Below are 68,571 nucleotides of genomic sequence, written 5' to 3'. Positions count from 1 at the left end.
GGCCCAGAGAACGCAGCTGCCGGCCCAGGTGAATGAGGCTGGGGTCCTGGAAGCATTGCTACTGCCTAGCCAGGGATATTTGAAAGTTGGCAGATAACAGTGTGGGGGTGATCCATGGTTCCATTTTCCAAAGAAAATAATGGACTAGACTAATGAGCTTGACTTCCATCCCTGGCACCATCTCAGAACAGACTAAAAAGAGAGCTATTGAATGTCTAGAAAAGGATCCTGTGGTCCCAGAGTGCCAATTTTTTACATTTATTTAGCGCTGAAAAGGAAGCTTGGATTATTCTGAAGTTGACATGTATCAGTGAGCATGAACATGTCCATATACAAAGAATGGAAGAAGAGACTTGGGTCTGAGGCATGGGAAGGGTGTGTGTGTGTGTGTGTGTGTGTGTGTGTGTGTGTGTGTGTGTGTGTGTGTAGGGGGCTCCTCTCCCATTTGCCTAGGGGTACTGAATGGACTTCTCTCTGAATCCCAGGAGTAACCCAGGGGTTTGGGCAGAAGCCCAGTGTGGGCCACACCATCACACTATCAGCAATATGACCAGACACATACCAGGATGGCCTCATCCCTGGGAGTCTGCTACACTGGCCCCGCCCCAAAGCTTCCAGAGCCATAAAGCCCACAAACATTAGTCCTATCTGACAACATATGACTCATTCGATGCTCTAGACTGAGAGATTAAAAATGAATCAATGCTCAAAGTATTTATTATATAGGAGTTAATAATAATAATAAAGTGAGTAAGAACAGGGTTAATCCAGCCAAGAGAGCAGAGCACAGAGCCAGAGAGATCCACCCCTGCTGCGCTTTACCAAAAGCCCAGCCCAAAAAGAGCACAGCAGTGTGAGTCTCAGCCAAACTTATCTTCCTCCCTATGTAAATTCAGGGCGTAACTTAAAAGGATGCTGCATAAATGTCATGCAGGTGCAACAAATTTCTATTTGCACAAGACCCATTCGCCTCCTACCTGGAGCAGGCAAGCATGAGATTTACCCCAGGGTGATGGGAAGGGGCAGATCATTTCCTTGAATTTTCAGTCATCCATCCAAGTTGCTCTCAGTTCTGAGGGGGCTGAAACATTGAAGAATTGTGGGAATCTCCTTCTCTGGGCCCAGAAGTGTCCGGTCAGGTGCTGACACCCCAAAGAGCACGACACATTTTAAGACTAACCAGCATTACGAATGCCTTCTCCTTCACATTCTTAAGCCTAAACCATCCACAAAGCAATAGAGCACACTGGGGCTTGGAGCATGTGCCCATTTTTGAGGTGAAAGCACTCCCCAGGAAATGTGGTCATTAGCTCTTGAGAGGCCCCATCAGGTGGGAGACTATAGGGTGACAATATTGCATGCATGTCACGTGGTCACCAGAGTGCTTCCTTTTGTTTCTTTGTTACAAGGGAAGGAGGCAAAATTTAAAAAAAAAAGGAGCGAAAGAAGCAATAGCACTAATTTTGAAAGTTGAGAAGGGAGGAGGAACAGCTCTTGGACACTGGTTTTATTTCCTTTTAAAAAGGAAATGGGGGCAGCTGGGTGGTTAGTGGATTGAGCTTTAAGACAAGAGGTCCTGGGTTCAAATGTGGCCTCAGACACTTTCCAGCTGTGTGACCTTGGGCAAGTCACTTAATCCCCACTGCCTAGCCCTTACCGCTCTTCTACCTTGGAACCAATGCCCAGATTTTATTCTAAGATGGAAGGGAAGAGTTTCTTTTTTGAAAGGGTTTCCCATAGGCCAGGCAGTGTGCTAAGGGCAGGAGATAGAAAGAAAAGCAATGGACGGTTCCTGCCTTCAAGGAGGGCAAGCATGGGATTGTCTGGTAGGGCAGACAAGCGGCAAACAAATCCATACAAATGACTGACAGGACAAATAGGAGCTAATTCCCACAAGGACTCGCCGGTATGAAGAGGGGCTGGGGAAGGAGAGGCTTTAGCTGGGACTAAAGGAAGCCGGCAGAAGAGTGCAGGAGAGACAGCGGCCCAGGCCTGAGGGGGCAGCCAGAGGAAATGGCCAGGACCAAGAGGCAGAGGGAGGAAGGCCGAGGCAATTGCATCCAAGAGGACAGGGTGGGAGTGAGGTCCAAGAAGACCGGACATGAGGACGGATGGAGCACTTCGTATCTCCTCCTGGGGGGACTGCTGGGGACTGGGGAGACATGGGCAGCCCTTCACTTCGAGGAAATTCCTGGAGTGGCGGAGTGGTGGCTCAATTGGAGTGGGGAGAGCCCGGGGGCAGGCAGGCTACCCTCCCTCCTCCCAGCAGCTACCATAAGAGCCCAGGCATGAGGGGAAGAGGCCAGTCAGAGGCAAGACAGCATCCCTGTGGTCGGGTGAGAGAGAGCCGAGGAAGCCTGCCCCCGAGGTTGGGACTGGGTGTCTGGGAAGGTGGTGGCGCCCTTGGCTTTAATGAGTTGAAATTGGGCCCTTGGGGTTTCAAATGTCCCTGAGGCATCCATTTGTGATGACGAAGAGACTCTGCAAGATGCAAGCCTACTAGGCCCAGAGAGAGGTGGGGTGCTGCTGAAGGAGATCTGAGGCTTGCTGGCTCAGAGACAAGGGAGTCCTGGGGTCTAATGGGCCCCCTGAGTGAGGTGGCATAGAAGAAGGCCCAGAACAGAATCAGGGGGTCTCTATGGTTCACAGGCCCAATCTGGGCAAAGAGCCAGTAAGGGAAACTGAGGAAGACCCATCAGAGAGGGAGGAGGAGAACCAGAGGGAGCAATGAGATTGGTTTAGGAGAAAGAAGATGGAGCTGTAGACTGGAGAGTATTGCAGGAACTTCACTAGATTTTAGCAAAGTGGATGAGAGTCTCAAACGTTATTTTTGTATACAAGATGGCGGGATGTCGGATGGTCCTGGTTGGAAATCAGGCCCCAAAGACTGTTTGTTATCGTTTGATGCCCCTCATGAGGAAGGATTCAGGGGAGGGTCCCCCACTGGCCCCAGGGGAGGCCCTTTTAATGGCCAGGGTGGGCTTTTGCATGCAGCCATTCACAAGGGCAGCTCACCCCCCAGTGACCACCCTACTTAAATGGATCTTGGCAGGCTCAAATGTTGGGCCAAAATGAAGGTGAAATGAATGGGAATCAGTGAGAAATGTGCTCACTCAGGCTTAAAACCTCAACTTTCCCAAGCACAGGCTAGGCGAGATCCTTGGCCTTTGGGGGGCCCATGACTCCTGTGTGTGACAGGCTCTGGGCTCCTGGCACCGGCCTGACAGAGACACAAGCCAGCCCACTTCTGTCTGCTTGGGGGTCCCTTGCCAGGCTGGCCCAAGGGCAGGTCCACGCAGCACGTGCCGGGCATCTGAGGCTGGCCTGCTCTCCTCTCCTGGAGCAGCAGCAAGCCGTGAGCAGGGCCCTTCATTAGTGAGTGAACGTAGTGGCGATGTCAGCAGCAAAGATAAGGGCCGCACGATAACCCGCGCAGGCAGTGAATCAGGCTCAGGGCCGTCTGCCTGGCTGGCACAAGGCGTGCACATGCAGAAAGCCCAGCTGGTCAGCCTCAGAAACATCTGTCCTGCACCTCTGGCCCTCCCTGGCAGTCCTGGGGAGGCGGATGATTTGTTGGAGGAAGGAGAGGTCAAGGCTTGGGAGCCCCAGAGTCATGGACCCCGGAGACCCCCAAATCTCCCGAGTGTCAGATACTTTGTAATGTACTGAGTTCCCTATCATGGAAAGTATTCAAGTGGGCCTGGAATGACCGGCATGACCAGCATGACCGGCTGATCAACCCCGAGATTCTCAAATCCTGATTCTCCAAATGGAAATAAGGAATAACTTTAACAAAGTGGCAGGATACAAACCCACAAGAACCATCAGCATGTCTATTTATTTCCAACACAGCCCAGGAGCAAGACTTAGAAAGAGAAACTCCATTTAAAACCACTTCGGACAATGTAAAATATTTGAGGGTCTCTCCACCAAGCTAAACTTGGGTGTCATGTGAACACAACTATGCAACTCTCCACACAATTCAAACGAGATCCAAACAACTGGGAAATCAGTAACTGCTCATGGATAGGATGAGCTAACATAATAAAAAATGACCTTCCTGCCTAAATGAATCTGATTATTCGGTGCCATACCTGTCAAAGTGCCAAAAAACTATTTTACAGAATTAGAAAAATCATAACAAAGTTCATCTGGAAGAGCAAAAGATCCAGAACATTGAGGGAATTAATGGAAAAAATTGGGAAAGAAGGTGGCCTGGCAGTACCAGATCTTAAAATGTACTACAAAACCATCTGGTCTCGGCTAGGGAATAGAAGAGAGGATCAATGGAATAGATGGGGGCAAATGACCTCAGCAAGCTAGTGTTTGATAAACCCAAAGATCCCAGCTTTGTGGACCAAAACTGCTGGGAAAACTGGAAAACAGTGCAGGCAAATGAGGTCTAGATGCGTAGCTCGCTCCCTATACCAAGGTCAATTCAAAGTGGGTGCATGACTTAAACAGGAAGATTTTATAAGTAACAGGAAGAAAACAGGAAGAAATTATAAGTAAATTAGGGGAAGGTGGAGAAGGGAAGAATCTGAGAACAGACAAGAGACAGAGAACATTACAAGATGTTAAAGGGATCATTTTGATTATATTAAATTTAAAAGTTTTTGTGCAAACAAAACCAATGCAACCAAAACGAGAAGGGCAGCCACAAACTGGGAAAAAGTGTATAACAGGTTTCTCTGAGAAAGGTCTCATTTTTCAAATATATAAAGAAACCAAACCTTTCCCCAACAGGTCAGGGGACATGAATAGACAATTCTCAGAAGAAGAAATCAAAGCTATCAATAATCATGAAAAATGATTAGAGAATTGCAGATCAAAACGACTGTGATGACAGTACAAGAAAGGAATACATGTGGGAGGGGAGGTCGCAGAATTGGGACACTCATGCATGGCTGGTGGAGTGTAAATTCATTGTGCAATTCTGGAAGGCAATCAGAGCGATGCCCAGAGGGCTTTGGAAGATGCCTGCCTTCTGGTCCAGCCATGCCTCTACGAGATCCGCATCCAGAGAGACACAAGAAATGGGTGCACAAAAATACAGGTAGCTGCACGTTTTGTGGCGGAAAACAATTGGAAGCAGTAACTAAACCAATTTGGTCAAGTCGTCACTTTGATTCGATGAGCTCGTCCTATCCATGAACAGTTCACAATTCCTCCAGCCGCTCGGTTCCAGCTTTATTTGACTGAAGTGCTTTGTAGCTGCTCTCCCAGGATTCCTGGGGTGGCCTGGCCCACACTGGGGCAATTCTCCCTGTCTCACTGTGGGACTCGGTGGGTGCTGGATGACGGCTTCTCAGCCAAAGCAGTGCGTCACCTCCATCCACGTGTGAGTGGCTCCTCAAAAGCTGTCACCCCGGCGCATGATGGTTTCGGGTCCTCGGCGCCTGCTTTGTGGCTCCAGGAGCTTCTTCTTCGCCAGGGGCCGTGGCCGGCGATTCCAACACACTAGAATGACCAGGACGGCGACGGGCCTCCTGGCTTCCCTCCCGACCGTGCTCGGCTGTAAGTGGCGCAACCAAAGTGGGAAGAGGGAAGGGCGGCGCGTGGCAGCTCCATCCGCCCGTCCTAGCTGAGGGCGCCACCAGACGCCTGGGCACCCGGGCCCTGAGGCTGGTGACGGGCTCTTGCTCACGTTCTCAGTCATTTCTCGTGACGTGCCCTTTAGATGGTGACAAAGCCGATGACGCCGGCGTCTGCCGCAGCCTTTTATGCGCAGGTTCTGGTCGCCCAGCTTTGGCTTTGGGTCTGACAATGGGCTTTCCTTGGGACAAGAGCAGCAATGATGACCCGACCCTCCGCAGAGGGGGCTGCTATGTCAAAGCCATTACCAGCGCGATCCTGACAGCCCCCCCGGGAGCTAGTCGCCATTATTGCCCCATTTTACATCTGGGGAAACTGAGTCTGGGTGTGCTGTTTTTCCTCTGTGGAGCTTGGGACCCTTCCAGGCAGGAGCCTAGATATGATGCTTCGGACTGCTTGTCTGGGGCTCTTTCTTCCACTTCCTAAGCTTTCTCCAGTCAATGAAGAAGCGGACGGGGCAGAGCTGAGGGACTCATCCAAGGTCTCTTCTGCTCCGGCAGGAGGAGGGAAGGCAGCCAGGGAGGCTCTGCTTCCTGGAGGAGCTGGGGCTGCGCTGTGCCAGCGGCCCAAAGGCAGGTCCCCTCCCTGGCTTTAGACTCCGCAGCGGCCCTGAATGTCCACCCGAGCGGCAGCTGCTAATGCGAGGTCTGGGGAGGCCCAACCTGAGAGCCGGGGCAGTGCGGACAGGTGGCCCAGGACGGTGTCGCGGGGTGAAGATGGAGTGGGGCGGCTCAGAAGCGAGAAGCCACAGGCAGGGGGGCCGCCCCAACATAAAGGACTCTGCCAGACCCCTCTGACCCCCCATCCCGTGTCCCCCCTGACCCCCCATCCCGTGTCCCCCCGATCCCCCATCCCGTGTCCCCCCTGACCCCCCATCCCGTGTCCCCCCTGATCCCCCATCCCGTGTCCCCCCTGACCCCCCATCCCGTGTCCCCCCTGACCCCCCATCCCGTGTCCCCCCTCTGCCCCAGCCCAGGGCAAGCCTCGCTGTCCCCAGGAAACACTGTCTTTCCGGAGGTGGCGGGCAGAGCCCCTGGCAGGCCTCGGGGGAAGGAGGTGCCACAGCGGCCCAGGCGGCGCTCGTCAGTGTTCGGGCTCAGGCCGCCCGGGGGGTCCCGCGGGCCCTCCCTGCCCAGCTGTCGCTCTCCTGGACTTGCACCCAACGGCTGGCTGCGCTGAAGCCTCAAAAACAGACTCTGAGCTGGGGGGGCCCGGCGAGGGGCCCCAAGGCTGGAGGCTCACCCCGCACCAGAGGCTTCGGCCAATCCATGCCATGGCCGCCAGGCTCCCTCCGGCTCCTCTTCCGGGCTGGCCTCCGAGCCTCCACCTCGCCTTCCCTGTAGCAGAGGGATGATCCTGGGCACCCCACTCTGGGCGAGGGGCTCCGAGCAGCCCTGCCTGCAGCCCCGAGCCCGGAGCCCCCGACGGCCCTTTCCGCCCAGGAAGCCGCCGGGCTCCTCTGGCGGGGCCCCCTCTAAGGAGGCCTGTGTGTGTCTGTCCACCATGTATGCGCGTAGGAACATGCATGGAGAGCCACACGTGTGTTTGAGCGTGTAGGCGTGTACATGGGTGTAGAGAGAGCACGGTGGGATTCCTCCTAAGAATCCGTGTCCAAATACACGGCTGCCACATGTATGTGTGTGTCTACAGATATGTGCATGTGTGCATTCTCCACGCTCCATCCTCTCAGGAGCACTGGGAACACCACCGGCCCCCTCCGCAGCCTGGCAGCCCCCGACGAGGTTTCCGTGGTTCTTCGTGGCGGGCCGGCCGGGCCGAGCAGACGCTTCCTCCGGGTCCTCCCTCCGAAAGCCCGAATGCCCATCCTTTGGCTTGTGGCCCTCCCGGCAGGGACCAGGTAGAGCTGGCCGGGGGTCGCGTGACCCTGGCCCGGTCACGGCCCCCGTCCGGACCTCGGCGTCCAGCTCTCTAGGCCCTTCGGCCCAGACGGCCCGGTGGCCAGGCCGGGGAGGCGGGGGGGGGGGGGGGGCTGCGGGGGCGGGTCCGGGCCGTGACTCGAGGCCCCGTGGAGGCCCCTCTCTGGGCCCTGGGGGGGGGCTCTGACCGGCAATCAGGGCTGCCATCTGGGAGCAAACAGGGGGCGGCTCGGCCCCTCCCCACGGCCCTGTTTTCCAGGAATCGGCACGTTTTCTGGGGAAGCCATTGTTTGTCGGGTTACTGAGTAACGGCGGCCCGGCGGGCGGCCCCTGGAAGAATGGCCTGATAGCGGGGCTGCCGCGAGCAGATGACCCGCCTGATTCCGCACTTTGGGCCTCCCTGGGGTTGCAGGGGAAGAAAAGGGCCAGATCAGCGGGCAGGCAGGGGCCCAGGGGCCAGAGGGGGGCCCAGGGGACAGAGGGGGGCCCAGGGGACAGAGAGGGGGGCCCAGGGGCCGGAGGGGGGCCCAGGGGACAGAGAGGGGGGCCCAGGGGCCGGAGGGGGGCCCAGGGGCTAGCGAGGGTGTCTAGAGCCCAGAGGGGAGCCCAGAGGCTGGAGGGGGGCCCAGGGGACAGAGGGGGGGCTCAGGGGACAGAGGGGGGCCCAGGGGCCGAGGGGGCCCAGGGGACAGAGGGGGGGCCCAGGGGCTGGAGGGGGGCCCAGGTACCGGAGGGGGGGCCCAGGGGCCAAGGGGGGGCCCAGGGGACAGAGGGGGGGCCCTAGGCTGGCCAGACACTGCCTGACTGATGCCCAGAGAGGGAGGGCAGCAGGGCACAGAGTTGACCATCCCGACAGCCATTGTCTTTCGAGCAGGGCCTGGCACAGAGCGGGGGGCCAGACTTCCCTGGAGTTTTTAGGTCTGGAAAGGCGCTGACCAATGCTTAACTGCCCCCCTCTTATTTTAGAGGAAACAGAGGTCTGGAGAGAAATGACTTGAACAAGGTCATGTCATGAATCCCAGCTGGAACAAGCTCTTTCCCCCCATGATACACTGGTGTCCCCCAGATGTCTTCTACCAGGGGGCAGCTGGGTGGCGTAGTGGCTAGAACACCAGGGCGGAGTCAGGAAGACCTGGGTTCCAATCTGGCCAGGGTGACCCTGGACCAGTCACTGCACTCCCACTGCCTGGCCCTGAGGGCTCTTCTGCCTTAGGAGCAGCTCTAGGACAGAAGGGGGGGGGTGTCAGCCCAGCATTTATCCCACCCGCCAGGCCCCCCAGGCATGGCTCTGAGGCTGGCAAAGCTTTCACTGTGGCTGGGAGACCCCAAACCCCGAGTCCTCAGGGCGGGAGGGGTGCAGGCAGGTGCCCCAAGAGGGGGTTCTGGCACCTTCTGCCACTCCAGACAGCCTTCCCAGAGGCGGCTCAGCCCCGACGTGCCCCCCAGGACCCCCCGGTGGCCCAGGACCGAGCGGAGAAAGGCGGCGCCCGGGGTGGGGGCCGAGAGGCGGCCAGGGGGGCTGCGCCGAGCCCTCCCCGCTGCTGGGGTCCCCGGCAGGCCCTTCCCCTGATCCTGGCGTCCTGGCGGGCCCTGCGAGCTGGGGCAGAGCAAACAGCCTGATGCTCTGGGAAGGGTCAGGGCGGTCAGTGATGGCTCAGCACAGGGCGAAAGGCCGGCTCACGTGGCTGCAGGAATTTATGGGCTTCCAAAGGGCTCCGGGTAATCCGGCGAGGTCAGCGGCCAAAGCGGGCCTGCGGCTGTTTTCCAGAGGACAAGCCGAGGGGAGAGTCCGGCCGGGGCCGCGGGGGGGGGGGGGCAGCGCCCGAGGGGGCCTCGATCCAGTCTGGGGACCGCGGTGGCGCGAGCCGGTGCCGGACTAACTCGCTGCGGAGGGCTGCTGGGCCGGGGGGACTCCAGCCCCGAAGGGCCGCGCAGGAGAGGGAGGCATCGAAGCGCTGCCAGTGCCAACCAGCGAGCGGGGCGACCCTGGGCACGTCACAGGCCCTCCCCCAGCCTCAGCCTCCTCCCAGGGCCAAAGGCCTGCATGGATGGGGGAGGGCTGGGCAAGCCGCAGGTGGACGATTCCCCCGGCTGTCCCTGAACTCGGACCCCTCTCGGGGGCACCAACCCTCCTGCTGACGCCCGGCGAGGCAGCCCGGAGCTTTGTCCTTGCGGCCACGTGGGCTGGTCTCTTCTCCTGGGGCCTCCCACGCTGCTGGGCCGCCTACTGTCCTGGGGAGGAATGAGGCGGGTGGGGTGAGGGGCCTCAGCCACGACCCACCAGGGGCTTCCAAGCCTCTTCCCCTCGGAGCCTCAGCCTCCACGTCTCTGTAATGGGCCCAGCCAATCAGCCCACATCGGCCTCTCGTCCCCGTTCGGGCCCTGCTCCTGGCTCTGCCTTCTGGGGCAAGCCAAAGCCAAGCCCGCCAGGCCGTCCTTCCGCCGGGGGCCCAGAACTCGCCTGCCCTGTTTCCTTTCTCAGGGAAATCCCTACAGCTCCCTCAAGCCTCCCCCCTTAGCACTCCCGGGAGGTGGGGAGCTCATAGACGCTGTGCCCAGGGGTGCCCTTGCCAGGGAGGGGCCCAGAGCGGCACTGCAGTGTCCAGGAAGTGTTCTGGGCACTGCCCAGCCCTGCCGCCCCCTGGGAAGCGCCCTCAGCTCCTCAGGTCTTTTCAGACAAAGGGCCCCCAGCCTCTGCCTCGTGAGGGTGAAGGCTGAACCCGCGTCAGACTCCCCGCCGACCCCAGGAAGCGTCCCCTCCGGCCGGCATCCACGGGGACTTGGCATGGGCTTGGTTGGCCTCCCTCCCCGAAGCAGGAGGCCCTCGTGCCCTTCTCCTCCCTCCCCCAGCCTCATGTGGAGGATCGCCTTTGGTTCTGGGAGATACCGTTGAGGAAGGACATGGATGGGGCATGCCTGGCCCTTCCCACCGCCCTGCCCTGCCTCAGCTGCGCTTCTAAAATGGAAGGCCGGGGTTTGTCCAGAGGAGAGCGGCCGGATGTGGAAGGGCCCCGAGTCCATGACGTCTGAGGCTCAGCTGAAGAAACTGGGCCAGGCTAGCTTGGAAAAGAAGAGGGAGGGGCAGGGCATGGGTGCGAGAGCTCCCTTCCAGGAGGAGAAGGGCTGCTGTGACCCCAGTGGATCAGCCTCCTCCTGTGTGACCCCAGAGGGCAGAACTAGGGGCAAAGAGGTCAATTTGTGTCTCCTATCATGAAACACTTTCTAACAACAAGGGCTGGGCAAGAGGCGCCTGGGCTGCCCGAGGGCAGGGCCAGATCCCCCTCCCTGAACATTTTCCTGTGGAAGTGGGATGACTACTTATTGAGTTGGGATCCTTTGGTGGAGGGAAGCCTTCTGCTGCGAGTCAGATGGAAGGGTCTAATGGTCCTTGGGGGCCAAAGCACCCGTTCTGGCCCTTCGTTCATGTCAATCGCGTTGATAAAATCGATTTCTGATGCCGAGGTCTTTGGCGTCAAGAACTTTCCTTCCTGGGGCCTCAGTAGCTAGGACTGGAGCCCCTGTAGAAGCAGCCCTTCTTAGGCTGCATCTCCCCGCGGCTGCTTTATGGCTGCAGGCCCTGGGCTGGAAGCCTTGCTATTCCCAAGGCTCTTGAGCTCAGGGACCTAGGCTGCATCCCTCAGGGCCAAAGGGAAACAGTGTCTGAGGCAGTGGGGGTGACTGGACTTGTCTGACATGTGCCACCTCCCAGCCCTCCATCACAGGAAAATTTTGCAAGCTACATAAAATAAAATATTTAGATGGAAAAAATGTTCAAAAGTCTTCAAAACTTTTCAAAACTGTTCAACTCGCCAATCAGGTTCAAACTGCTCAGATACTTTAGATAGAGGTAATCAAAAGTATCCTCAGTGATGAAGTGAAGCTCACATGTGAACTTCCCTTCAGGTTCAGGCGCAGGGATGCTAAAGAGACTCTTATTATAAACATAAAATGTTTATTGAAATATATAAGGATAAAAGAATTTCTAACTCTAAGGGATTCCAACTCCCAAATAAACTCTCTGGTTACTCAAGGAACTGCTTCTCCTGTTTTCATAGGCTATACTAATCCTCCCTGATCTGACTAACCCCAATTTATACTACCTAAATAAAAACTACCACTATTATCCTTATAAATCTTAACTTCGCCTTCAAATTATACAATAGCAAAGGCTAGCTCAACAAGAATCGTTAGGACTCTCTTAAGAGACTCAGAGTCCAAACCAAAGACCAGGATTTTCTTTGATCTTCTCAAAGTTAAACAATTTATCAAAACCACAGTAGATATTCAATAGTGTTTCCCAAGTTGGGAAAGGAAAACCCTGAGTTCCTTCAGCTCTTTCCCTCAGACAAAGAGAGGCAAAGATGTTTCCTCCTCCAGCGCTGAGAGAGAGTCTCTGAGAGTGTGTCTCTGCCAATTGCAGAGAGTAATTGACAGAAAAAATGGTTATAACTCTGAAATCAACACGCTCTCTCAGCTCTGCTTCCAACTCCAGTTCTTTTCTCAAGCAGCCACTTTACTTCTCATCTCTAAACTAACAAAATGATACTTATTTTCTAATATCATCCTTACAGTTCCCTGCTTGTAGCTCCCAGGTAGGCTGCCTTGTTTGCCCTGCAGGGTGGCAATTGGAGGGGATGACCAGTCCCTTTTCTGCCAAAGCTACATCTTTGATGATGAGTATAAGGGTGGACTTGGAAATGAATTGGGCAGTCTGGGAAGCACCTAAAATCAAAATTGAATGAGGAAGAATTACAGCTTGTAGAAAGCGATCCCTTCGCCAGATTTTTGCTGAAGGGAGTAAGCACACCTGAGGAACAGTGCTTAGGACATAGCTTTCTTCACATGGTGGTTAGTTTGCCAGAATTTTTCTTCTTTTCTTGATCTTTTGAAAATCCTGAATGATAGGAAAGGGCTCTCTAGGACAGAAGGGACAGTGGAAAATGCAAGTGACCTAAAAAAAGAGCCTGCAAGAAAAATGATCATAAAAGGCCCCACATTCCTGGATGTTGTCAGACTCCGCGCTCTTGCCTTATCTGAAAACTGGAAAAGTCTTTGCCATCCCTCCCGCCTGTGGTTCCACCCTCTTCTCCACAGGCTTTCCGAGATCTTTGACCAAGGCTCAACAGTCATACCTGCTAGGGCTGGAGGTATTCTGGAATATCGTCCAAGTGAGCCTTTCTTGGGAACTTGGCCTCGGGAAGAGCAGAGGGACTTTTTATTTATTGCCCTTTTACTTATCTTGGGGTTCAAGTCTCTATTAATCACTTTTGTCCTGTCTTCTCTGGACCAAAGGTCCTTCTCTTTGGCAGAGGACATACAAACAAAGAAATCACCAGAGGGCTTTCTGTGCTTTCTCTTCTTCGTCATCAGCAGCAGCATCCCATTCGCCTGGGTGGGTGGTGTCCATCTTGTCCCCTCCTAGCATGCCTCACACAGCTCCCTGGGTCCTTCTTTAGGGCCTTCTGACGTTCTCGCTGTTCTGGCAGAGCTTTAGGCCCCAGATTCTGGTCTCCCCCACAGTGCGGTGCCTTTCACGTCAGCCCCTGTCACATGCTCTTGTTCCATTTTCGGTTTGTTTGAAGAGTCCATCGGTCAACAAATCCCCTGCGCAGTCACGTGTCTCCCCATTTTCAGTCCCTGGAACGGCTTCTGGGAGATTTCAGCAGGGGCTTAAAGTTGGAGACGTTGAAACGGAACATTCCCATTTTCCTCCCTGGCCGCTCTTCTCTGTGGGATTCCCAAAGGATTCTGGGAAGTGAAATTGGCTGCCCTGAAAGAGCTCGGCCCAAGGCTGGGGCTCTGCAACCGCTCCGGTCCTGAAGTCCTTTGGTGGTCATTGTGCTGAAGGCTATGGACCTTCTTCACATCTCATTTCAGTTCAATCCCATTGGCTCAACACGCCAGGCAGTGGGCCAAGCGAGAGCTGGTGCCCTCAGGGAACTTGTGGCATGGGGAAGAAATTGGGAGGTGTAGACGATGACACAAGCGTTTTGGAAATGGCAACAGAAATAGTGTTCACAGAGCCCACGTGAATGAAGAGGGAGCCTTTATCCTAAAGCAAGATGGCGGGACTGCCTAGGAAAGGGCATTGGGCCAAGAAAGATGGTCCGACTCCCAAGGGAGAGCCTCCTGACAACCAACCAATGTGTAAACACTCATTAAGCACCTACTAGGTGCTAAGTGCTGGGGATACCAAAAGAGGCCCAAGATAATCCCTTCCCAAGGAGCTTACAGTCTGATAGGGGAGACAACGTTTCATATATATACCAAGGCAGACAGAGGGCCAGGGTCACCTGGCTGCTGTCTGAGGCAGGATCTGAACTCAGGCCTTCCTGGCTCCAAGGCCACTAGGCCATGGGGAATGAATGGAGTTTGTTGAGTGAATGAGTATGTGAGGGTCACACCTGTGCTTTAGGACAGCCACTTTGGTGATTGACTAGAGGACGGGCTGGAGTGGGGGGATCTGGGAATCAGGGAGCCCATCCTGAGGGGGTGTGGGCATGCAGCAGGGCTGGGGCAGGGCCAGAGGAGAGGAGGGGGCCGTTCCCAAGAGGCGTCCCATAGGCAGAAACGATGACAGGACTTTGGCACTCCATGAGTGACAGCGAGGAATCAAGGACAGATGGAGGCTGCCAATCTGGAGCCCAGAAAGATGGTGGCTCCCTCAGCAGAAAGGGGGGCACCTGGAGGCCAGGGGGACTCAGGGATGAGTCTATAGCTCTCTTTGGGAAGTTGGAGGCACCTCCAGAATGGGCCCAGAGGTCAGCACGTTGTGGGCTGGATCCGTGGATCCAGGAATCATTCATGGAGAGCCGGGGGGAACAGAGGAGATCACCTAACAAGAGCATGGGGGCTCCTACAGAGAGACCTAAGGGGAGCCAACAAGGAAGAGGAGAAAGTCTGGCAGATTCCACCAGCAGAGAAAGATGACTGCTGGGCTAGCCTCTGGGTGGGAGCTAGCCGGACTGAGTAGAGCCTGCTTACATGCCTGTGGAGGGACTGTTGCAGAGCATCCTCTTGTTTCTGGTTTTGACTTTTCTGGGGCATATGCAGAGTAGTGGGGCTGCCCAGTCACTTTTCTTGCCTAATTTCAAATCCATACCCAGAATAGCTGCACCAATTTTCAGCTCCACCAACAATGTACAAGTGTGTCCATGTGCCTATTTACCCCAGGATGCTGTTCTCATTCCCCTCCTCCTGCGGATGAAGTTTCTTGAATGATGGCCCTAATGAGGGCCGAGGTGTTGGAGGATGGACTGTCCCACTCCTCCCGGTCCTTCCCAGCAACAGGAATATATGTTTGGGGAGAAGGTTTTGTTCCTCCCAACCTGAGTTTCATCACTGAGAGAAGATACCTGCTCGAAGGATGGACATCCGCTGGGGGGGAAGGGCTTATGGTCCAGGCACTATCTCCCGCCATCTTGCTGCTCAGTTCTGGGAGTAGTCCAGCTTCGAAGATTGGTGCCTAGCACAGGGCTGGGGGCGTATGTGTGTGTGTGTGTGCATGTACACATGTGTGTTTGTGCCCACATATATGTTTCCCATCTCTCTGTCCGCTCCAGCTGAACACAGGCTCTGGAGTCCAGAAGTGTCTGAGTCCAAGCCTGAACATGGGTCCTCCTGATGCTGGCGGATCAGTTGTCCATGGTACGACAACTGTGGCATCAGAGCACCAAGGGCACTTCCCTCACAGCACCCCCTGTGAGGTGCCCGTGGCTGCAGGCCCAAAGCCCAGAGGGGAAGCCTGAGGTGGCTACAGTGGCACGGCCCAGGAGGGGCCAAACCTGAGGAGGCTCCTGCTGCCTAGTCTCCAAGGCAATAACAGGCAGCAGGGGAGACCCCCCCAGCTGGCAAACACGCAGCAGTGTGGGCACATATGGCCACTGGGGGGACCCCGGTGGGCCAAGGCAGGTCTTGGCTTCTCTCCTCTCCTTCAGCCACTTTTGGGGCCACAGTGCTGCCTGTTGCCTGGCTCTGCCTCCAGGAGCTCCTCGGGCAGTGGCTGCCCTCTCAAGGGAGGCCCTCCCTACTCCTCATTCTCTCCTTCTGCACACTCCAAAGCTCCTTGGGCCATGGATGGCCAAGGCTGATCCCTCTGAGCCCCCAGAAACCCCCCTCCAACTCCCATGATCTCCCAGAGCAACTGGGATGTCTCAGAGAAATAGGCCCCGACTCCCCAGGGATGCTTCTTCCTTCTTGCTCTCACCCAAAGCCTGCGCTCAAGGCTGCCCACCTTGCCACTGCACGAAGGCCTCTTCTCTGGCCTCCAGGATCCCCACGGGCCCCCGTTCTCCTCACCCTGCCTGATCTCTGCCCCCCCCCACTGGGAAGGGAGGGCAGGGTGCCCTCTTCTCTCTCACTGATCAGTGCTCCAGTGCCAGCACCCGGTCCAGTGCTCAACACGTGCTCGATACTTCTCTGCTAGTTTAGAATTATATTGCAAATTCAACCCATTCTCTTATTGGTTTGGTTGTAGGCAGGAGCAGTGGAAGCATGGCATTCATGCCCTGAAACAGCCCATATGAACTGGAGAAAAGCTTGGCACAAAAGACTTCCCCATCTCTGGTCTCTGAGTCAGGGAAGACATGGCAACCAACAGCAAAGGGCTGTATGGGGATGCTGGCTTGTGGTCCAAAGGAGGCTGCAGGAAGGTACGTGCCCAAAGCACTGGGTCCCAGGGCTGGGTATTACCCCTCATCCAAGGGCCCGGGGTGGGCTGGGGGCAGACATGGCCCCCAGGAAGAGCCACATGCTTCCTGAGCAGAGCCTGCCATCCTCAGGGGTGGGTGCTTTGGGGGACGTTGGGGGCCACGGAGGGCCAGGAGCCAGAAGCCCCCTCTCCATGGACACTATCAAGGAGCAGCAAGGTCATGGGGGGCAGTCATGGAAGTCAGTCTGGGAAGGGATGCCCTGGAGTGTCTCCCAGCCCTCTGGTTTTGCAGCTGACTAGGCCCTGGTTAGGAGACGGAAAAAGACTTGGCCAGGGTCACAGAGCTGGGGGTGCTGTGCCCCCACCCTCTGCTGCTGCCACCTGGGGGCTGGGGCCACTTTTGACACATGCCCAAGTTGAGGATGCCAGCGACACATTCCAGATGGACCTGGGCAAGCCCTAGAGGCTCCTGATAGCTGTAGTTCCTGCCCATCTAGTGTGTGACCACCTGACAAACCTGGGCAAACACCATGAGGTGGTAAACAGCCAATGAGGCATCTGCTCTCAGTGCCACTTCCTCCAGCCACAAAAGCTACCTTCTGAAGACTTGGGTTAAGTCCTGGATCTTGGACTCAGTTTTGTACCCTATAGAAAGGACACACACTGGATGAATTGGAAGGAAAGTGAGATTTGAATCGGAGGCGATAAGAACAGGCAATTTTCAGATAAAGAAATAAAGCAGAACTATCAATAAGCACATGAAAAGGTGCTCTAAATCCCTCCTGATTAGAGAAATTCAAATTAAAACAACTCTGAGGTACCTCCTTATACCTAGCAGGTTGGCTAATATGACAGCAAAGGAAAGTAATGAATGTTGGAGGGAATGTGGCAAAATTGAAACACTAATGCATTGCTGGTAGAGTTGTGAATGGATCCAACCATTCTGGAAGGCAATTTGGAACTCTGCCCAAAGGGTGCTAAAGGACTGTCTGCCCTTTGATCCAACCATAGCACTGCTGAGTTTGTACCCCAAAGAGATAATAAGGAAAAAGACTTGTACAAGAATATTCATAACTGCACTCTTTGTGGCGGCAAAAAAACTGGAAAATGAGGGGATGCCCTTAGATTGGGGAATGGCTGAACACATTGTGGTATATGTTGGTGACATCAAAGGAATGATGAACTGGAGGGATTCCATGTGAACTGGGACGACCTCCATGAACTGATGTAGAGTGAGAGGAGCAGAACCAGGAGAACATCGTACACAGAGACTGATACATTGTAGCATGATCGAATGTAACTGACTTCTCTACTAATAGCAATGCAATGACCCAGGATATTTCTGAGGGACTTCTGAGAAAGAATGTATCCACATCAAGAGAAAGAACTGTGGGAGCAAAAGCAGAAGAAAAACAACTGCTTGATCACATGGGTTGGTGGGGACATGATTGGGGGCGTGGACTCCAAGCGATCACCCAGGTGCAAATATCAACAATATGTAAATAGGTCTTGATCAATGGCACATGTAAAACCCAGTGGGATTGCACACTGGCTATAGGAGGGGGCAGGGAGGAGGGGAGGGAAAGAACATGAATCATGTAACCATGGAAACATAGTCTTTTTTTTTTAATTAAAAAAAATTTGAAACAGAGATGTGACTTTAGATGCCAGCTGCAACCCTCCTGCCCTCCCTGGTTGGGGCCATAGTCCAAAACCTCACCATGCTCTTCCTCTCCCACAGTCTAAGCTGTGGGTAGAGGCTGTGAAGAGGTGCAGAGGTCAGGGCCTGAGACCAGGCCTCAGGACTCCCTGATGCCATTTTGGAGATTTCTTGGCCAAGATATTGGAGTAGTTGACCATTTCTTCTCCAGCACATTTTACAGATGAGGAAACCAGGAACAGGTGACTTGCTCAGCATAGATGAGTTCAAATTCTACTAAGACACATTAGCTGCAGGACCCTGGACAAGTCAACCTGTTTCTGTTTCCTCATCTGTAAAAAGGGGATCAGGCGAGCATGGTCCTCCCAGGGCTGAGGTGAGGGTCCAGTAGATACTAGTTAGGAGGCATCGTGCCCCCTTTTTAGAGGGCTGGATGAGGGTGGCCGGCACACCCAAGGCCCCCAGTCGTGGTTTGACTTCCTAGAGGCAGCGGAGGCTCCTGGATATGGTTTGGAGAAAGCCCAGTGGCTGAGGGTGAAGGCCTTCCTCCTGCTGTCCTGCCCTGCAGCCCCAGAAGCCACCCAAACCAGCCGGCCTTTCCTGCTGCCCAGCGTGTGCCTGCATCCCTTCCAACTCGGGGGCCTCAGGGAAGGGAGGGACATGCTGGTGGCTCCAGCCTGATCCTCTGCTTCTCCGCCTCCTGCTGGCCCGGCATTCTTCCTGGTTCTGCTTCCTTCACACAAGCTCTTCTGAATCCTTTTGGCCAGCCCTGCCCTGGGCAGCGGGCACCCACCTCTCGCCCACCTGGGTTCCAGGCTTGCTACCACAAAGGGGGTGGCTGCCACCCTTCTGGGACTGATGGGCCCTTCTTGGCGCCCTGGGCACGTCCTCCAGATAGAGGACAGATAGGGAAGCTGCAGGGCCACCTCAAGCATGCTTGTCTGTTTCCTGTTCCCGCCTTGACTGCGGGCATTGGTGCCCACCGCGGCAGAGCTTCCCTGGGCAGGGCCTGGAGCTACCCGGCCTGCCAGCTCCCAGAGACACCCCGGAGGCTCTGGCCACTGACCACCCACCCACTGTCCCTTCTAGAAGTCACTTTGCTCATGTTCGCTGGGTTGCCCAGTGGCCAGCGAAACCCCTGAGCTACTTGGGTGGGAAGGTCTTCGTGTGAGGAGTCGCCCGTTTCTCAGGGGGCCCTGAGAGTGGGCAGCTTCCCCCATCACCAGGGCACCCTTGAGTCAGTGGGCCGCAGGCCTGGCTCTCAGGGACACTGTGGGGCCATTTTCTAGAGGGAGAGCTGGAGCCTCGGTACTGAAATGACCTGTCTAGGCTCTTCCCTCCCCCAGGCCAGGAGCCACCCCTGGTGCCCAGCCAGGCCTGCTGGCCCTCAGAGGTCAAGGAGGGCTTCTTGTCCCTTGGATTGGCCTCTCATGGAGCTGTTTGGGTGACGCAGGCTGGGTCAGGACACCCCTACGGACAAGGCCTGCTCCTCTGGCCAAGCCTCGGAGACTGAGGCTTCTGGGAGCCCCAGCCCAGGGCCCTGGAGGGGCCTTCAGAGCCACAGCCCCGAAGCGGTCAGTGTGAGGCCGCTGGGCCAGCTGGCAAAGGAGTGTGGGAAGGGCCGGGGGGGGGCTCCTGGGAGGGATGGGGGCTCGAGCCAGGGTTTGAGTTGTTATCTATGTTCGGACAAGCTGGGCCCCTTTTTCCTGCCCGGGGTCCTCCTCTGCCTCCATGCCTCAGTCTCCCAGGGCTCCTGAAGCCCTGCCTCTGCCCTCCCCACGGGCCCCAGGAAACGAGGGGAGGACCCGGCCTCTGCCCTTTGGACCTTTTGCAATCTTCTGTGAACTGCTTCTCCCAGGGAGCTCTGCGGCCAGCCGGTGGGCCGGACTATATAAGGGCTGCTCCAAGAGAGGGGCTCATTCTTCCCCGGGACCAGGCAGCCAGCAGGAAGAGCCGCTGCCCATCGAGGACCCCGAGTGAGCCGGCGAGCGCCCAAGGGCCCCAGAGAAGAGCTCGGGAGCGGCAGGAGGCCGCCATGGGCCCCCGGGGCCGACTCCTGCTCCTGCTGCTGCTCCTGGCTGGCAGCTCCTCTCGTGAGTGCTGGGCGCAGGCTGGGCGCGGGTCCGATCCGGAGCCCCCAGATGTGCTCCAAGGCCAAAGGGGCCTGCAGGGGCCCCGTCTCTGGGAGGTGGCACAGAGATGATGCCCGGGGGGGGGGGGGCAGAGCCTCAGAGAAGGGCTGGGCCTGGGCCGGGCATCTTCCCAAGAGCTGCCGGGTAGTGATGCCCAAGACCGACGCTGGGGGGGGGGGGGCCGGCCCTGGGCCACCACTGACTGCTCTCTTCCCTTGCAGAAGAGGAGGGGGCAGAGAACCACAGCGCAAGCTGTCCCAGTAAGTCTCCCAGCAGCCCAGGGTGGGGAGTGGGGATCAGGTGGGTGGGGAGTGGGGTTCGGGGGCGCCCTCCCCCTCTGCAGGACCCCGTGGGTGGGTGATTAATCATTGATCAGCTGCCTGTTTGCTCGTCCCCTCCCCCCTATCGACCTTTGGCACCTGGGGGCGGCCAGAGGCCGGTCCTGGTCAAACATGGGGCCTTGGCGCCCCCTGCTGGCCGGACCCACTCTCTGGGCCTCAGGCTGGGCTGGGGTCCCCTCAGCCCCCAGGGGCCCTGCTCGGGTCTTGGGTCCGAGGGTTCCGGGCCCTGCCCCTGGGAGCCCCCCAACCGCCATCCTGTCTTTGTAGAAGATTCGACCCGCTTCAAACACCTCCGAAAATACGTGTACAGCTATGAGGCCGAGAGCGCCAACGCCGCGGCGGGCACCTCCGACTCTCGCAGCGCCACCAAAATCAACTGCAAGGTCCGTGGCGCCAGGGGTGCCAGGGGTGCCGGGGGAGGCGGGGACCCGGGCTGCCTGGGCTCTCCGTCCAGCTCTTGGCATGGAGGTGGCACCAATAAGCCCTCGTGGCCCACCTGCCCGTCTCCCTGCAGCAGGGGGCACACGAGAGGTGGGAGGGAGGAGGCCGGGGGCCAGCGAGGGCCTGGCGTCTCTGCCCGCCAGCGGGCACTCTGGAGAGTCTGTGGGGGCATCTCACTAGCTGTTGTTCGCCTGCATTTTGAGGGGGGCCTGGGGCAGGGCCATAGGAGGACCCGGATCTCTTGCCTGGGGAGAGCATCTCCCCCCAAGCAGGGCTGTGGGCGCCCCAGACCCCCAAATCCCCTTGTTGGGGCTGCCCTGCCCGGCCTGTCTGCCTGCCTCCCGGGGAGCTCGGGCTGTCCCTGCCCACTCTAAGCTCTGCCAGCCCCACTGAAGCCATGGGCCGAGCTCGGGCGCTTCTGATGCGTAGAGGGCCGAGGACCGAGTGCTCCATCCCCACAGTCTGATTATCGTGGGACGGTGGCAGGCAGGACCCCGGGGATTCTGGGGTGCCGTGGCCATCCCTGGGGGCAAACCCTGGCACGCAGGGACAAATGAGGGTCCCCCCAGAAGCGTCCAGGCCAGGCAGGAAGAAAAGCCGCGGGCAGACGTGAGCAGGTGGCAAAGGCTAGCGGCATGCTGGGAGTCTGGCTGAGGAGGGGTCACCTCTGCAGGGGCAATCTGGGAAGGCCCCCTGGGGGAGGGGCAAGGCGGAGAAGGCCTGAAAGCACAGGAAATGTAGAGCCGGTGGGTCTGGGGGCGGCCCTGCAGGCAGCACCCTCAGTCAGAGCCGGGCCAGACGGGCACAGCATGACCGAGCTTGGGAGTTGCCCCAGCGTGCCCCAAGGCATGGGCTGAGGACTAGGGGCAGGCCCAGGGCATCGGCTCAGGGATGGGAGGGAGGAGCCGGTGGCCTTCGATGCCTCTCCTGGCCCCCCGCCTGGCCCTTGGCTCCCAAGCCAGGACAGACGGACGGACGGACTGTAGGCTGAGCAGGGAGCAGCCTTAGAGGGGCCGACGGGCAGGGCCCTTCCCTAACCCACAGGGGAGACTCCCCTGCCCTGTCCCCCGCAGATGCCTCCCAGCACCCACCACCAGAAACTCAAGCCGGCCCAGACCTCCTGCCCATTGTTGGTCGGGTCGGTTGGTCAATCAGTCAGTCAGTCGGTTGGTTGGTCAGTCGGTTTGTTGGTCGATCAGTCAGTTGGTCAGTGAGTCAGTCGGTCGGTCAGTCAGTCAGTTGGTTGGTCAGTCAATCAGTCAGTCAGTCGGTCGGTCAGTCTGTCAATCAGTCAGTCAGTCGGTCGGTGAGTCAGTCGGTTGGTCAGTCAGTCGGTCAGTCAGTCAGTCGGTTGGTCAGTCTGTCGATCAGTCAGTCGGTCGGTCAGTCAGTCCACAAGCACAGGGGGGGGGAGGGGGGGCTCCTCCTGCGATCCGTGTCTGGCCGCTGAGCCCGGCTGCGATCAGAGGAGGCCCCCGACCGGCCCCCGGGGAGGCGAGCCAACAGGCTCCAGAGGCCGGATGGCCGGCCCGAGGCCCAACACCGCCCGCTGGGCTCCCGCGTCTCCCCAGGTGGAGCTGGAGGTCCCGCAGCCCTGCAGCTTCGTCCTGAGGATGAGCCAGTGCAGCCTGAGGGAGGTGTCCGGCTTCAGCCCCGAAGGCCGGGCCCTGCTGAGGAAGACCAAGAACTCGGACGCGTTCTCCGAGGCCCTGTCCAGGTGAGGGCCGGGCCTGGCCCGGGGGGGGGGGGGGGCAGGGCCAGGATTTGCACTCGGATCACCGGGGTTCTGTCGCCTTCGCTCCCCCAAGGAGAGGAGGGGGCGGTCTGTGGCCCCCGGAGACCCCAGGCCCAGGGGGGGCGGCAGAGCCCCGGCCTCCAATGGCATCTCTCCGGGGCCAGGCACGAGCTCCGGCTCAGCATTCCCGACGGGAAGAAGGTGCTTCTGTACCCCGAGAAGGAGGAGCCCGTCCACATCCTCAACATCAAGAGAGGCGTCCTGTCCGCCCTGCTGGCGCCCCTGGAGACGGACGAAGACGCCCAAGAGCTGTCTCTGGTGAGGCTCCCGCCGGATAGGGCGACTCCCAGGGGGCCTCACGGCCACCCCCTTCACAGCTGAGGAAACCGAGGCAGCCGGGGGCAGAAGGGACTTGCCCCAGGTCGCACGGCCAGCTCCGGCTCTCCACGACTGCCGGGCCGGTCACCGGGCGGGCAGGGGCTTGAGATCCGCCCGACGGTGCCCTCAGTCAGAGGGACGGGCCGCTCCTCATTCCCCAAAGCGAGCTCTCAGGCCCGAGGACTGTGCAGCCCCCCGGCCCCCCCCCGCCCTGCCCCCAACGCCGCCCCCTTTGCTGCCCAGGACACGGCCCACGGGAGCTGCCCCAGTTTGGTCACCGTCCAAGCAAGAAAAGGGACCGTCGCCACCGAGATGACCGTCCAGAGGAACCTGCAGAGATGCGACAGATTCCGGCCCATCAGCCGGGCCGCCAGTCCCATCGCCCTCGTCCGGGGCCTGGTGAGTGCCTCCCGCGGCGCCCTCCGGCCTCGGGGGGCCTCCTTGAGGGCCGAGGCTGCCCCGGGCTCCGGCCCAGCCCAGTGCCGGGCACACAGGACGAGGGAGCCAGCGAAGGAGCGAGAACGAAGGGCCGGGGGGCTCAGGCTGGGGGGGGCTCAGGCTGGGGGGGGCTCAGGCTAGGCTGGGGGGGGCTCAGGCTAGGCTGGGGGGGCTCAGGCTAGGCTGGGGGGGCTCAGGCTAGGCCGGGGGGCTCAGGCTAGGCTGGGGGGCTCAGGCTGGGGGGGGCTCAGGCTAGGCTGGGGGGGCTCAGGCTAGGCCGGGGGGCTCAGGCTAGGCCGGGGGGCTCAGGCTAGGCCGGGGGGCTCAGGCTAGGCCGGGGGGCTCAGGCTAGGCCGGGGGGCTCAGGCTAGGCTGGGGGGGGCTCAGGCTAGGCTGGGGGGGCTCAGGCTAGGCTGGGGGGGCTCAGGCTAGGCCGGGGGGCTCAGGCTGGGGGGGCTCAGGCTAGGCCGGGGGGCTCAGGCTGGGGGGGGGCTCAGGCCAGGGGGGGGGCTCAGGCCAGCCGGGGGGCTCAGGCTAGGCTGGGGGGGGCTCAGGCTAGGCTGGGGGGGCTCAGGCTGGGGGGGGCTCAGGCTGGGGGGGGCTCAGGCTAGACTGGGGGGGGACTCAGGCTGGGGGGGGCTCAGGCTAGGCTGGGGGGGCTCAGGCTAGGCCGGGGGGCTCAGGCTGGGGGGGCTCAGGCTAGGCCGGGGGGCTCAGGCTGGGGGGGCTCAGGCTGGGGGGGGGCTCAGGCCAGCCGGGGGGCTCAGGCTAGGCTGGGGGGGGCTCAGGCTAGGCTGGGGGGGCTCAGGCTGGGGGGGGGCTCAGGCTGGGGGGGTTTCAGGCTAGGCTGGGGGGCTCGGGCTGGGGGGGGCTCAGGCTAGGCCGGGGGGCTCAGGCTGGGGGGGGCTCAGGCCAGCCGGGGGGCTCGGGCTCACAGGCTGAGTGGCTCCTCAAAGGGGTCTGTGGGCTCCGCCGGCCTTGGGTCCCCCCGCTCTGTGCAGAGCTCTCTGCCTGGGAGGCGGCGGCGGGGGTGCTCCTGAGCCAGGGAAGGGGGTCCCCGTGGCGGCCCCCGGACGCGGCCTCGGAGCCGGCTCCCAATTCTCGGTCCCCCCCAGGGCGGCCCCTTGTCCAGCCTGCTGAGCAGCGAGCAGACGTGCCGCTACACGCTGGACCCCCGCCGGAAGCACGTGGCCGAGGCCGTCTGCAGGGAGCAGCATCTCTTCCTCCCGTCGTCCTCCAGGTGCGCGTCGGGCGCCGTCCTGCCTTGCCCCGGGGGCTCGCGCTGGGGGGTGGGGGGGGTGAGGGGGGCCCCCTGGCTGGGGCGGCCCTTGGGGAAAGGGGGGACGGTCGGGCTCGAGGCCGGACTCTGCTTTCCAGGACCCCGTCCGGCATGGCGGCCCACGTCACGCAGACCCTGAAACTCGAGGACGCCCCCAAGATAAACAGCCGCTTCTTTGACGCAGGTGGGCCGGGGGCCTGGGCGGGGGGCTGGGGGGGGCCGGGCCCGGGGATGCCCTTGTGGGGGCTGGACTCTGGGAGCAGCCGGGGGGGGGGGGCCGGAGAGTGGACCAGGGCGCTCGGTGAGGCTGAGGGAGAGGAGGCTGGGCTGGCGGGTAGTGAGCTCCCCGTGAGCCAAAAGGGCCCAGCAGAGGCTGGAGGAGGCCTCGGGAGGCTCCTCCGCCTGAGACGTGCCGGCTCGGCCCTCTTGCAGCCGCTTCCCAGGAGACGGGGCTGGCCGTGGCGCGCTCCGAGGAGGCCCCGGCGGCCCCCGCGCAGGACGGGGAGGCGCTGCTGAAGACCCTGCGCGAGCTGCAGGCGCTGCCCGCCGCGGGCCCCAGCGAGGCCAGGGCCGAGCTCTTCGGCAGGCTGGTCCGGGGCCTGCGGGGGCTCCCCGAGGACGGCCTGGAGCCGCTCCTGCCCAGGCTTCTGGACGTCTCCAGGTAAAGGGCTGGGGGGGGGCCGGACGGAGGCCGCGAGGAGGGGGGGGCGGGGGCTCCCATGTCTGGGGGGGGCCAGACGGAGGCCGCGAGGAGGGGGGGGCGGGGGCTCCCATGGGGGGGGGGCCGGACGGAGGGGGGCGTGGCCAGAATGGCCGGAGGACTCCTGGGCCGGCCGCTGACCCTGGGCTCTCGTCCCCAGCCCCGTCGCCCTGCAGGCCTTGGCGCAGTGTGGCCGGCCGCAGTGCTACGCCCACATCCTGCGCTGGCTGCGCACCGAGAAGGTCAGCCCGGCGCTCCTGGACGCGGCCGCCTACGTCCTGGCCCTCGTGGCCGGCCCCTCCGGCCACGCGCTCCACGAGCTGCTCCGGGCGGCCCAAGAGAGGCCCAACCGGGTCACGCTTTACGCCCTGAGCCACGCCGTGAGCAGGTGAGAGCCGGGCTGGGGGCAGGGGCGGGGGGGACCCAGAGCCTGGCGGGGACCCAGAGGGGGGGACCCAGAGGAGGGGGGCAAAGGGGGGCTCTCCCGGCGCCTCGGGGCCCCCAACTCTGCTCTTGGCCCCCAGGTACCACCCGCAGACCCCGGGGGCGGGCCAGGAGCTGAGGGCCGTCGCCGACTACCTGATGTCCCGGCTGGGGAGCGAGTGTGCGGGGGGCAGCGAGCAGGACGTCCACTTGACCCTGCGGGTAAGGCCGGGCCCCCTCCCCCTCCCCCCGCCCCGCCTGGCCCGGCCCCCCCTCACGCCGCGCCCCCCTCCCCCCGCAGGTCCTCGGCAACATGGGCGGCGTCCTGGAGGCGGCGAGCCCCCAGCTCAAGGCTTCCATCCTGAGGTGCGTCCAGGGCGCTCCGGCCCCGGCCCTGCAGAAGGCCGCCGTGCAGGCCCTCCGGAAGATGGAGCTGACCAACGAGGTGAGGCCGGGCCGCACGTCCTGCCCACCCGCCTGGGGAGGCTTTTCCGGGGTCCTCCCTGGCTTTGGAACCCCTCAGCGGCCTCTGCTCCGGCCCATCTGGCCGTGTGACCTTGGGCAAGTCCTGTACCCTCCCAGAGGCCGCCCCCCCCAGGGGCTCAGCCCGGCCCGGGGGGCCTTCCAAGGGGTCTCCAGGCTCCCCCGGCAGGCCGGACTGACCCTCCCCCATCTGGGCTGCAGGTGCAGAGCGTCCTCCTGCAGGCCTTCCTGGAGGCGGCGGCTCCCGAGGAGACGCGCCTGGCGGCCTACCTGCTGCTCATGAGGCAGCCCGGCCCGGAGGCTCTGCGCCGCGTGGTGGCGGCCCTGCGCACGGAGGGCAGCGAGCAAGTCCGGGCCTTCGTGGCCTCCCACCTGGCCAACATCGTGGGCTCCGAGGACCCCGGCGTGCAGGGGTGAGGGGACGGGGGGGGCAGGGCAAGGGGGGCGGGGGGGCCGGGGGGCCGTGCGGGGGGGGGCGGGGGCTGGGGGGGCCAGAGCACAAGGACCAGCCCTGGAGGGGGCAGCGACCCCCCCGGGCAGCCTCCCAGCCAGCCTCCATTCCCCGGTTCAGCCTCAGGAAGCGCGTGGAAGAGGCTCTCCAGGGCTCGCCGCTCCCGCCGGCCGCAGACTCCAGGAGGTTTTCCCGCAACTACCAGCTCCAGCAGACGGTGTCGCTGCCCGGCGCCAGCCCGTTCTCGGTCCAGGCCGAAGGGAACCTGCTGCTGGAGCCGCGCAGCCTCCTCCCCCGGGAGGCCGTGCTGAAAACCACCCTGTCCCTGTTCGGCTTCCACCCCAGCGACCTCGTCGAGGTGGGTGCCGCGGCCCCCCCCCGCCCCCCCAACCCCCCCCCGCCCCCCGGCCCCCCCAGCGTGTCTCTGGACAGGGAGGGCCCAGCCCGAGGCAGGAGGCGCCCGTGTGTCCCGGGGGGGCAGAGGGAGGGCCGGGGGGCCTGGGGGGGCTGGGGGAGCCCAGAGGGGGCCAAGAGGGCCCGGGGGGGCCCGGGGGGCTGGGGGGCTGGGGGAGCCCAGAGGGGGCCAAGGGGGCCCGGGGGGGCCCGGGGGGCTGGGGGGCTGGGGGGGCCCAGAGGGGGCCAAGGGGGCCCGGGGGGCTGGGGGGCTGGGGGGGGCCAGGGGGCCCGGGGGGCTGGGGGGCTGGGGGAGCCCCTGACCCTCTCTCTCGGCAGGTGGGCCTGGAGGCGCAGGGCTACGAGGCGGCCCTGGAGGCGCTCTTCGGCAAGCAGGGCTTCTTCCCCGACAGCGCCAGCAAGGCCCTGTACTGGGTGGACGAGCGGGTGCCCGACCCCGTGTCCAGGGTGCTCGGCGACCACTTCGGCTACAGCAAGGCCGAGAAAAGGGACCAGGTACTCCCCGGGACCCAGGAGGCCAGAGCCTTGCCGCGGGGGGCGCCTTTCTGGGGGGTGCTGGGGAGCCAGTGGGGGGTGCCTTTCTGAGGGGTGCTGGGGAGCCGGTGGGGGGCACCTCCCCGACCCCCCAACCTCCTCCCTGGGCCTGGTGGGCTCTCGGGGCTCCTGTCCCCCCCTGACCCCCCGGTGCCGGCAGGACATGGTGAGCGGGCTCCTGCGCAACGTCCAGAGGCTCCTCGAGGACTTGGGGTCCAGGGAGGCGCCCGAGGCTCAGGCCTACCTGCGCGTGCTGGGCCAGGAGCTGGGCTACGTCAGGCTGGAGGACGTCCGGGCCTGGGGGGCGGCGCTGCTCAGGACCGTCCAGTCGCTGAAAGGCCTCCCTCAGCTGGTGAGTGCCGCCCCCTCTGGCCCCGCTGCTGCTTCTCACCGCGGCACCCCCAAGAGAACTGGGCCAGGGCGGGAGGGAGGAGGCAGGGCGCAGGCCAAAGGGATTCTGGGAGTGTGGGGGAGGGGACCTGGCGGCGGTCCCAGAAGGCTTCGGGAAGGAGGTCCCCCCAGAATCCCTCCGAACCCAGATGCCGAAGCAGCCCCGGCTCACGCAGGGGGGGCCACGAAGCACTGACTGAGAGCCGGGCCCGCCCCGGAGGTCTCCCCTGCCCGGCACTGACCCAGGAGCTGGGCCCAAGCAGTGTGGGGGAGCCTCAGGACAGAGGGGGTCCCGGGCGCCCTCCAGGCCCCAGAGAGAGGGACAGCCACAAGCCTCGAGTCAGTCTGGGGGCTCTGGGGGTCCTGGGGGTCCGGGGGGCCTCCCGGTCAGCCCCCCCCCCCATCTGCCTGCTCCAGATCGCGGAGACCCTCAGTCGAGGCTCGCAGAGCGACCTGTTCCTTCACTACCTCTTCCTGGACGCCTCCATCGAGCTCCCCACCGGCGCCGGGCTGCCCCTCCAGCTGGCCACGGCCGGCCTCATCGTGCCCGGCCTCAGAGGCGGCCTGAAGCTGCAGGTGGCCGATGTGAGTCCAGGGGGGTCGGGAGGCCGGGCCAGGGGACCCAGGAAGGCCGGGGCCCCTCCAGGCTAGGGCAGAGGGCGGAGGCCCAGGGTTCCACCCAGGCCTGCCAGGTGCCCGGGGCCCCGGCTGGGAAGGGCCTTGGGGGGTCCGGAGGCCAGGGGTCCCCGCAGCCCATCCCCCGCACAGGCAGGGGCCGGGGCCAGCAGAGGGCCTCCAGACCACCTTGGAGTGGAAGGGCCCTCCCTGGCACCGTGCCCAGGCCGCCTCCTGCCGCTGAGCCTCCCTCCCTCCCCGTCCCCCGCAGAAGCGGGCAGAGCTGGTGGCGCGGCCCTCCCTGTCCCTGGAGCTGGTGACCCACCTGGGCATCTCGGTCCCAGACTTCGCTTGGAGCCGGGTGCAGATGAACTCCCGCCTCTACCACGAGGCCGGCCTGGAGGCCCGAGCGGCCCTGGCCAAGGGCCAGCTGAAGCTGGCCTTCCCGGCCCCCAAGAGGCCCGTCAAGCTTTTCCAGGCCAGGTACTGCTCCAGGCTGGGCTACAGGAGGCCCTGGGGAGAGGCTGGGGTGCTCAGGGCCCATGGGGGGCTCTGGGGGAGAGGCCAGGGTGCTCAGGGCCCATGGGGGGATCTGGAGGAGGGGGCTCTGGGGGAGAGACTGGGGGGGCTCCAGGGGAGAGGCCGGGGTGCTCAGGGCCCATGGGGGCGCTCTGGGGGAGAGGCCAGGGCTCCTCCTGGGCCTCCCTGCCCCTGACTGCCCCGAGGGACCCTGGGGGAGAGGGAGGGGGGCTGCCTGTGTTGGGAGTTTGGGGGGCCTCCCGAGGCCCTGGGCTAACTCTGCCCTCTCTGCAGCCACAGCCTCTCCCTGGCCTCCTCCGCCACCTCGTACAAGCTGGGCCAGGCCGCGGCCCGGCCGTCCTGGGCCCAGTGCAGACCCCTCCTGAGGGGCCTCAGCTCCTGCGCCTCGCTGACCTACCCCAACGCCAGCGCCCTCAGCGCAGACGCCAGGTAAGGGCGGGGCGGCTACCGGCCCCCTAAAGCCCCCCCCCCAGCCCAGGGCCCGCCCACTCTGTCTCCTAGCAACGCCAGGTCACCTGGGCCGCCTCCTCTCCTTAGCTTTGACCTGGAGCTCCGGCCCACCGGCGAGGTGGAGGACTACGTGGCCAGCGCGAGCTACGAGCTGCTGCGCGGAGAGCCCGGCGGCGGCCTCGTGGACCAGCTGAGGCTCGCTGTCCAGGCGGAAGGTGAGCGCGTGCGCGTGTCTGTCTGTCTGTCTGTCTGTGCGCGGGCCCATGCGGGTCCGTGCCCACCTCCAGGGGCGGGGCGGGGCAGTAAGTAAGGGGCGGCTGCCCTTCCAGGCCCGAAGCCCGCCGAGGAGGCCACGCTGACGTTCCGGTACCAGCGGAGCCGGCGGGAGCTGAGCAGCGACCTCCAGGTGCCGTCCCTGGGCGTGGACCTGGGCAGCAGCCTGCGGCTCCGTGACCTGTCCGACGCGGAGCAGGCGCGCTACAGCCTCACGCTGGACGTCCAGGCCTGGAAAACCACGGAAATGACCTTGACGGGCCACATCAGGTGAGCGCCCAGGTGGCCCTGAGGGGGAGACCTGGGGCAAGGCCCCTCGCCTGCCTCAGTTTCCCCAGCTGTAAAATGGGGCTAGTCAGGGCAGTGGGGCTCCAGGTTGGTGGGAGGATCCCCCGGGCGGGGCCAGCCTCCGCCCACTTCTCTTGGCCCGCGCCCCGCCTCTTCCCACTGCATGCGGTCTCCGCAGGTGTGACCGGAAGGCAGAGGGTGCCCTGGGCGTCGTGCTGTCCGTGCCCTTCCTGAAGGCCGAGGCCCGGAGCGAGAGCCTGGTGCGCTGGGCCCCCAGCGAGCTCCTGCTGCAGCTCGACAGCTCGGCCACCGCCTACGGCACCACCGTGTCCAAAAGGGTGGCCTGGCGCTCAGGTAGGGGCCGGCGGAGGAGGGGCCGGCGGGGGAGGGGGCGGGGGCGGCCTGAGCGCTGGGCGCTGACCAGCCCTGCCCGCCCCTGCAGACGACAAGAAGATGGAGCTGGAGTGGAACGCGGGCAGCATCACCGACACGGGCACGCTGGCGGCCCACCTTCCCCTGGACGTGGCCGGCTACAGAGACAGGCTGAGACGGGACGCCTGGGTCCTGCTGGAGCAAAAGCTGGCCCACACAGACATGACTCTCAGCCACATGGGCTCCAAGCTGGTGCAGGTCAGCGCCCTGGGGGAGGGCTTCCTGGAGGCGGCGGCCCGTGCCAGGACAAGGGGGCTCCTTTGGCCTCTGCTCTGACCTTAGTGGCCAAGGGGCCCCGGGACTCTGACCACTGGTCTTCGGCTCCTGCAGGCGCTGGGCACGTGGGCGCAGAAGGCCTCCCAGGGCCTCCCTTACTCCGAGAGCCTGCAGGGGACACTCCAGGGCCTCCGCCAGTGGGAAATGCCGGCGCTGCAGCTTCCTGACCAGCTGTTCTTGAAAAGGTAAAGGGTCGGCGGAGATGGTTCTCCCCGTTCTGCAGACGAGCAGACCGAGGCTCAGAGAAGCAGTGCGGCGGCCCCCGAGCCGCCGGGAGGTCAGTGAGGGGCCGGGCAGGCGGGAGGCGCCGCCGTCCAGGCCGGGCTGACCGTCCGGCCGTCCTTCTGTGTGGCTTACAGCGACGGCCGGCTCCGTTACACGCCGAACAAGGATCACGTGAAGGTGGACGTTCCTCTGCCTTTTGGAGGCAAATCTCTGGAGCAGCTGAAGCTGAGCCGAGTGATCCGCACCCCGGCCCTGGACCTGCAGGCCATCGGGCTCCGCTGGCCCGAGAGGGAGTTCCGGCTGCCCCCACTGACCGTCCCCGAGTCGTACCCCCTGCGGGTGCCCCTGCTGGGCGTCCTCGACTTCTCCACCAACATCTACAGCAACCTCTACAACTGGTCGGCCTCCTACACGGGCGGGAACACCACGGCGGCTGCCTCAGCGCCGCACATCAGCCTGCAGTCTCGGTACCACGTCAAAGCCGACGCGGCCCTCCCTCTCTTCTCCTACAGGCTGCAAGGTGAGCCCGGGGGGGGGGGGGGGGGCCTGAGAGAACCGGATCGCCCAGCGGTCAGGGAAAAGCAGGCCTGAACCGGGAGCATCGTGGGGAGGGCCGGGGGCTGCCCCGGAGGAGAGGAGGCTCGACTGGCCCGCCAGGGCTCTCGCTCTGGGCCCCAGAGGGCAGGACGGGCCGAGAGGGGATGGGCGAGAGGGGATGGGCGCGTAGGAGCGCCACACCTCACAGGCTCTGCTGCTCCTTGCTGGGCTGCTGAGGCTGCGGACAAAGGCCAGCTTTCCAAGCAACAGGAGGGGCCCCGGGGAGCCCGTGGGAGGGCCTCGTGCCGGGCTTTGGGCTCCTTCTATGGACCCGGCGGCTCTCGCTAGGCAGAGACAGGAGCACGTTGGGGGGCCCCGGGTGTGCCTGTCAAGCGTCCATCCCCTCTTTGGATGTTTTGGGCCTACGACGCAAGGTGTGCCTCGGCCTGTGTAGAGGCCAGCCAGATGCGGGCTGCATCCATCCTTCCCCAAGGCAGCCAGCCTGGCCCATCGGGTCCCTTTGTCGGACCCAGGACCGATGCTGCCCGGCTCTGGGAAGGTGGACTAAAGTAGGGCCTGAGGAGGATGGAGGACGGGTCCCTCCCTCCACCCAAGAGCCTGTTTCCTTTCTTCTAAAATGGACAGAGGTGCTCCCTCCGTGGGCATCTCCCATTCACCTGCAGTAAGCCACTCCTGTGGCTTCCTGCTTTAGGCAGTACCATGTTTGCTGCTGAGTAGGTGCATGTGGGTCCATCCATCCAACCATCCATCCATCTGTCTCTCCGTCTGTCTTATCCTTCCTTATCCAACCATCCATCAATTCATCTAACCCTAATCCTCCCTCCCTTCCTCCCTTCTTCCCTCCCTCCCTTCCTCTTCCTTCCTTTCCTCCTTCCTTTCTTCCTTCCTTCCTTTTATCCTTCCTCCCTTCCTCTCGCTTCCTTCCTTTCCTCCTTCCTTCTGTCTTTCCTCCCTCTCTCTTCCTTCCTTTCCTCCTTCCTTCCTTCTGTCCTTCCTCCCTTTCTCTCTCTTCCTTCCTTTCCTCCTTCCTTTCTTCCTTCCTTCCTTCTGTCCTTCCTCCCTCCCTCCCTCTTTTTTCCTTTCCTCCTTCCTTCCTCCCTTCCTCCCTCCCTCCCTCCCCCCTTCCTTCCTTCCTCCCTCCTTCCAGAAGGGTAGGGCAGGGCCCCCGCCCACCCATCTTTAGCACCCAGCCCATTCCCATGTTCTCAACGTTTGTTGAAGGAATGAAAGAATCGATGGCAGATCCCTCACCTCTGCCTGTCGTGTTCTTCCTGCTGTCCCTCTCCCAGGGTTTGTCCTGGGCTTCTCCCTCTTTGGAGCCCAGCCCGGGCTCTGGCTCAGATGAAGTGGAGTCCATGGCCTCAGTGTCTTTTGGCTCAAATCAAGCCAGTGAACATCATCAGGGTCCGAGCAGTGAGGATCAGGCAGGCATGCTCGGGAGAGGTTGGCTGTTGGGCTGGACTTGGCCAGACATCCTTGTGAGAGCTCCGTGAGGGAGTAACGGGAAGCAAGGATGTCCCATTGAGAGCCTGCCTGGGTTCTTCTCCCTCCCATTCAGTTGAAATCGGAGTTTACAGGAAAGTCGGGGCTGAGGCTCAAACAGAATGAGGCCGTGTGGGCAGGATGGAATCTGCCCTGGCCCTCGGCGAGGGTCTGGCCACAGGGAGGAGTCCCCAGAGCCAAGCTCAGGTTCGAGTAGAAGATGTTAAGAAATGCCAGTGGCCAGCCCTGGTCAAATGACCCTAGAGTCAGTCGTGAGGGGGAAGTGTGGAAAGCCTGGGCTTTGTTGACGGTGGAGCCTGGCACTGGCTTGCTAATTACTACTTACCACTTTCAGCAGCAACCTGGACCCTTTCAGAAATCCCTGCTTTCTTTCATGTGGGCCCCAGCTTCTTCCTCCAAGGCCCATCTCAGCCCCTCTGGGATCTACCGGGTCTTTGAGAGTGGCAATGGCCTCCAGTCAGCCCGATGCCAAGTTTCTCTCCCCTAGACTCCACCTGGCCCACCTTCAAGACCTACCAAGGCTTGTGCCTTCACTCCCTCACTCAGTCAATCAACAGGCATTTAGTGCGTTCCCCCTGGTGCTGGCCAGTGGGGCTACAAGTACAGAGAAGGAAATCATCCCTGCTTCCATTCTGAGCGATGGCAAGGACATATGTGTACTGGCCTGGCTTTATTTAACGGGTGTCCTTTCTCTTTTTCCTTAGGATCCGGGGAAACAACTTATGATCACAAGAACACATTGACTTTCTCCTGGGATGGATCTCTGCACCACAAATTGCTGAATTCAAATATCAAGCTCAGCCATGTAGAAAAATTTGGGAACAATCCAGCCTCCAAAGGTTTCCTGACATTCGATGCTTCCAGTGACTTGGGGCCACAGGCGTCCCTCTCAGTCCAGCTAGAGTCAAAGAAGAAGTCTCATGTGTACTTCAAAGAAATCAAAGGCAGCGGTCAGTTCACGGCTTCTTCCTTCAATGCTAAGAGCACATATGCCCTGTCCTACCAGAGAGATGTGAGCACAGGCCAGATCACTGGAGAGTCCAATCTCAGCTTGGACTCCTCCTTCTTCCAGGCCACCAACCAAGTGACGGGAAGGTACGAGGATGGAAGTCTCTCCGTCACATCTGCCTCCAACCTACAAGATGGCGCTGTGAAAAACACTGTTTCCCTGACACTGGAAAACAGCCAAGTGACTCTGAAGTCAGATACCACCGGAAAGGTCTCTGACCTCTCGGCCCTGCACAAGTTGGACGTGACTTTGACTTGGCACAACGCTCTGCTCCGATCCGAGTCTCAGGCTGATTTCCGGACCCTGAAGGCCTTCAGCCTCCTCTCGGGATCCCTCAATTCCCGAGGCCTTGAATTGAACGCTGACCTCCTGGGCACCGATGGAAGTAGCAGTGGAGCTCACAAGGCCACTCTAAGGATTGGACAAGATGGCCTGTTAACCAGTGCCACCAGCAGCCTCAAGATCCTTCCACTGATGCTCGAGCATGAGTTGAATGCTGCCCTGGGACCCCTGGGCTCCTCCTTGAAGGTGATGACTAATGCACGCTATCAGGAAAACAATGCCAAGTTCACCGTGGATGGCAAGCTGGCCCTCACAGAGGTAGCCCTGGGCAGCGTGTACCAGGCTGCGGTTTGGGGCACAGACAGCAAAAACGTCTTCAACTTCAGAATGAACAAAGAAGGACTGACGCTGTCCAATGATATGATGGGATCCTATCAGGACATCAAGTTGGAGCACATGAACAGCCTGGTCATTGCTGGCTTGTCCTTAGATTTCACCTCCAAAATGGAGAATGTGCTAAGCTCAGACAAGCTCTACCAGCACAGCTTCAATGTCCAGCTTCAGCCTTACTCTCTCCTAGCTGCCGTGAACCACAACCTCAAGTTCAATGCCCTGGACCTGGCCAACACAGGGAAGCTGAGGCTGGAGCCCCTCAAGCTGAGTCTGGGGGGCAATGTGAAAGGCACCTATGGAAATGGAGAAATCAAGCATGTCTACAGCGTCACCTATGCCGACTTGTCTGCGAGTTACAAAACAGACACTGTCGGCAAAGTGGGGGACTCAGAGCTGACCCACCGGCTCAGTGCCAACCTCGCCGGGCTGGCTTCTTCCATTGACATCAACACCGCCTACCACTCAGAGTCCCTGCATTTCAGCAACATCTTCCATGCCATGGCGGAGCCGTTCAAGTTGGCCGTGGATGCTCACACCACAGGCAATGGGCGCCTGATCCTCCTCGGAGAGCACACGGGGCAGCTGTACAGCAAATTCCTGCTGAAAGCAGAGCCTCTGGCCTTCACCTTCTCCCACGACTATAAAGCATCTTCGGGCCATCAGCTCCGATCCAGGAGGAGCCTCGAGACTTCCCTCGATCACAAAGTCACCGCCCTGTTCACTCCAGCTGAGCAGTCCAGCTCCTGGAAGCTGAAGGCCCTGGCCAACAACAATGGCTATGACCACGACCTCCAGGCTTACAACACCCATGAGAGAGTGGGTGTGGAGCTCAGGGCCGGGGCCACTGTAGACCTTGCTGTCTTTGACTCACCCATGGAGCTTCCCTATTTGTTCAGCGAACCTGTTAATGCCATTGATGCACTTGACTTGAGGACTGCTGTTGCTGAGCCTCAGGTTTTCAGTCTTGCGGGCACTGTTAAGTATGACAAGAATCTGGACCTTCACGTCATCGACCTTCCGTTTTTGGCGAGCCTGCCTGCTTATTTCGAGAAAGCCCGAGGGGCCGTGCTGGCCAGCCTCCAGTACCTGCAGCAGTACTTGAAGAGCATCAATATCGACCGCCACGTGAAGCACTTCCGAGCGACCTTAGACAGACTCCCCCAACTGATTAATGACCAGCTCAGCAAGCTGAATCTTGAAGCACGAGTTGTAAATGTGAAGGAGAGCCTGATTGCTTTTCTTGAAAATTCTAAGTTTACAATCGATGATCTGCAGAACTCATTAGATAATGCCAAAATCAGCCTCAATGAATTCTCCACTCAGTTCCAGACTAACTTGATACAATTTGATCAGTATATTAAAGATAATTATGACTTGCATAAATTAAAAGAATCAATCACAAAACTAATCAACCACATAGTTGAAAAATTAAAGTTTGTTGATGAGCGGTATCAGATCCGTGTACTTGTGATGAAAGCGGTCCAAGATGTTTATGTCTTTGTTGAAAACCTCGATGTCAATAAAATGGGCAGTAGGGCTGTGGTCTGGATTCAGAAGGTAGATTCTCAGTACCAGATTCGAGCTCAGATCCTGGAGAAACTGCAGCAGCTGAGCCACCAAATTCAGGCTGTTGACCTCCAGGACTGGGCTAATTGGCTAAAAAGACGAATCGAGGACATTGATGTTAGAGTGTACTTAGAATTCTTTAGGACTTCTTTGCCAATCCAAGAAATAAAGAATATTGTTGAGCATATAACAATTCTTGTCATGAATCTTTTAGAAGATTATGAAGTGGCTGAAAAGGTCAGCGTTTTTCAAGCTAAGATACATGAGCTCATTAATAAATATGAGGTATCCAAACAGGTCCAGGTCTTAATGGATAAATTGGTCCAATTGGCCAACCAATATAAGCTGAAAGAAACCATTCGGGGACTGGCCAACTCCCTGAAAAAAATCGAAATAAAAGCCCATTTTGAGAAACTCTGTTTACTTGTTGATGAGGCCATTAAGAAGATCCAGACAGTCACATTTGGGCAACTGATTGATGAAGTGAACAAATTCCTGGACCTGTTGGTAAAGACATTGCAGTCTTTTGATTACAATCAGTTTGTGGATGAAGCCAATAAGACAATCCGTGAGCTGATCCATAATATCAATGAGGAAATCCGGGCTCTGGAGCTTCCCCAGAAAGTAGAAGCTGCCAAATTGTATGTAGCAGAGGTCAGAGCTGTGCTCTCTGACTACCTGGAGAAGATCAAGGACACCCAGCTCACTGTGATCACTGACTGGTTCTGGAACATCATGGGCTCTAATTTTGTAGTCGACATCAGAGGGAGATTTCTGGAAGTCCTCGAGGACACACGAGACCGCCTCTACAAAGTGGACCTTCAGAAGGAGATCCAGCAACGCTTGCAAACTCTCAGCCAGGTGTATGACACCCTTGTCAACTATGTCCATGATTGGTGGCAGCTGATTGCCAAAGAGATAACTGACTTTGCTGAGCAATACAACATCAGCGACTGGGCGGAGAAGCTAAAAATGCTGGTAGAGCACGGCTTTACTGTCCCCGAGATCAGGACAGCCCTCGGCACCCTGCCTGCCTTCGAAGTCAGTCTCCGAGCTCTACAAGAGGCCACCTTTCAGACTCCTGATTTCATCATTCCCCTGACAGACTTACGGATCCCTTCTATTCAGATCAACATGAAGAAGCTCAAAGAAATCAGGGTTCCGTCCAAGTTTACCACCCCAGAATTTACCATCTTCAATACCTTCATGGTTCCTTCCTTTACCATTGACCTCATAGAAATAAAACTCAAGATCATTAGGACCATTGACCAGATGATGTCCAGTGAATTCCGGTGGCCCCTGCCAGAAGTATCTCTGCAGGATTTGAAGGTGAAGGACACATTTATTGCCTACCTCACCCTCCCTGACTTCCATTTCCCAGAACTGACTGTCCCAGAAATCCTGATTCCCAAGCTCAGCCTAAGTGAATTTCAGGTTCCTGATCTCCAAATCCCAGAATTTCAACTTCCCCACATCCCTCATACAGTTGTAGTCCCAACCTTTGGCAAAATGTCGGGTGTCTTAAAAATCACTTCTCCCTTCTTCACCCTGGACGCGAGTGGGGGCATCGAGAACACAACGACCTCCAAAAGCAACCCAGAGATTGTGGCCTCCGTGACCGCAGAAGGACAATCCACTTTGGACTTCCTGGATTTCACGTTTCAAGCGGATGCACACCTTTCAGCCCCTGAAATGGAAAGGATGGATATAAAGGAATCTCTAAAGTTCTCCAGCAAGTACCTGAAGGCAGATCATGAGAGTGAGGTGCTGTTTTTGGCCACCTCCATCCTTGGCAAAATGGACACGGTGGCCACTGTCTACACTGCCAAGAACACAGTGGAGCTGAATAACAGCCTGACTCTCAAGCTGCAGAAGCAAGTGACCTTTGAGAGTGACACAAAGTATTCCCACAAGCTGAACCTTCCTCAAATGGACTTCTCCAGCCAGACAGACCTGCGCCACGAGCTGGTGATGCTCCTGGAAGCGGGGCGCGTGGCAGCGACTTCCACTGGAAAAGGGTCTTGGAAATGGGCTTTCCCCCGCTTCTCTGACGAGGGCACACATGAGTCCCAACTCAGGTTCACTGTGGAAGGACCAATGGCTTCACTGGGCATGACCAATAAGATTAACAGCAAACACGTGAAAGTCAACCAGAAGTTGCTCTCCGAATCTGGCTTCCTCAATTTTGCCAAATTTGAACTCCAGTCGGAAGCCGAGTCCCAGCATGTGGGCCACAGCGCACTGACGGCTCGGGGCTCTGTGCTCCTGGGAGAGCTGAAGGCAGAACTCACTGGCACCCACGAGGCTCACTTAAATGGGAGGGTTACTGGAACCTTGAAAAATTCTCTGTCCCTTTTAGCGCAGCCATTTGAGATCGGTGCCGAAATGAATAACGAAGGGAACATTAAGGTGAGTTTTCCATTGAAACTGACTGGAAAGATCGATTTCCTCAACAACTATGCTCTGGTCCTGAGTTGTGACGTCCAGCAAGTCAGTTGGCAATCTGGTGCCAGGTTCAATCAGTACAGATACAGTCAGAATTTCTCTGCAGGAAACAGTGAGAGGAGCATTGAGGCTCACGTGAGCATTAATGGGGAAGCCAACCTGGATTTCTTAAACATCCCGCTTACGATCCCTGAAATGACTCTGCCTTACACCAACGTCACGACTCCCCAGGTGAAAGACTTCTCCCTGTGGGAAAGAACAGGCTTGAAGGACTTTCTGCAGACCACGAAGCAAGGCTTTGATCTGAGTGTCAATGTTCAGTATAAGAAGAACAGAGACACGCATGCCATTCCATTCCCCCTCAGAGCTTTTTACGATGCCCTCTGTCGAAACATCGATGCTCTCAGACAGCACGTTGAGAAAGGCAGAGACAAGGCATTTAGCTTCCTCACAAAGTCATACAATGAAGCAAAAGTCCAATTTGATAAATACAAAGTAGAAACATCTCTCGACAAGCTCCCTAGGTCTCTGAGGGTTCCAGGGTACTTCCTCCCAGGGCTCAACCTTGTAGTCCCTCCATTCACCGCAGAGATGCCAGCATTTGGCTACACGATTCCCAAGGAGATCAGTACCCCTGGGTTCACCATCCCTGGCATCGGCTTCTCCTTGCCATCCTACACCCTCGTCGTGCCATCCCTGGAATTCCCCGTCCTTCATGTGCCCAGGAGCCTCCGAAAGCTCACGCTCCCTGATATCAAGATTCCGAGGACGTCTGACCACCTTCTGATCCCAGCCATGGGCAACTTCACTTACGATTTCTCCTTTAAGTCAAGCGTTATCACGTTGAACACAAACATGGGGCTCTACAACCAGTCAGATGTTGTGGCTCATTTCAGGTCATCCTCTTCTTCAGTCATCGATGCTTTACAGTACAAGTTAGATGGCACAACTAGTTTGACCAGGAAAAGAGGCTTGAAGCTAGCCATGGCTCTATCCCTGACTAACAGATTTGTGGAGGGGAATCACGACAGTACCGTGAGTCTGACCAAGAGGAACATGGAAGCATCTGTGACCACCACAGCCAGAGTGCAGTGCCCAGTTTTGAAAGCAAATTTCCAGCAGGAGCTCACCGGAACCATGAAACCTAAACCCACCATCTCTTCATCCATCAATGTCAAGTATGACTTTCAGTCTGCCCGGTTGCACAGCAGTGCCAAAGGGGCCATTGACCACAAGCTTGCCTTAGAAAGCTTCACATCAGAAGGTTTCACCCCTTACTTGTCCATTGAGACAGCCACCCAAAGTAGACTCAGTGGTTCGGTCCTCTCCCAAAAGTATTCTGGGTCCATCTCCAGTGAGGCCAACTCTTACTTGGACCCAAAGAGCACACGCTCTTCACTGAAGCTAGAAGGGACCTCCAAAATGGATGGCATCTGGAACATAGAGATGAAGGAAAACTTGGCAGGGGAGGCTTCTGTTGGGCACATCTACACTCTCTGGGAGCACAAGGGAGAAAACTCTTTACAGCTGAGGGGAGGGTTTTCAACAAACGGGGAGCAGAGTAGCAAAGTGACTCTAGAGCTTGCTCCTTGGACCGCCTCCAGTGTGATTCAGGTTCATGCCAGCCAGCCCAGTTCCCTCTTTGAGAAGGCCTCTGTCAGCCAGGTGGTGAGCCTGACTGCCAGTTTCAAGGACCAAAAAGCCAGCTGGAAAGGGGAGGGTCACATTCAGTCCGTGTCCCTTGGTCACAATGTACAGCTGTCTAACGACCCAGCGGAAATAAGGATGGACGTGGCCAGCTCTTTAGAAGGCCAAATGGCCTTCCTTGATGACATCCTCCTGCCAGTTTATGACATTAGCCTTTGGGACATCTTGAAGATGGATGTCACCAACTATACCAACAAACAATACCTCCAGTTTTCCAGTGCTCTGGTTTATACCAAGAACCACAGCGGCTATCGGTTTTCCATCCCTGTGAAAGAAACAGCCAATGAGTTCCTCATCCCCAGACCAGAACTGAGGTCTCTGGTCACACTAAGCAGTGGCCACGCTCCCCCCTCCATCCTGGAAAGTGCCTCCATGAGATTGGCCAAGAAGACGAGCATTGCGCCATTTGCCATCAGTTTACCATTTCTGCCCCAAGTAAAATTCCCCAGAGTGGATGTGTCTACAGAATATTCTCCCCCTGAAGAGTCCACCCTTCCCCTGTTGAGGGTGACGGTGCCCGAGTTCCAGGTGACCCTGTCTCCATTCACTCTTCCTAAAAGACTTCCCCTTGGTGGGGTGACTCTGGATCTGAATGAGGTGGCTACCAAAATTGCAGACTTTGACCTACCCACCATCACCATGTCTGAGCAGAGCATTCGAGTCCCAGCTCTGACCTTCTGGCTTCCCACTGGCATCTTCTTGCCCTCCTTTGGAGCACTGGCTGGAGAGTTGCGAGTGGCATCACCAGTCTACAACACCACCTGGAGTGCTCGACTAAGGAAGAAAGAGAACCAGCTGGAGACCACGCTGGAGGCCACGTGCAGCTCCACAATCCAGCCCCTCGAATATGACCTCAATGGTAAGGACAGAGCTGATTCTCTTTCCTCTGAGTAGGGGTCCCCACCAGGTGAGCCAGGGGCTGAGTGTGCTCCCAGGTGACATCCCAGAATGGAGGAAGGCCCATGGTGGCAGTCACACCCTCTCAGCTTTGGATAGGGTTCCTTTAGGAACAGGGACTGTGGGAGGTGGAGATCAGTGCCCTTTAGCTAGGCCGAGCTGCAATGAGATGAAAAGAATTTTTTTTTCATGATCATAGGTTTATTCTTGGGAAAATCAGAGTCAAAACTGGCTTGGGACAATGTAGCTTGTTCACCAAACAGTAGCTTTCCCCATGCTCATGTGCCCCTGGTAGGCCCTTCAGACCCGGCACAGACTCAGCCGAGGTGGTCCCCCCTTAGAGGCTGAGAGGGAGGTCGTGGGCCATTCTAGAAGGGCTTTCTGCAGAAAGAATCGAGTAGGTAAAAACCGTGTCCCGGGCCAGGCCTGGAAATACACAAGTCGTGGCTCTAAACAAACAAACAAAGAAAATAAACCTTTTATTTTTCCAAAATTGTGGCAATTTAATTTCTTACCAGCTGAAAATGTAGAAGAATAATAGTAAGACTTTATAATAATTATCCCAATAGGGGCAGCTAGGTGGTTCAGTGGATAGTGATGGGATGTCCTGGGTTCAGCTTTGATCTCACTTTCTCACTGTGTGACCTTGGGCAAGTCACTTAGCTAAGCTTTGAAACCAATACCTAGTATCCATTCTGAAGACTGAAGGTAAGGTCATTCAAAGAAATCCTTATAACCACAGCTAGAATTTACATGCCACTTTAACATTTGCAAAGTGCTTTGCGAATATTTTTACCACCCTGGGAGGAGATGCTGTTATTGTTTGACAGTTGAGGGAAACTGAGGCAAATAGGAGTTAAAGGTCCCACAGCCAGCAAGTATCTGAGATTGGATTTGAACTCGGGTCTTCTCAACCCCAGGCACTGTTGTGGTGCCCTCCTAACTGAATTCTTCACTTCTGGGTCTGTGCCCACTCATGGTTCTTCCCCGATAATGCAGCAACCCTGGCCATCTCTCTCCCACAGTTAAGTCCACAGGGACCTTTGAAGATGGTGTCCTGGTGGGGAAGACAAGGGGCACGTTCTCCCACAGGGACCTGAGTGCGGAATATCAAGACGACTTCACGTACCAAGGCTTTGAGTAAGTACGGCGTTGTCTGTTGTGCAGAAGAGGGGATTCAGGTCAGGAACTCTTCAGAATGGAAATCCCCAGGGGCGTCTGAGCTGGCAGCGGGGAAGGGGCCGGGTCTCGGCACTGCTCAGCGTCTGATGATGGGCCTTTCCTGTTTCAGAGTCTTGGAGGAAACCATGACCCTGAGCATCATCAGCCCCACATTCACCGACGTCCACGTGCACTACCAGGAAAACCAAAACAGCTCTTCCGTGACCATCTCCTCTCCACCCATAGGCACCCTAGGCATCGAGGAACAGAGAGAAGACCTTGTGCTCCAAGGGAAGATGTACTACCAGCCCAAGGTGGGGGCCCTGGACATGGGAGAGAGGCAGGGGAAGCCCACCAAGCTGAGCAGTGGGGAAAGTGCCCCTGGGGTGTTTCCTCGAGCCCAGGAGCTCCTGAGACTAGGGGAACCCAAAGCCCACTTTCTGGAAACTGAGGCAGGTTCCCTTCCCTTCCTTCCCTCCCTTTTCCCTCCTCTATAGTTAGGGAAAATTGATTTAGAATGCCAGGGCTGAGTGGTACCTGTGCCCTCTCAGAAAAATGATTGACTCCCTCCTCTGCTCGTAGCCCCACCACTCGGCATCCAGGAGATCTTGACAAGTCTCCAGGCCTCAGTTTCCCCATCCGTGGACCAAAACAGCCCTTGCGCTGCCTTTCTTCTGCATCCTTTCCCTTCATTTGGCTCATTTGGCAGGCAGAGCCCTCCCTCCCTCCCTCCTCCGCACCAGTAGCCCTTGCAATGGTCCGGGTATGAGGAGCCAGGGGGTGGCAGAGTCAGAGGAGAGGAGAAGGCCAGGCAGGTGGGGAGGAGGCCTGAAGAGAGAGGGGGACCAGGGCTCCTTGTCTGCATCAGCCTCTCGGGACTGGCTGCAGGGTATAAATAATGACCCCAATGAAGAGGCACCAGGCACAGGGGGGTGTGTGTAGAAGACAGAAAAAGGGCAGCTGTGGCTAAAGTCAAGCCTGGAGATGGGAGGGCCTGGGTTCCAATCTGGCCTATGACACTGCCTAGCCATGTGACCCTGGGCAAGTCACTTGACCTCCACTGCCCAGCCCTTTCTGCTCCCGTGCCTTGGCACTGATACACGGCATTGACTCTGGAAGGTAAAGGCTAAAGGAGAAGAATGATGTGAAGATGCCCATGGTGGGAGCTCACCCGCCACTTCCCCCCTGGGAATCGGTAGACATGAGCAGAGCCCAGCAAGGTCTTAGAGAGGGAACTGACGGCCGGGCGAGCAAAGACTCACTCACCCCTGGGTGCCTTTTCTTGGTCTCAGGGTGACCAGACTCGCTCACCCCTGGGTGCCTTTTCTTGGTCTCGGTGACCAGAGTCACTCACCCCTGGGTGCCTTTTCTTGTCTCAGGGCAAGCAGAGACTCGCTCACCCCTGGGTGCCTTTTCTTTGTCTCGGTGACCAGACTCACTCACCCCTGGGTGCCTTTTCTTGGTCTCGGTGACCAGACTCGCTCACCCCTGGGTGCCTTTTCTTTGTCTCAGTGACCAGACTCGCTCACCCCTGGGTGCCTTTTCTTTGTCTCAGGGTGAGCAGAGACTCGCTCACCCCTGGGTGCCTTTTCTTGGTCTCAGTGACCAGACTCATTCACCCCTGGGTGCCTTTTCTTGGTCTCAGGGTGAGCAGAGACTCACTCACCCCTGGGTGCCTTTTCTTTGTCTCGGTGACCAGACTCACTCACCCTTGGGTGCCTTTTCTTTGTCTCGGTGACCAGACTCGCTCACCCCTGGGTGCCTTTTCTTTGTTTCGGTGACCAGACTCGCTCACCCCTGGGTGCCTTTTCTTTGTTTCGGTGACCAGACTCACTCACCCCTGGGTGCCTTTTCTTTGTCTCAGGGCTCGGCCGGAAGGAAGCTGGACGTGTCCCAGGCTGTGCTCTCCGTGGAGGGGCCGCGGCTCCTGCAGCTGAGGGTGAGCTGGGATGAGGAGGCGGTCTCGGAGCTGGCGCAGAGCCTGGGCGCTGCCTGGCCCCGGGCGGCCAAGGCCCTGTACGGCTACCTGGACACGTGGCACCGGCAGCAGACAGGCCTGGAGCTCTCCAGGGCCTCGGCCAAGCTCGGGAGGGTCTTGGCGAAGAGGGCCGACGAGACCTACGCGGGGGCCATGCGGCGCCTGGACGAGGCGGACGAGGGGCTGCGCCGGGCAGTGGGCAGCGTCCCCGCCATGTACCAGCAGGCGGGAGAGTACGCCAAGCGCCTCTACCAGCAGGCAGACCTCCAGGAGCTCAAGCACAAGAGCCTGGGCTGGGCCTCGAGCCTCGGGCAGGAGGGCCACCGGAGAGCTCAGCTCCTGCTCCGCTCGGCCATCGAGCTCCTTGGGGAGCGCCGCTTCTGGCTCCCGGGGCGGCCGGGCGGCCACACCGCAGACGAGCTGGGCTCGGCGGTCCTTCATCGGGTGGCCGCGGCCTTGTCCCGGGCCCTGTCCGGCGTCCAGCAGGCCCTGGCAGCGCTGCTGTCCTCCATCAGGGACGCGGACGACGAGGCGCTCTCGCGGCACCTGGGCTTGGGCTCGGCGAGGGGCTCCGAAGGCTTCTCCGCCAAGGCGGCCCTGCTGGACCTGGGAGAGACGCTGCAGGGCTTGGGCGACGGCGTCCAGGACGGCCTGAGCTGGGTGCAGACGGAGGCGCTCTCCGAGCTCCTGGAGTCCCTCCAGGTGACCCTGGCCCAGAGCTTCCAGGGCTTCCAGGAGCTGCTCGAGGAGCTGCAGAGGGAGGACTTGGCGGAGCTCAAAAGGCTGTTCGTGGATGGGGCGCACCTGGCCACGGACTGGGCCGCGATGCTCATCCAGGAGCTCGGGGAGGGCCTGCAGGCCGCGGGCTTCCTCGTTCAGGCCCAGCTGGCCGCGGCGTCCGAGCGCCTGAGCCGGCTCCACGCTGCCACCAAAGCCCTGTGGGAGGAGCACCGCGGCCCAGGGGGCTCCGGCTGGGCCCTGGCGTACTACGAGGTGGAGGAGACGCTCCTGCGGGCGGCCCGAAGCATCGTGCAGGCCCTGCTGGACTTCCAGGCCAAGACCTTGGCGGGCTTCCTGGGCGACAGAGAGCCGCTGGCCTGGCTGCCGTGGAAGGAGGTTCAGGACGCGCTGAGCATCCTGCTGCTGGAGGAGGGCAGAGGGCACGAGAGGCTGCAGGAGCTGTGCCGGCAGGCCCAGGACGGCATCGGGGCTTGGGCGGCCGCGGCCAAGAGGACGGCAGCCGAGCTCCACACCCAGCTGCAGGCCGCCCCCGAGCAGCTCTCGCGGGCTCTCCGGTGGGCTGCCGAGCGGGCCGATGGGCTCCTTCGCCTGCTGGCCTCAGGCTGCCGCGCCATCCTGGACAGCGTGCTGAGCCAGCAGCGGGCGGCGGGCCGTAGCCTGGACACCTACGTGCAGGTCCGCCCCGGGCAGCTGACCATCGACGTCCCCTTCCCTCTCCGCTAGTGGCCGCCCTGCCCTCGGGGACACCCTTCAGGGACTCCTCGCATCCAGTTCCCAGAAGAAGGAAGCCCTGCGGAAAGCCTGGGCAGCGCAGCGGAGGAAGAAGCGGAGCCCTCGCTGGGCAATTGGGAGAGACACACGCAGGGGCAGCTGGGCTCTGGGGGGCCGAAATTCTAATCAAGTGTTCTTGTTGGACTTGGAAAATCCAAATAAATGAAGTGTTCGAGACCTCCTAAGCTGGCAGCTGGCCTCTTCTTAGCTCTGGGAGGGCAGGAGGGAGCGAGAGACAGAGAGACGGGGAGGGAGGAGAGAGACAGAGCAGGAGAGAGGGAGAGGAAAAGGGAGAGACAGAGAGGGAGAGAGAGATATGGGGAGGGAGGAGAGAGACTGAGAGAGAGGGAGAGACACAGAGGCAGAGACAAAGAGGAGACAGAGAGACAGAAAGACGGAGGGAGAGAGAGATATGGGGAGGGAGGAGAGACAGAGACAGAGAGAGGGAGAGAGACAGAGACAGAGAGAAGAGAGGGAGGGAGGGAGGGAGGGAGAGACAGAGCAGGAGAGAGGGAGACAGAGAGAGACAGAGAAAAAAGAGTTGCTATAAATATTTTTTTGTATAATACATCCTCTCCTCTCCTCTCCTCTCCTCTCCTCTCCTCTCCTCTCCTCTCCCCTCCTCTCCTCTCCTCTCCTCTCCTCTCCTCTCCTCTCCTCTCCTCTCCCCTCCCCTCCCCTCCTCTCCCCTCCTCTCCTCTCCTCTCCCCTCCTCTCCTCTCCCCTCCCCTCCCCTCCCCTCCTCTCCTCTCCCCTCCTCTCCTCTCCTCTCCTCTCCTCTCCTCTCCTCTCCTCTCCTCTCCTCTCCTCTCCTCTCCTCTCCTCTCCTCTCCTCTCCTCTCCTCTCCTCTCCTCTCCTCTCCTCTCCTCTCCTCTCCTCTCCCCTCCCCTCCCCTCCTCTCCCCTCCTCTCCTCTCCTCTCCCCTCCTCTCCTCTCCCCTCCCCTCCCCTCCTCTCCTCTCCTCTCCTCTCCTCTCCTCTCCTCTCCTCTCCTCTCCTCTCCTCTCCTCTCCTCTCCTCTCCTCTCCTCTCCTCTCCTCTCCTCTCCTCTCCTCTCCTCCCCTCCACTCCCCTCCCCCCTCTCCTCTCTTTCCTCTCCCCTCCCCTCCCCCCTCTCTTCTCCTTTCCTCTCCCCTCCCTTCCCCCTCTCCCCTCTCCTCCCCTCCCCTCTCCTCTCCTCTTCTCTCCTCTCCCCTCCCCTCCCCTCCCGCCTCCCCTCCCCCCTCTCCCCTCCCCTCCCCCTTCTCCTCTCCTCTCCTCTCCCCTCCCCTCCCCCCTCCTCTCCCCTCCTCTCCCCTCCCCTCCCCCTCTCCTCTCCTTTTCTCTCCCCTCCCCTCCCCCCTCCCCTCCCCCCTCTCCCCTCCCCTCCCCTCCATGTCCCATTTCTCCCTGCATGGCTCTCCTTGGGGGCGAGTCTTTCCTTCCAACAACCTGAAATGGAATCTTCCATGAATGCTCCTCCGGCCCTTTACATTCTGGAGAAGCCGCCAGCCATTAGAGGCCTTCCCATTGGTTACCAGGAGTTTGGCCAACTAGGCGGGAGGCACCAGGAGCTCCTCGGGAAGCCCAAGGCTCCCCCCTTTCCTAGTCTCCAGGGCTGGGTGGCAGGGGGCGGGGCACAAGACCGGAGGACGCTTGGGGTGACGCCATCAGCTTCTTGGGGTCCTGAGACAGCAACTGAAGAGGCGCCGCCAGGTGGAGCTGCTCCTGCACGTGTGGCTGGCCTGGGGGGGGGGGGGGGAGGCTCGGTTTGCTCTCCCCGGCCTGTTCCTCCAGCCCTGAATCTCTTCGGGTGTCCTCTGACACGGGCAGCGGCTTGGCCATCCCCTGGCAAAGGCCGTCCTGGCTTGCCCACCTTTGGGCGGCTTGGCAGGGGCAGATCGGTGGCTCTCCGCCGCTGCTCCCAGCACGTTGGAGCCTCCACTTCCTGCCAGCAGTGCCATGGCCTGGGCCTCCCTCTCCTAAGGTCTTCCACAGCCAATCCCGCTTGGCTCTTCAGGGCTGGCACTCCTGAGCTGGACCGAGTCGCTCGGGAGACCATCCTTCCCAAGCAGGCTCCAGTCGAGAGGAGGGAGCCCCTCCTCTGGGTCTCTGCTCTCCTGGGGACGCCCATGCGCAGACGGCCTCTTCGTAGGGAGTCACAGGCCCGGCCACCCAGCCAGCTTGGCCCTCCTCGGGGGCTCAGGACGCGGCTTCCACTTGGGCCAAACGGAAGGAATCTGGTGGGGAGGAGGAAGGGGGCGATGAGCGGCCCAAGCTGCAGGCAAGGGCCAGTCTGGGAATGGTGGCGTCACGGGGGACACCCCTGGGAGTCTGGCTGAGCGGGTCCCCGAGCGCTGCCTTCTTGCCTTGCTCCCCTCCCTGTGAGGGGCTTTCTGGGCCCCCTCTGCTGCCTGCACCTTTCCCCAGCCCTTCTGCAAGCTCTGGGTGGAGCTGAGCCTCTTCCCACGGGATTATGAGGCCGTCTACAGTCCTGGGTCCCCTCGGCCTGCCTCCCCGGCCCCTAGACGGGGGCTGACGCTGCCTGGCCCAGTCGGAGCCCTCCCATTGCCCCTCCCCAGCTTTCAGCTGTTTGAGCCTCCTTTTCCCCTGGACGTGGGCGAAGACCCTGCCGCCATTTTCCTCCCTCAAAGCTGTGCCTCTGAGCGCGGTCTCTTCCTGGTCCTTCCTTGGTCTCTGTGAGCGGGGCATTGAGGCTCTGATGAAGCCTCTCTGGCCATGGCCTCAACTTCTGAAACGAAGCCCTTGAACCCGGTGCCCACTTTCCTATCTGCCTTTATTCAGCTTCATCTTGTGGGCTCCAGCCTGTTGCACTAGGCTGGGGGGCCTTTGGGGAGTCCCAGGAGAAAGCATCATCCACACATTTCCCAGAATCCTCTTAGAGCTTTCTCAGAGCTCAGCCATTGCTGAGAATCGACTGGTGGAGAGCCAAGCAGAGCCTCTTGGCCCTGGCCACTGGAGTTCTGCTGCCTGTGTTGTCATGGGACCCCCTGGATTGCTCCACGTGGGTGCCCCAGTCACAGAGACTCTGCCCAAAGCCTGGCTGGAGCCCCAGCAGAAGAGGCCGCCGTCGTTCCCTTCACCTGCCAGTCCAGTGACTTGGACAAGAGCAAATGGTGCCTCTTCTCCAGGAAGCCCTGCTGGCTCCTGGTCTCGGCTCCCAAGTCACCCCTTTCAGAAAGCATTCCAGAATGGCGCCAAGCCCCCGGGTCAGTGGCACTCCCTGCCTCCGTGCTCCTCAGGCTCCCCTCTTCCCTTCCCTTCCCTCCCGTCCTCTGCCCAGGGAGCACCTCCTCTGCTTTCCAAGCTCCTTCCGAGACCGCCAAGCCCGGCTCAGCAGTCCCACCTAGCCCAGAATGGGCTTCCTCCAGGCTCAGGAGCTTGAATGCCCTCCTCAGAGACCCAGAAGCTGCCCCCTCCTCACCCCCGTCCACTCCCCGAGTCCCTGCCGAGCCTTTTTGTGCTCTTTCCATTCACCCTCTTCAAAAGGCAACAGGACATTAGACTTACAGGCTTGGGGTGGGAGAGAAGGGATGAGAAGGACAGGGATGAGGGGGATAAGGGAAGGGAGGACAGAGAAGGGGAGGACATGGAGGGGAGGGGAGGGGAGGAGAGAGAAGAGAAGGGGAGGGAATAAACACTTCCAGAGTCCTTGCTTTGTGGCAGCCATGGTGCTAGGCATTCTGGGAATCTCTTTGCCCACTGGAGTCTCTTATCATTATCCCATCCCCATGATGAGGCTTCCTGCTGTTGATGCTTCCCTTGCCCTCAACACAGCAAACTCCCCTCATTGCTGCTTCTTTGTTGTCCATCCCCTCTCGTGCTGGGCTCTTGGGCTGCCGATGCTCTTCTCATAAGACCGAGGGAATGCTTTGGATGAAAAGAGAAGGTGCAGAAAGAGCACGAGATGCTGCGTGTAAAGCGCTTGGCGCAGTGCCTGGCACCTTGCGGGCCCTGTAGAAGTGCTGTTCCTGTGACGCTTCTCATGTCTCCGCAGTTGTGGGCCCGCAGGATGCCTTTTCCAAATCTGAGGTGGCTCAGGAGCCCCTTTTGCGGCCTCACCCTTCTGTTTGGCTCTTGGGTGTTCAGATTTTTCCACACCTTCTTGCACAACCTCCTCCGCAATAGCGAAGGCTTTAGGTCCTTCCTCTGGAGCCCTGGAAATCCGCCCATTATTGGAGCCTCTGCCACTCCAGGCCCTATTTCTCCCCCTCAATTCCCCCTCCTCCTCCGATGTCTTGCTCCGTGGCCCAGCTGGCCTTCTACAGAAAACAGTCCTGGCCTGGCCTCTCTTTTGGAGGTGTCCTCACGGCTTGGGTCGGCGCTTCAGTGACCTCAGAGAAGGGAGGGAGCCGTGATGCTGAAACAGGAGCCCGGAGCGACGGTCTCTTTCCCATCTTCTTGAAAGTTTCCCTCGTTTTCCTTTCCCGACCCTCTCGCTCTTGGGGACTAAGAGCTCCCACTTGCACCGCTCCACATGCACGATGGACCAGGCTGTGAAAAGGCTCTCTTCGCTCCGGTGAGGAGTGAGACACCCCACGGCGCTGAGCTATGGTGGCATCTGCGGCATCTAAGCCGGCATGTCTCTTACTGCCTTAGCTTGCGTTCTTGATCCTCAGACTGGTCGAGAGGCTCATCATCTTCTGGAGTAACGTGCCCATCCACGCCAGTTTTCTAGGCGAGTGGAGCAGCCCTCATTGCTTTCAGCCAAGCTTCCCCAGCATCACACGGGCTCCCAGTCTTCAGGATCACTGGGGCCCCGTTGTGGGGCCTGCAGTGGTCACTGGTTCCACCCCATGCTCAGAATGTTGCCTGTCTTTCTCCTCGGGGGTAAGGTTCACACCCAGGCTCCCGATTAAACCCCCAAATGGCCTTTAAGTGGCCAGAGCCAAGGTGGAAGCTGATGAGTCCCTTACCCATGGGTTGAGATCAGGGAGACTGACAGGGTGTGTTACCTTGACATCACCACTGTGGCCTCTTCTGTCATGGGTGGCCACTTCCCTCAGAGGAAGCACGGAAAGTCATTCGGGAAGTCATTCTCCATCAGTATTGAGGTGAAAGTCTGTGTGGAGACAGTGGAGCAGAGAGGAGGAGGGCTAGAGGGAGGGCATGGGGGGGCGATGAGACAGAGACGAGAGGGAGCTTGGGAGCAGACCTAGAGTCGGGCTGAGAGAGAGGAAGGGGACCAGAATGGAGGGAAGGATGAAAAGTGGAAGGCAGCAGCAGTCTACAACACCACCTGGAGTGCCCAACTAAGGAAGAAAGAAAACCAGCTGGAGACCACGCTGGAGGCCACGTGCAGCTCCACAATCCAGCCCCTCGAATATGACCTCAATGGTAAGGACAGAGCTGATTCTCTTTCCTCTGAGTAGGGGTCCCCACCAGGTGAGCCAGGGGCTGAGTGTGCTCCCAGGTGACATCCCAGAATGGAGGAAGGCCCATGGTGGCAGTCACACCCTCTCAGCTTTGGATGGGGTTCCTTTAGGAACAGGGACTGTGGGAGGTGGAGATCAGTGCCCTTTAGCTAGGCCGAGCTGAAATGAGATGAAAAGAATTTTTTTTCATGATCATAGGTTTATTCTTGGGAAAATCAGAGTCAAAACTGGCTTGGGACAATGTAGCTTGTTCACCAAACAGTAGCTTTCCCCATGCTCATGTGCCCCTGGTAGGCCCTTCAGACCCGGCACAGACTCAGCCGAGGTGGTCCCCCCTTAGAGGCTGAGAGGGAGGTCGTGGGCCATTCTAGAAGGGCTTTCTGCAGAAAGAACCGAGTAGGTAAAAACCGTGTCCCGGGCCAGGCCTGGAAATACACAAGTCGTGGCTCTAAAACCCACAAGTGAGGGATCAGGGCCTGTGTTAGGGGAGTGCTGGGGAAAGGCCAGGGATGCAGACCTGCCCCCGGACAGGACCATCTACTGGAGTAGGCGGCAATGCCCCCCCTGGGCAGCCCAGCTCTGGGTCAGCTCCAGCCTAGGAGCAGGGCTTCTTGGGAATCCCAACGAATCCCGATTTCCTTTGGCTTAGCCTCAGACGCCAAGTGGAAGAAGCTCTCCAAGGCTCCCGGCTCCCCCGCCAGGGACTTCAGGAGCTTTTCCCAGAACACCAGTTCTCCAAGACAGTTTCTGTCTCAACAATCAGCCCCTTCTCTGTCGGGGCCGAAGGGAACCTCGTGTTGGACTCCCCGCCCCCCCCATCACCTCCCCAAGGAGACGTGCTGAGAACCTCCCTGTCTGCCTTTGGCTTTCATCCCACGGACCTCTCTGAGGTAGGCCCAGCAGGCTGCAGAGTTGCCCCAGAGCCTTCACGGGCAGAGCTTCTCTGCCAGGCACCCAAGAGGAGACCGAGGCCCCATTCCCCTCCCCGGGCCTTGCCCCAGAGCTCCCTATCTGCCTCCTGGCCGCCCCCCCCCCCCAGCTTGTCTCTAGACAGAGAAGGGCTCTGGGACAAGCAGAGCCCAGCCCAAGGCAGGCAGGTGCTGGGGGTGGGCCAGTGCCAGGAGGCGTCCATCTGCCCCAGGGAATTGGCCCCGGTGGGGCTGGGGGGCCCCTTCTCCGAGGAGCCTCCCACCTTTTTGTCTAAACAGAAGTGATTGTTTCCAGGAGATTTCTTTCCCAGAGGAGTGGCTAGGGGGACCAGGGAGCTGAGGGACAATAATCTGCAACCAGGATTGGGGCGGCCTTTTCTCTCCCCAGATGGACTTGAACAGGAAGGGCTGTGAACCCCCACCCAGAAGCCCTTGCTCCGAAGCACGGCTTCTTTCCTGACAGTGCAATGAAGGCCTCGCCCTGGGCGGACAGGAGCCTGCCTGGCCAGTGTCCAAGGTCTGGGCAGACCATTTTGGCTATGGCAAGGATGAGAAAAGGGACCAGGTACCCCCCTCCCGCCCCTGCCTCAGTCACACCGCAGAATTCTGGGGCATTTCCATTTTATAGACGAGATAACTGAGGTCTCAGTGCTTCGGGGATTCGCCAGGATCGGGCAGCCAGAGAAGACCAGCCGGCATTGGCACAGCAGCCCACCAGATTCCCCATTCTTCAGCAGGGTGGGGCGGGGGCATTCCTAGTGCCAGGGCCTTGGGGACTCTGGAGGCCGGGGTCCCCTGCGGCCCATCCCCCACACAGGCAGGGGCCAGGGCCAGCAGAGGGCCTCCAGACCATCTTGGAATTGGAAGGACCCTCCCTGGCACCGTGCCCGGGCCACTGCCCTCCCTCCGCTTGGGCTTCCTCCTGCCACAGCTCTCGTGGGGAGGCCGAAGGGGCCCATGGGCCTGCCGCTGAGCCTCCCTCCCTCTCTGTCCCCCACAGAAGTGAGCAGAGCTGGTGGTGCGGCCCTCCCTCTCTTCTCCTACAGGCTGCAAGGTGAGCAGGGGGGAGGGGGGGCCCAAGGGAGCTGGATCACCCAACGGCCAGGGAAAAGCTGGCCTGAACCGGGAGCATCGTGGGGAGGGCCGGGGGCTGCCCCGGAGGAGAGGAGGCTCGACTGGCCCGCCAGGGCTCTCGCTCTGGGCCCCAGAGGGCAGGACGGGCCGAGAGGGGATGGGCGCGTAGGAGCGCCACGCCTCACAGGCTCTGCTGCTCCTTGCTGGGCTGCTGAGGCTGCGCACAAAGGCCAGCTTTCCAGGCAACAGGAGGGGCCCCGGGGAGCCCCGGGGAGCCCATGGGAGGGCCTCGTGCCGGGCTTTGGGCTCCTTCTATGGACCCGGCGGCTCTCGCTAGGCAGAGACAGGAGCACGTTGGGGGGCCCCGGGTGTGCCTGTCAAGCGTCCGTCCCCTCTTTGGATGTTTTGGGCCGAAGATCCCTTCCCCGGCATCCTCCCTCCCCAGAGTAGAGCAAGGCGTGCCTCGGCCCGTGTAGAGGCCAGCCAGATGCGGGCTCCACCCATCCTTCCCCAAGGCAGCCACCTGCCCGTCGGGTCCCTTTGTCGGACCCAGGACCGATGCTGCCCGGCTCTGGGAAGGTGGACTAAAGTAGGGCCCGAGGAGGACGGAGGACGGGTCCCTCCCTCCACCCGAGAGCCCAGTTGTGCCAGGTTGCTCGGGAGACCATCCTTCCCAAGCAGGCTCCAGTCGAGAGGAGGGAGCCCCTCCTCTGGGTCTCTGCTCTCCTGGGGACGCCGATGCGCAGACGGCCTCTTCGTAGGGAGTCACAGGCCCGGCCACCCAGCCAGCTTGGCCCTCCTCGGGGGCTCAGGATGCGGCTTCCACTTGGGCCAAACGGAAGGAATCTGGTCGGGAGGAGGAAGGGGGCGATGAGCGGCCCAAGCTGCGGGCAAGGGCCAGTCTGGGAATGGTGGCGTCACGGGGGACACCCCTGGGAGTCTGGCTGAGCGGGTCCCCGAGCGCTGCCTTCTTGCCTTGCTCCCCTCCCCGTGAGGGGCTTTCTGGGCCCCCTCTGCTGCCTGCACCTTTCCCCAGCCCTTCTGCAAGCTCTGGGTGGAGCTGAGCCTCTTCCCACGGGATTATGAGGCCGTCTACAGTCCTGGGTCCCCTCGGCCTGCCTCCCCAGCCCCTAGACGGGGGCTGACGCTGCCTGGCCCAGTCGGAGCCCTCCCATTGCCCCTCCCCAGCTTTCAGCTGTTTGAGCCTCCTTTTCCCCTGGACGTGGGCGAAGACCCTGCCGCCATTTTCCTCCCTCAAAGCTGTGCCTCTGAGCGCGGTCTCTTCCTGAGCGTCCCTGAGCTTTCCACATGATGGACTGGAGCCCCTCCTCCCAGGGAGCCCCCTCCTTTGTGCTGCTGCCACCCTCGTTGCCTCTCCCTCTCTCCTGGCAGCACCGGACAATGTCGGCTTCCCCTTGGCACTGCTTCCCGAGGGTGGCCTTTGCTCTCCTCTTGGGTGCTCCTTCTCAGCCCAAAGGGCCGGGCTCTCCCCTTTGGGGTCCCATGGCTGCCTCTTGGGCTCCCCCACTTAGCAGCCTGGGCCTGGGGGCTCCATCCATCTGGCCTCCCCCCTGACAAGCCCCATGGGTGGAGGATGCTGGGCAGGTACCTGGGCAGGTGCCGCCCCTTCCTCTCTGCACCCGGGCGGGGTGGGGGCACTGGTGGCATTTGCGGCTCCTCTCCGTGTTCCCCCGGATGGTGTGTGCGGGGCGACCCCTGGCCAGCTGGAGAATGCGGGTGGGCAGCAGCGAGGCCAGCCCAGTCCGGCCTGATGGCGCGGCTTAACTCGGCCTGTGGCCTTCCTGAAGCTGGAGCTGGGGAGGAGCCGGAAGGCCCAAGCTAGAAGGGAGCCTTCTGGGAGAGCTGTGGCAGGGCTGCTGGGGGCCGGAACTGTCCAGAACCCAGAATGGTGACTGGAAGGCCAGTTGGAAGTCGGTTGGAAGTCGGTTAGAAGTCGGTTAGCTGCGAGCGGGGCATCGAGGCTCTGATGAAGCCCTTCTTGCTGAGCCCTCCCCCTGCCCAGGCCATTCCTACAGCCACTCCCTGGCTTGTGCTCTCCCTCTCGGCTGGCTGGCTCCCTACCATTCATTTCATGCCCCCCAAGAGCTCCCTCCACCTTGGATCCCTTCTCCGGGCTGCCACATCTAGCCACATCTAGGTCCTCTGCTAGATCACAGATGGGCCAGGAATGCAAGCAGGGGGGGGGGGGGGGGGGGCAGGACATTCCTCGGACCCTCTGGGGCTCCTGGATGCTGAGCCAGCCTGGTCAGGTGCCCTTCCTGTGTGGAGCTTCCCTCCCTGTCTTGGAGATATCTATTCACTGGGCAGTTCTTGGGAACAGGATGTTGGGAAGAGATCCGAGAGGGATGTAGGACTGGCAAGACTACGTTTGGGACTAGGTGGTTCCCTCAGGCAGAGGACATTTCAGGACCTCATGCCCTTCCTGCCCCTTCCGCCCATCTGCAGCTGGAGGCTCCCCTAGCACGCCCATGGGCCAACCAGATCTGTGTGCCTCCCTTCCAGCTACCTCTTCCATGCTTTTCCCTGAGAAGTGAGAGCTTGAATAGGCCAGCCTTACAGGGGCCCCTAAGGGGCAGGGTGGGGTGGGGGCGGCTTCTTTCCTCCATGACCCTCTTCTGCATGGCAACCTCACAGATGAAGCCTCTCTGGCCATGGCCTCAACTTCTGAAATGAAGCCCTTGAACCCGGTGCCCACTTTCCTATCTGCCTTTATTCAGCTTCATCTTGTGGGCTCCAGCCTGTTGCACTAGGCTGGGGGGCCTTTGGGGAGTCCCAGGAGAAAGCATCATCCACACATTTCCCAGAATCCTCTTAGAGCTTTCTCAGAGCTCAGCCATTAGTGCTCACTGCTGAGAATCGACTGGTGGAGAGCCAAGCAGAGACTCTTGGCCCTGGCCACTGGAGTTCTGCTGCCTGTGTTGTCATGGGACCCCCTGGATTGCTCCACGTGGGTGCCCCAGTCACAGACTCTGCCCAAAGCCTGGCTGGAGCCCCAGCAGAAGAGGCCGCCATCGTTCCCTTCACCTGCCAGTCCAGTGACTTGGACAAGAGCAAATGGCGCCTCTTCTCCAGGAAGCCCTGCTGGCTCCTGGTCTCAGCTCCCAAGTCACCCCTTTCAGAAAGCATTCCAGAATGGCGCCAAGCCCCCGGGTCAGTGGCACTCACTGCCTCCGTGCTCCTCAGGCTCCCCTCTTCCCTTCCCTTCCCTCCCGTCCTCTGCCCAGGGAGCACCTCCTCTGCTTTCCAAGCTCCTTCCGAGACCGCCAAGCCCGGCTCAGCAGTCCCACCTAGCCCAGAATGGGCTTCCTCCAGGCTCAGGAGCTTGAATGCCCTCCTCAGAGACCCAGAAGCTGCCCCCTCCTCACCCCCATCCACTCCCCGAGTCCCTGCCAAGCCTTTTTGTGCTCTTTCCATTCACCCTCTTCAAAAGGCAACAGGACATTAGACTTACAGGCTTGGGGTGGGAGAGAAGGGATGAGAAGGACAGGGATGAGGGGGATAAGGGAAGGGAGGACAGAGAAGGGGAGGACATGGAGGGGAGGGGAGGGGAGGAGAGAGAAGAGAAGGGGAGGGAATAAACACTTCCAGAGTCCTTGCTTTGTGGCAGCCATGGTGCTAGGCATTCTGGGAATCTCTGCCCACTGGAGTCTCTTATCATTATCCCATCCCCATGATGAGGCTTCCTGTCGTTGATGCTTCCCTTGCCCTCAACACAGCAAACTCCCCTCATTGCTGCTTCTTTGTTGTCCATCCCCTCTCGTGCTGGGCTCTTGGGCTGCCGATGCTCTTCTCATAAGACCGAGGGAATGCTTTGGATGAAAAGAGAAGGTGCAGAAAGAGCACGAGATGCTGTGTGTAAAGGGCTTGGCGCAGTGCCTGGCACCTTGCGGGCCCTGTAGAAGTGCTGTTCCTGTGACGCTTCTCATGTCTCCGCAGTTGTGGGCCCGCAGGATGCCTTTTCCAAATCTGAGGTGGTTCAGGAGCCCCTTGTGTGGCCTCACCCTTCTGTTTAGCTCCTCAGAATTCCATGTTGTTGTTTTTTTAGAGTTTCTCCCTCCTTGGTCAAGAACCCTTCTCCCCCCCCCCTTTTTATTTAGAATGTTTTTTCCATGGTTACATGATTCATGATCCCCATCCCACCCCTGCCCCCATGCTCTTTCCTCCCTGCTCTGGAATCAGACAAGTAGTTCCCCTGGGTTAAACAGGTATCATTGTTCAAAACCGATTTCAATGTTAATTATATTTGCAGCCCAGTGAACTTTTAACCTAAAAACCCTAATCATATCCTATCACACTATGTGATTAATCACATATTTTTGTAATACATTTCTGTCTCCACAGTTCTTAGAATGTGGATACATTCTTTCTCTTAAGCTCCTCTGGATTGTCCTGGGTCATTGCATTGCTGCTAGTTGCAAAGTCAGTTACATTTGATTGTGCCACAGTGTATCTGCATCTGTATACAATGTTCTCCAGGTTCTGCTCCTTTCACTATGTATCACTTACTGGAGGTCTTTCCAGTTCACATGGAGTTCCTCTAGTTCATTATTCCTTTGAGCACAATAGTATTCCATCTCCAACATATACCACAATGTGTTCAGCCATTCCCCAATTGAGGGGCATCCCCTCATTTTCCAATTTTTGGCCACCACAAAGAGTACAGCTCTGAATATTCTTGTACAAGTCTTTTTCCTTATCTCTTTGGGGTACAAACCCAGCCGTGCTATGGCTGGATCAAAGGGCACGTAGTCTTTTAGCTCCCTTTGGGCATAGTTCCAAATTGCCCTCCAGAATGGCTGGATTGATTCACAACTTCACCAGCAGTGCATTAGTGTCCCAGTTTTGCCACATCCCCTCCAACATTTATTGCTTTCCTTTGCTGCCATATGGGCCAGTCTACTAGGGTTGAGGTGCTACCTCAGAGTTGTTTTGATGTGTGCTTCTCTCATCAAGAGGGCTTTAGAACATTTTTTCATGTGCTTGTTGATAGTTCTGGTTTCACCCTGTGAAAACTGCTTATTCATGTCCCTTGACCATTTGTTGACTGGGGAACCCATCTTAAGTATTAAGTCATGGTTCAGCAATTCAAAGTCTGTTTTTAGACACCATCTTCTTAAGAATTCCAGCCATACCCAAAGGTCAGCAGAGGACATATAGTAATAGCTCACATTTTATAGTGTTTACTATGGGCTAGTTGTGGTAAATACTTTACAATCATCTCATTACATCTCATTACAATTATCATCTCATTTAGTTGTGGCAACAGCCATGGGAGGTAGATATCTTTATCATTCCCTTTTTATAGATGAGAAAACTCAAGCAAACAGGGGTTAAGTGACTTGCTTAGGGTCACAAAGCTGATAAGTGTCTGAAACCAAAGTTTAACTCAGATCTTTTTTTGGTCTTTGTTTTTTAAAATATTTTATTTTCCCCCAATTAGAAGTAAAAACAATTTTTAAAATTCACTTAAAAATGTGATTTTCCAATTCCCTCCAGCTTGTCCCCTCCCCTCCAACCCCAGACAGTATGAATTCTGTTATAGATTTTACTGTGTGATCATGTAAAGCACTTTTCCATGTTAGTCATTAGATCTCAAATGAAAAAAGGAGTGAAATGCAGCACGCTTCAGCCCCATTCCAACTCCATCAGCTCTTGCTCAAAGGTAGGCGGCATCTTGGATCACTGCAATGCTGAGAAGAGCCAGGTCATTCCTGCTGTTGCTGCGATAGGCTTTCTTGTTCCCAGGCTCAGCTTTTCACCGTTTCTCCTGGTCTTTGGGGGGGATACTTCGTTTACTAATAACACTGTATTCTTGTTCATCTAGTCCTTCATTTCCTGGGCACTATTAAGAGCTGCTTTCTAGAGTCCCCAGGGTGCATAGTAGGATGATCATGTGATGAGGTCTCTTCCCCCGAGACTGCAAGATAGACCAATACTGGCCTCTCTGGTCAGTCACCAAGGTTTATTGGGTTTATAATGTCAACAGCTTTGCAGATGACAAAAAGCTGGGATGACTAACTGAGAAGACAACAGCGTCAGTGTCCAAAAAGGAATTGACAAGTGAGTATTGAACCAAATCTTTAAAGAGGAAATTCAATAAGGATAAATGTAAAGTCTTACATTTGGGTTCAAGAAATCATTTCCCCAATTGCATTGTGAAAGAAGCACAGTTTGATAAGTGTCTCCAAACAATTTGCGGATTTAGCTCAAAGCCATGTGATATGACAGCCCAAAAGGCTGAGGTGGGCCTAAATATCATTAAGAGAAATACAGGGGCTGCTAGGCAACTCAGTGGTTAGAGAGCCAGACCTGGAAATGGAAGGTCCTGGGTTTGAACCTGCTGCCTGCAGGTCCAGAGTCAGGTCCATCCAACAGGGTGGAATGGGATTGCTTGAGCATATAGAAGGATTTTGCTTGACAAAGAGAAGGGTAACTTCAGTATATGAGACCAGGATGAAGGAGGAAATGGTATTAGAAGGCATCTGGTTGGTGTGAGATGGAGAAGATGGGGGAAGAGCGAGCTCCGTGAATGGCCCCAGTTTTCAGTGTAGTGAGGGTGAGGGCCTCAGCTGAGAGGGAGAGGGGGAGGGGGAGAGAGGAGCTGGTGTCAAGAGAGGAACATAGATGGTAACGGCCATTGAACTCGCTGGTGGGACTTCTGAGGGGTCTTGATGTGCCGAGCTCCCAAGATCACTTGGAGGCTTCGGTCTTGGCCTGCTCAGTCACCTAAGATCAGGAAAGAGCAAAGCCAGAGCCAGAGGTGGTCAGGTGGAGGCCATGGTCAAGTCGAGTCAGGCCAGCCCCCACAGCTATGACTGACAGAGTCGGAGACTGAAAGAGCAGCAAGAGGGGCGTCCATGAACCCCCAGAAGCAGATCCATTCTCGGCTCCTGCATGGCTGCTTAGCCTGAAGGCCAATGGGCCCCCCCACCTGAGGGACCCTGGCCAGCCACTAACTCTGTAGTATTATGCTGTCGCTCCTGTCCTCGGGGAGACCACAAACTTGTGAGGCTGGGGATGAGGACAAGGTGGTGGGATGTAGCATCTCCATTAGATGGCTTACAGTCTTGGGGGGGGGGAGGATGGTCTGGGGGAGGGAGTGGCCTTTGTGTGTAAATGGGGGGGGGGAATAGAAGATCATTGAAAAAAATTGGTGGAGGCCAAAGAGAAATGCCAAGACCTTGGGTCCTGGGGGTGGGGGAGTTCAGGGGAGGCTGCCCAGGCTGAGCTCATCACTTGGAAGCTCATCATCGTCAGGTGGTTAACTGAGGCCTCGACAGATACTCCCCCTCCCTCCCTGCTCTCCCCACTGTACCCTCCTCCAAAGAAAGTAGAAACCACGGCCCTGGCCTGGAACAAGATGGCGGCTGTCCCCTGGAGTCCTGTCTCCCCCTTTCGATGACAAGCTCAGCGAGGTCAAGGACTGTCTTCATTGGACGCCCACCACGTAGCACAGGGCCTGGCACAGCACAGGCACTTAAGGAATGCTGCTACGTTGGCTGGCATCGGCTCTACGGGGAGCTGGCGTTTCAATATCGGAGCCCAAAAGGAAGGAAGGAAAGGGCTGTGGTTGGAGGAGGCTGGGCATAGGAGAGGGCAGTACACGGTCACGGGATGGACTTTCCCAGCTTGTCTGGAGCCCGGAGACCGTGGAAGAGGCTGTTCTGCTTGGCCCCAGAGAGAAGGACCGGGAGGCAGAGAGGGCACACTGGCAGCAGGTTAGGAGAGACACCTGCCAATCAGAAAGGCTGGCCTAGCAAGCCAGGAGTGGCCTGCGCAAGGAAGGAGCTCTTCAAGCAGAGGCTCGATGAGCACCAGAGCCTGTTCGAGAAGGAATCCGTGTATGTGCTGAGCAGGGTGGCCACGGGAGCCCTTCCACCTGGGTGACTGTGTTAGTAGTGGAACAGAAGGCTGGAGAGGGTCAGGGTGGCCAGAGCCTCAAACGGGAGATTCGGCAGGGTAAAACGGATTCAGAAGAGGGGAGTGACATGGGCCTAGCGGTGTGTTTAGAAGATACTTAAATGTGGGGGAATTGTGGGAAAGGAGAGGAATGGGGGCAGAGAGTGGGCTGCTCGACTAAATGACTAACTAAGCGGCTATTACGGCAGTCTTAAGAGGGCCCGCGGCAGGATGTTACAGTAGAATTAGAGGAAAGGACTGAGAAACGTCTGGGGAAGAGAAGCACGAGGAGAGGGGGCAGAGCCAATATGGTGGAGCAAAGGAAGGGACTCGCCTGACCAGTCCCAAATTCCCCTCTAAAAACCTTTGAAGGGCAATCTAGTGTGGGCCGAGCCAATGCAGCTTGCCCCCAGCAAGCCAACAGCAGGCCTCGAAGGTAGCCAAATCCAAGGCAGAGGCATCTAGAACTCTCAGCCCATAGTCGGCAAAGGGTCAGAAGACGACAGGAAACAGGTGAAGGACTTTGTTGCAATCTGGGTCCGAGTCCCAGGTCAAAGAAGAGAATTAGCCAGAGTGGCCTCCCTGACCATAATTCCAGGGAGGGAAAGGGTGCTCATGGTTGTGCACAGAGCAGGAAAGCAGTGGCCACACTGCTCCTTAGATCATATCACCCTGGAAGAACTGAAAATTCATAGTGTCCTCCCTAGAACTAGTTCTAAAACTAGCAGCACAAAAACTGAAGGGTTGAGGGCAGTGCGCCCTCCCCCTGGGAGAAGAGCCTAACTTAAATTAAAAGTCAAGAAATGGGCTGGAAAATGGGGAAGGAGGAAGAGGAGGAGGAGGAGGAGGAGGAGGAGGAGGAAGAACATGATCATATAAAGCTACTGTGGTGGCAGGGAAGATTAAAATAAAAAAGACAACAATGCGGGTTGCTATGTACAAAACCTCTAAGAAAAATATAAATTGTTCTCAAAGAATTCCTGGAAGATCTCAAAAAGGATTTTTAAAATTAAAGAGGCATAGACAAAAAATTAGAAAAATAATGAGAGTGATGAAAGAAAGTCATGAAAAAGAAAACAGTTTGCTAAAGGAGGCACACACACACAAAAGGAAAAGAATGACATTTAAGAAAAATTAGAATAGGCCAAATGGCAAAAGAGGCAGAAAAATCCTCTTAAGAAAACTTCTTAAAATCATATTGGCCAAATGGAAAAATAGGAAGTTAACTGAAGGGAAAAAATCTTTTAAAATTGAAATTGGCCAAGTGGAAAAGGAGGTAATGACTCCAAGAGACATAAAAAAAAAAAACAATTAAAAAAGACAAAATAAAAAGAAGAGAAAATGTTAAATATTTTATTGAAAAAAAAAACTGATCTGGAAAACTAGTCAAGGAGAGATAATTTAAGAATTATTGGACTATCTGAAAGCCGTGATCAAGAAAAGAGTCTAGACATATATCGAGAAATTATCGAGCCAAACTGCCCTGACATCCTAGTATTAAAATAGAAATTGAAAGAGTCCACCAATCATCTCCTAAGAGAGATCCCCAAGTGAAAACTCCCAGGAATATCATAGCCAAATTCCAGAGCCTCCAGTTTAGAAGATACTGCAGGAATCCAGAAAAAAAAAACTCTTTAAATATTAAGAAGCCACAGTAAGGATAACAGAAGATTTAGTAGCTTCTATATTAAAGGGTCGCAGGGCCAAAGAATATGATATTCCTGAAAGCAAAGGAGCCAGGATTACAACCCCAAACCACCTAGCCAGCAAAATGGAGAATAATCTTTCAGTTGAAAAAAAAGTATATTTAATGAAATAAAGAACTTAAGAATTCTTGCTGAAAAGACCAGAGCTGAATAGAACGTTTGACTTTCAAATAGGACTCTTCTCATCAATACAGGAATCCGAGTAGGTCCCATCATGGTGATGCTCTCCACCTCGAGAGAACTGCGGCACGCAGGCAGGGCCAAGGGTGCATGTTTTCTACTTGTGTTTCCTTTCACAACAGGAACAACGCAGAAATGTGCTTTTGTGGGATGGCATGTGCATAATCTCTGAAATGACTCGTCTTTTCAATGAAGCCGGATGGAATTTGGAACTCAAAACTTGATATAAACAAACGTTTTCTGTAGAGTTGGGAATTTTTTTCCTAAAAAAAGAAAAGAATCAGGAACTTCAGACAAAGGCTGTCATGGAGTAGTGATGGTCCTCGGGATAACCCCTTGGGAATTTCTGGCCAAAGTAGATGGATTCGGTTTTCTATAAAATCAAACCAGCATGGGGGAGGGGGGGGGGGGAGACAACCAGAAGACTTGCTGGATTGAGAGGCCTAGAGACGGGAGGTCCTGGGTTTGAATGTGATGGTGAACACTTCCCAGCTGTGTGACCCTGGGCGAGTCACTTCACCCCCATCGCCCAGCCCTTACAGTTCTTCTGCCTTGGAGCCAAGACACAGGATTGATTCCAATATGGAAGGTGGGGGGGGTATTAAAAACAGTAACTCCAGCAAGGGTTGGAGGGCATTCTGGGAGAGCCTGGGGGTACAGAGAAGGCGGAGCCAATCCCTGTTCTTGAGGAGGAGACCTCCGAGACTGGGACCTGGGACAATCATGGACAACCAGACAAGGAGCCCCGCCCATTAGGGAGGGGCTAAGCAAGCAGGGTAGAGTGGGCCAGCTTTGCTGGTCATCATGGGATCCATCACAGGGCAGAGGAAACTGTGATGTCACGCGGCTGGGGTGGAGCCAGGAAGGATGCTGATAGAACCAGCCTTGAGCCCCGATTGATAGGATGGCCCAGTGAGGAGACCAAGTAAGGCGCCTCCTACAGGGCAGGGACTCCAGAGGCTGAAGGAGATGCCCATTTGTCCAGGGAGCTGCTACACCTCCTTCTCCCTCTCTGGCTCTTTCTAGGCCTCTTTCTGTCTCCTTCCCTCCCTCCCTCCCTTGCTCTCCCTTCATACAATGGAAGGGGGGGAAGCTTGATGAAAAAAAATGAAGGGAGGCAAGCTAGCAGCGGAGGAAATCCAGAAGGGCTTCCTGGAGAAGGCAATTCTTGAGCTGAGTCTTGAAGGAAGCTGGAGATTCTGGGAGTCAAAGGTGGGGCAGCCTCCCAGCCGTAGGAGCCTCCTGGGTTTGGGCCTTGGGAGCACTGAGGGGGTGGGAAAGGCACAGTGAGTAGGGAGCAGGCCCACAAGGAGCCTCCACCACGGCCACCCGAGCAGGAAAGCGAAGGTTCTGGCAGTTCTGGCTTCATTCTTCTCCGGGAGAAGAGGCCAAGCTGGCTGGGAGAGGGAGAGCCACCCCCGGCTGGGAAGGGAGGCTCGCTCAGTCTACAATCAGTGGCCACAGGAGAAGGCTCCGCGTAGTCCAGCCACGGCGGACGTGGGTCCCTTTCAGCTCTCGGGAAGTTCTTGGGTCGGACCAAAAGCCCGCCTTGTGCCTTTGCCTCGGCTCCCTCGGGAGGCAGCCGCTCCATTCCCGGCCTTTGGGCCTTTTTTGGGGAGGAAGGAGCTGTCGTCAGGAAGTGATTGGGCCCAGGAGGATCGGAACCCAGCTCTCGGGGCTCTTGCAAGTAAGCCCGAGGCCTGGTCTGCACAGATCCCAGCTGGCCCACGGAACAACCCCATCCTCTGGCGCCATTAGGGACCCGAGGAGGCCACTCGGGAGTTTCAGAGGAAGGGGAGCTCCTTGCGGGTGGGTGGCTGGCCTAGGAAGGCTTCCCAGCGCCCTGGAGGATGGGGTGGAGGCGGGGACTGCCCTGGGCCAAAGTAGGGAGGCTGGAGTGGCTCAGCTGGGGGGGGGGGCGAGCCGGCGCAGAAGGACTGGGGACTCGGGGGTGGGCTATGGACTGCGGGAAGGATGGGTGCCCCCAGTGGGCTGGGGGAGGAGGCCGGCGGCAGAAGGAAGATGCTCCCAGACCGAGCCCGATGGGGCAGGGCTGGGGGACTCAGCGGCCCGGCAGCCCAGCAGCTGGGGGAAGCCAGAGGCCCGGAATGCCTGCTGCCTATCCGAAGGCATCTATTGCCATATAAGTACCAGCAGGGACCTGGGTGCCGCTGCCCCAGGAGGCGCTTTTCCCTTCTATGGCTCCTCATCCCTCAGCTCCCAGGCGAGCCAGTATCCGGCCCGTGTTCCTCCTAGAGAATGGGAGGCAGGCCTCGCCCCTGGCACCTCGGGGACCCTCTGGGGCTGGGATCTCTCCATTCTCCCCTGGGGCCTGGACGGCCCCTTAGCCACACTCGGAGGGAGGGGCTCCCCCATCTCTGCCCCCCTTCCTGTCAGGGGTGGGGCTCTGACTGAGAGCCACCCCTGGGTGGGTCCCGGCCCTGCGGCTCCCATTGGCTCGTTGAGGGTCTCTGAAGGATGGCCGTGGGGGTGCCGGGGGCCGAGCGAGGGGAGGGAGCGGCCAGACAGATGTTCCCCCTAAAAGTGTCCAGTAACCAAAGACGAATGGGCAGAGTCGGAGCCTACCTCTTAGCTCATCTCCTTCCCTGCTGTTTCCCATTAAGAGGTCGGCGCCCCCCTCGGCACACTGGAGCCCGCTGGGAGGGCCATCCACACTCCCAGACAGCCCCCCCCCCCGCTCATAAAAGCCAGCGGCGTGGGCCCACGGGGGGAGGCTGCTCAGCTTCTCCTTCACCCAGAGGGCACCGTGCACTCCCCACCCCAGGCTCCTGGGTGGCCCTGCCTTTGGGAGACCCCAAGCCTAGAGCTGGGAAAGGGAGCACCAGCTGATGCCCCGCGGGCAAGCCTGGCTGGGCACAGACCAGTCACAGTGCGCCACCAATGCTTGGGCAGCCAGCGGGGCTGGTGGGGAGGGGGCGCCTGGGGGAGAGCCCACGACCAAGCAGTCAATGCCCCGGTCATCGATGCCCGTGCTGGGCACCCAGGGACCAAGAGGGTGGGGCCACCTGGGCCCTGAGGAGTCCGGGGAGGGCAGGACGCTGCTCTGAGCCCATCCTGTTCCCCCAGGCCCTCCTACCAGACGTCCCTGGTACTAGCAAGGGCACCGTCATCCTCCCGGACCCAGGGGTTCCCTCCCCCACATCCAATATCCAGGTCACCGGGGCAGTGTCCCTGGAGCGGCTTCCTGCTCTCATGGGACGCCGGCCCCACCTGGGCCATCCTCGCTCAGGCACATCCCAAGAGGCCCGCAGAAAGCCCAGGGCAGCTGAGACAGGCTGGTTCTGCAGGCCCAACCCTCTGGGGAGAGCGGACTCTGCTTGGGCCCTTTGGGTGTCTGCTGCCTCCTCTCATTGGGCCTGCCCCGTCTGCACACCCTCCTTTCTCCCACATCCCCTCTGCCCATCTCCACCTTCTCTTCCTTCATGCTTCAGCTGAGGTGCCACCGCCTCTGAGAAGCCCCTCCTGATCTGCTCCAAGTGCCCCTGACCCTCTCCTGGCCTGACCACACGTGCCTCACTCTCCTGAGCAGGCCTCCTGGGGGCTTTGGGCCTTCCTCCTTAGATTGTAAGTCCCTTGAGGGCAGGGCACACGGCAGGGACTTAACAAGGGTGAGTGGTTGGCTGGATGGTGCCCTGCTGGGCTTGCCCACTGGAGCCTCCACTTTTCTGAAGGCCTCCTCCTCTCTGTTCCTGCTGACTCTCACAGCCCCGGGGGCCATTCCTGCCCCTGGGCCTTGGTCCTTTGTATTCCCTCTCCCACCCTGCCTTTTCCAGGGGGGAATGCCCATCCAGCCTCCCAGGGGCCCTTTCCCCAGGAAGTGCCCCTTGTGGTCCCTTTGCTGCAGTCCTTCCGTGGTCTGTGGCCATGGCAGTGAGACGGGGGCAAGACTATGTCTCCTGCATCCCTGGGTCTCGGTAGGGCTCACTGCCCTCAGTCCAGTCTACTGAGCCAAGAGCTGCTGGTCCCAGGATGTGCTCCTCCCTGGGCCTTGGCTTCCCGTTTGTGGAATGTGGTCGGCAGGCGCTGTGACCTCCAAGCTTCTGGTGGGCCGGGCCAGGGCCCAGAAACCCTTGCTCCATGGGGCATCCCAGCCCCTCCAGGCAGCTGAGCAGAGAACGGGATGCCCAGGTGAGCAGCCCTGGTCTGAGCTGACCCCAGGAGCCCTTCTGGCACAGGACTATCCCAGAGAGGAGAGCCCAGCAATGGGCAGCTCCAACCTTGGCCATCCTCAGAGCCTGAGGGAGGAACAGGATGGAGATGGGACAGAGGCAGAGCTGGAGGAGAGGCGGCTGTCTCTGCCCCAGTGGGCAGCTACCCCAAATAGAATCTATTAAATGCTGCCAGAGAGCAGTGGGCCTGGGCTCAGGAAGATCTGAATTCAAATCCAGCCTCAGACCCTTACTGCCTGTGTGACCCCAGACAAGCCACTTAAACCTGTATGCCTCAGTTTCCCCATTTGTAAAATGCAAGTAAATAATGGTGCCTATCTTCCGGGGTTGTCATGAGGATAGAAGATAATAATTGTGAAGCCCTTTACCCACAGTGCCCCGCTCTACAGAGATGCTCCTTTCCCTCCCTCCTCCCTCCCTCCTGTGTGCAAGACTCTGGGCTACGGGTGGGAACACAAGGGTAAAGCCAAATAGTCCCTGGCTGTAAGGAGCACCCATTCATTCTCTGGCCGGGCATGAGATGCTGACAGATATGTGACTAGGAACTATTTTGAAGAGAGACAGACACAAAGAGGGAGAAACAGAGACAGAGAAAGGACGGAGACACAGAAACGGATAAAGACAGACGGAGAGGAGGGCAGGCAGAGAGAAGGAGGAATGCAGGGAGAGGGAGAGGGAGAGAGAAACAAAGGGGAAGAGTGGGAAAGAGGCAGACACAGAAACAGGGCGGGGGAGAGACAGAGAGCGAGAGACCCTGAGCAGGCCACTGTATCACCCTCATCCTCATCTTCCTGATCTGTAAAATGAGGAAAGGGCAACTTGTGCCTAGAAACAAATAGGTGACATACATAGTGCTGAACCTGGAAAGAGGAAGACCTGAGTTCAAATTTGACCTTAAATGTTTACTGGCTGTATGACCTTGGGTAATTCACAAAACCACTGCCTGCCTCAGTTGTCTCAACTGTAAAATGGGGATACTGGCTTCCTTCCTTCTCTCTCTCCTCAGGCAGCTGAGAGGAAAATGCTTTGACTCAGCATAGCTTACAAAGTAAGTGAATCAGCCCCTGGCCTCAGCTGGGGTGGGCTGAGCTCCCAGACTCTATCTCTTCCCTCCATCAGAGGCCCACCCTGCCCTGTCCTGCCCTGCCCTGGGTTCCTGGTGATGC

The 68,571-nt window shown here is 58.7% G+C and overlaps 1 protein-coding gene across 1 annotated transcript; it reads left to right on the top strand.

Annotated features, from left to right (window-relative positions):
• Positions 1–19,692: 19,692 nt before the first annotated feature.
• On the top strand, positions 19,693–46,216 carry APOB (apolipoprotein B). The gene is made up of 29 exons (XM_056815009.1): positions 19,693–19,875; positions 20,136–20,174; positions 20,523–20,638; positions 22,268–22,413; positions 22,596–22,749; positions 23,053–23,208; positions 24,363–24,487; positions 24,625–24,710; positions 24,959–25,187; positions 25,387–25,614; positions 25,751–25,871; positions 25,951–26,094; positions 26,334–26,545; positions 26,704–26,941; positions 27,316–27,492; positions 27,692–27,883; positions 28,339–28,506; positions 28,808–29,019; positions 29,350–29,505; positions 29,614–29,741; positions 29,856–30,069; positions 30,266–30,441; positions 30,530–30,717; positions 30,850–30,980; positions 31,155–31,540; positions 33,786–41,342; positions 42,406–42,520; positions 42,672–42,855; positions 44,406–46,216. Exons 1-29 carry the CDS (start codon positions 19,818–19,820, stop codon positions 45,981–45,983), a joined length of 13,614 nt encoding a protein of 4,537 aa, XP_056670987.1. The 5' UTR covers positions 19,693–19,817; the 3' UTR covers positions 45,984–46,216.
• The last annotated feature ends 22,355 nt before the right edge of the window (positions 46,217–68,571 follow it).

Source organism: Monodelphis domestica, chromosome 1 (assembly GCF_027887165.1).
Source record: "Monodelphis domestica isolate mMonDom1 chromosome 1, mMonDom1.pri, whole genome shotgun sequence".
Lineage (NCBI taxonomy): Eukaryota > Metazoa > Chordata > Mammalia > Didelphimorphia > Didelphidae > Monodelphis > Monodelphis domestica.
This window is presented reverse-complemented; position numbering and strand designations above follow the sequence as displayed.

Excerpts from the sequence above, each read along its gene's own strand:
- APOB (XM_056815009.1), top strand. The coding sequence starts at position 19,818 with ATGGGCCCCCGGGGCCGACTCCTGCTCCTGCTGCTGCTCCTGGCTGGC. Across the intron at positions 25,872-25,950 it reads ACGTCCACTTGACCCTGCGG|GTCCTCGGCAACATGGGCGG; the intron begins GTAAGGCCGGGC and ends CTCCCCCCGCAG. Across the intron at positions 27,884-28,338 it reads TGAAAGGCCTCCCTCAGCTG|ATCGCGGAGACCCTCAGTCG; the intron begins GTGAGTGCCGCC and ends TGCCTGCTCCAG.